Below are 71,563 nucleotides of genomic sequence, written 5' to 3' on the forward strand. Positions count from 1 at the left end.
TATGATAAGTTATATATTATTAAAAAAAATTTACATTATATCGTTCAACGAAGTTGTGCCCTACGAGATTTTAAAACATAAAATTCATCAATAATAGAATTTACATCAATATGTTTAGCTAAATCTCGTTCAATATAGAGTGTCAAACAATCGGCAAGAAAGTCATCCTCCATTTTATTGCGAAGTGCCGTCTTCACATGCTTCATTGCTGAAAAAGCCCGCTCAGTAGATATGAACGTCTGGTTGATAAGGCCTCATATTTAGATATGAACGTCTTATCTCATCTCGTACATTAACATGATATTCACATATCTATTTTTTTTTTCCCGGATCTCGTTCAATAAAAGTAGACGAAGACTGATGATCGTCTCTAGGAGAGAACATGAAGGAATTTGGATATTGGGAAATAGAAGACTTTCACTGCATTGATGTTGCATTGTAAGGACCGTGGAATTGAAGTATCTTCACTAGCTTGACGATCTCTCTTCTTAAAGAAAGAGGATATCAATGTTTTTCCTTTCTTTGCAGCAGATTGATATTTCATTTTGAAATAGTTCAATTTATAATCCTAAACAAGAATAAAATAATTATTAAACAAATAAACAAGTAATAGTCAATCAACAACTCAACAACAAACAATCAAGAAACCACAAATCACACACAGAGAAGCTATAAAAAACAAAATAAAAAATGTATAGCCGATTCTTACATGGATTGTTGCCTTGCCGATGAGCAATTCGATTTCTTCGGGAGTCCGCAATTCTATTCTGTCGCTAAAGGGCTTGAGACTTGGGAGAGAAATTTTGTAGAATTGAGGTGGGGCGGATCAGAGGATAAATTAGGCTACAGCCCAGTACAGCCCTAGAATACATCCGTCTCTGGTTGTGAATGAACAAAATGGTCCTGGTTGGTTTGTCGGTACTTTCATAGAAAGTCATAATCATCCATTTTCGACTCCTTCAGATGTGTTATTTGTTATGTTTACACCGCTGTGTTTCTGCATCAAAGAAATCACCGAGACAACAGTTTGCAACAACCAATGCCAACTTTTCAACAAATGTGATTGTTTGAGATGGAGTCTAGAAGGCCTGGACATGTAGCTTGCACATAAGGAGATTTGAGAAACTAAAAAAGAACTACAAGGCATTTGTTTGGTGTGCATGATAAGGGGTGATTGTTTTTTAATCATTCATTTATCATGTGTTTGATGTGCATAATTAAGATTGTGATAGGCTCGTTCAGCCTGCACTGTATGCATTATTATCCTCTTATTGGTATATGATCATTTGTGGGAGAATAGATGATGTTTGATTAATTTAAATTTTTCTTGAATATTCTAAAGTTTAAAATAATTATAAATTCAAAAAATTCAAAAATATTTAAATATAATTTTTAATTTGACTATATTGTAAATAATTTAATTATTATTGATTATATTGTTATTATTATATTATTTTTAACCATAATATTGTAATTGTTATTAACCATTATTTAATATTCACATTTGTATTAATATTTTAATTATCACAATAAATGCATATTTATATTATTATCAAAATCTGATTATTTTCTATAATATAAATCGATTTTTCAATTTTTTCGGAAATTGGAATTAATGAAAATTTAATAATTAATATAATATTAAATTTTATTTATAATTTTTTAAATCAATTAAATCTAGAAATTTTATTTATTTATTCAATCATTTTAAGAATATATTAGTAATTAATATATTATTAGGGTATTTTAATAAATAATTAACAAAAATAATCAAGCAAATTAAAATCATGTTAAATATCATATAATTTATCATAATGTGTTGTTTATCCTTATTTTTTTTTAATAATAACTCTTATTATATATCATTTATTTATCCTATCACACGAACCAAACGGTTTTTTATAAGATGAAAAATGTTTGTTATTGTTGATGCATTGCACCAAATGTAGTTTATTCTGACGGTTTTTTTTTTCCTGTTTTTCCTTGGGCGACAAATACTTGGCTAAAACTGATTTGATTTGGCAGTGAATTCATGAATTTGGGAGTAGTTTTTAAAAATTGTAACTAAAATCATTTTCGAAAAATCAAAATCAAAATTGATGGTTCACGATTTGATTCGATTTTGATCACAGTTCATAAAAATTAAAAGCATAATAATTGCAATTGAGAAGGTGACACCGCGAACGAAATCATAAAGTCATCTTATGTATTAATGTTTCAAAGGATACAGATTTTCGGGTTAAACATGTTTGGGTTAGAGAATGTTAAGATTAATGACTTTTTGGAAATGTCTCCATCGACAACTTCTAGATGTAGTTATATGATTTGTTTGATAGTGTGAACAGTAAAAAATAAAGTCGGATCTTAAAAAGTACCAGTGATATTTGGTGGAGACAACAACGCTGTCAAAAAAAAAAAAAAGACAAAGAAGATATTTATAAGATGATACGAAACAACATCAATAATAAGTTACGTCTTTTTTCGAATTCATGAGCCGAATAGTATGAGTCATTATCATCCAAATAATACATCTCCTCATGTTTACTGATCGTATAGTATAAAGCTCAACGTTGTCACACATGTAAAAAAAAAATAAAATTGTATATTTAAAAAATAAATATAATTTTCGACTTAATAGTAAGCTTTTGATCATGTGCCAGAATTATACATATATATATATATATATTTTAAAAATATTTCACAATTGATTTTTAAAAACACATGGTTATATATAGTGTGCCACAATCTAAACAAACAGTTACTGCACCGATAAATATTGGTAATTTCGTAAAAATATATTAATATTTTTTGTTAGGTTTCGCGAAAGTGCTAGTGGTAGATTTTGGTTAAAACCAGCCCCCCCATATTCCAAAAGCATCATTGTTTGGAAGAAAGATCTGAGGAGACATCGAGAGTCACGCCAAAGCCTATCCAGTCAAGGACGTTTCAGTAATTCCACACTCCACTAAAACAAAACCCCCCACGAACAAAAACACGCGCAGAATCTTCTGCCCGCTCACCCCCCTGATCGAGCTTGCAGTAAACGCCGTGGTACGGGGGCCCTCGCTAGACGACGCCGTTTCATCGGCCTTGCTTCCTTTCTCCACGCTTCTCTGGAATAAAAAACAGATTAATCCTATCCCTATGGCCGACCACAGAGGACTGAAAATTACGGAGATGCCCCTCCAGCTACCCCCTATAAGGGGGCAAAACAGACTTATCACTACCACGATTCTCGCCTCCCCTGATTTGGTCAACTGCCCCCGCAAACATCGTCGCCGGTGGACGTTACGCCGTCGTTTTGGAGGCTTGGGTAATGCGAGTGAATCCAGCTGAATCCTAGGTTGAGTGCTGACTTGGTAGTGGAAATGGATCGGGCTGCGGTTACGGTAGGGTCGGGTATGGATATGCCGATCATGCATGACAGTGATCGGTACGACCTAGTCCGGGACATAGGGTCGGGCAACTTCGGCGTGGCCCGGTTGATGAGAGATAAGCAGACCAAGGAGTTGATTGCGGTTAAATACATTGAACGAGGGGATAAGGTCGGTTTCGTGCTTTTTTTAATAGGTTTTCCTATTGGTTCCGGTTTTGGTAAGTACTGCTGCCCTTTAGCTCGGGTCCAATGTTTCTGATGCCGCAATTCTGGAATGTCTATTTTAGGAAATTTGTAGGTATGGTCGGGATTTTATGGCTTTCATTGATTTTGACATTGGATAGTCGTGAAAAAGCTGCTATTCCCGAGACCGGATTGATATTTGTTTTCATTTTTATTTCTTTTTTGCTGCTAAAGTTGGAGATTATCATTATATGATTAGTTTATATAATAAAGTTGAGATTCTGCGGCTCTGCATGTAATCAGCTCTTCGGAGCTAGTTATTTTGTTAGGTTGAGGTTTGTGTTTTATTGTGATTAATGTTCATGGATGGATTATGAATGGAATTGTACAGAAGGTTTTCTAGTTTCAGAGATCTCTTATCTCTTCTGCTTGTGATGGGATTGAGATTTTTTTTTTGAAGAAATTCTGTTAAGGTTTGTGTTGGTTTTTCTTGCATCTTTTCGTCTGTTCTGGGGAAAATCTCCTTTTCTGTGGTGGTTAACGAACAACTCCTCTATAAAAATGTTTTCCTCCACACCTTCCGCCGTAATAGAATTACTTTGAATATTCCATTTCTGTTTTTAATTAAGATTTTATGTTATTGATTTTCAAATCTTTTAATTTTATTCTGTAACAGAACTCTCAAGTGTCAAGTGGACATTGGGTCTGAATTGTTTTCCCTAAATTCTTTAGCTTGTGATCTCCTATTTTCCAAACGTACTGGTCACGTATTTCTTTTCTGTGTTGGTTAACGAATTCCTGTATAATTGTGTAATGGAATTACTTTGAAATATTCCATTTTTCGTTTTTACTTAAGATAGTATGAATTTTTAGTTTTCAAGTCTTGTAATTATGAGCTTTACTCGATCTTGTCGTCTATGTTCCGACTTCTGAGTAGCACTCCTTGATTTTGGCGCTAATTCTGTGATAGAGAATTTTCAAGTGGAGGTGTGAATTGTTTTCCCATTCTCTAGTTTGTGATCTCCTATCTTCCATCTTACTGGTCATGTGCTTCATTATGGTTTAGTGGTTTAGAGAGACTTGGCAGGATCATCTTAAGATCTGACTTCATAGAGCAGTTACCATTCCTCGTGAGAAATTTGTTACTGGGGCTAGACATGCGTATCAGAAATTCCTAATTGTAGATTAATTATTGATTGTGAACATATACTCCGAATTAAAAATCCATGGAAAAACCCTATGTATACATACTGATGTTGTTTTGTTGATCAGGAGGAGGTAGAGAGGATAAGCTGGGAAAGGCAGGTGCCCGTATATCACATTTATAATTTGTAGGAACAACAGTCTTGTGTGATCCTATAATGTTTTATGTCAACCACGCTTGTACTTTAAGAAATAATTTTCCCCAGAATATGAATCTTACTTGACCTCAGTAATGATAATTAATACTTAATCAATAACAGTTAACAATGGTATTTTCTGTTGACTACTGGCGATTTAGTAGTTTATTTATGAAGGACGCAGTCGTAATTTCATCCCTAAATTAAATCACGTGTTAAAACCGCGTCACGGAAAAATGAAGATACAAATGGCACTTTTTTCATTGTAAGATAAGAAAATGTTCATATCTACCACCGTTTAATGGGCACTAAACGACAATGTATTAGTCAGCATCACTTATATCTCCACCAAAACGCAGAGAAAAGTATCCCCCTTTCTCTAAAAATCGAAAATAGGAAAGTAATCGTCTTCTACAGAATCAATCCATTTGAAAACCAAGGCAAATTTTATCTCTGATTTTCCTTGTCTTCTCATCATTTGTTATGGATGGCCTTTAAGTGATGAGGGTGCGCTGATTTCTATTACTTCTAGAGGTCTTAGCAAGAATTTGGTTGTGTATATGCCATATGGAGTCTGGAACCAGAAATTATTCTCCTAGTGACGTACCCATCTTGCACGACAGTGATCGATATGAATTTGTTAAAAATATTGGATCTGGTAATTTTGGGATAGCCCGGCTCATGAAAGATAAACAGGTTGATGAGCTTGTTGCTATTAAGTATATCGAGCGAGGCAACCGGGTCAGATTTGCATTTTCATCGCAGAACATGTCTATTTGATCTGTCTTTATTTTACCATTGAAACTGGTTTTCCAACAATAATAACCTCCTTATTTTTTCTAGGAAATGTTAGCGTTCTAATTTGGTAAATAAAGTACTGGTGGCAAATTACTGCATTTTCTTTCAATAAAAACATTTGAAGTACAATGAGGGTTTTAAATATTTTTTGCTTTCAATAGTGAGGCATTTATATATTTGTTGATTGATGGTTTATTTATTTTATTTGCTTTCTTAGGCAAGACTGTCTTTGATCAGTTGATGTGTGTTTTGAACTCAGGATGTGTTTTGAACTCGGGAATGTGTATATATCAGTGCTTATTCTATATCGTGTATTTTGATGTGTGTTTTGAACTCTAAGTTTTAACCATTAAAGAACATTGTTGCATCGAAAGAAGTTTCTTGATTGGAGATCTGTTCACGATGAGAAAAAACCATTTGCTCCATTTTCAAATAGATTGTTTCGTCATTTTTTTAGTGGCAGTGGAATTTAAATTTGGCATCTGTTTCTAATTCTGCATCAATTTATATTTTGTTGGTACATTCTTGCCTTTTGTCCCTATGTCCTTCGCCTTGCCCACTGTGTTTACTCACATTTTATGAGCTAAGATCTAAACTTCATTATATCTGGCATATTCATCTTTTTTTTTGGCTGGAGACTGGGGTTGGGATTATGTAAAATAGTGCTCCAGCTATGACAGTTACTTGTTGGTTTTATGGCAGATAGATGAAAATGTGCAGAGAGAAATCATCAATCACAGGTCTTTGAGGCACCCTAATATTGTTAGATTTAAAGAGGTTAGCCTCTGAATTCTCATAATTATTTTCACGTTTTTCAGACTTTTCATACCAGTGAGTTTTAATTTTATGCTTTTGTCAGGTGATTTTAACACCAACTCATCTGGCTATAGTGATGGAGTATGCATCTGGGGGAGAGTTATTCGAGCGGATATGCAATGCTGGACGCTTTAGTGAGGATGAGGTTCTTAATTTGCTCGTATATGTTTGTTTTATGCAATGTGTGATTGTGATCAGAGTTACTCATTGTCCACGTTTCTCATGCAGGCTCGTTTCTTTTTCCAACAGCTTATATCTGGTGTCAGCTACTGCCATTCTATGGTATCAAAACTTTCTTTTATATCGGAAAGTTAGTTTCTTGATTTAATTATTTGTTGTCCTTGCATAATAGAAATCTGATTTATCTCTCATTTTCTTGTTGAAGCAAATATGCCATCGAGACCTGAAGCTGGAAAACACTTTATTGGATGGGAGCCCAGCTCCTCGGTTGAAGATATGTGATTTTGGTTATTCAAAGGTAATCTGAGCCAGACACTGTCACGTGCTGAAGAAGAATATTTGTATAATCATTTTAAAAGCCAATTTGAAACATAGTCATCTACTATCTTCTGATCATTATTTGATCATAATTGTGCTTTGACAGTCTTCTTTGCTCCATTCTCAACCAAAATCTACAGTGGGAACCCCTGCATATATTGCTCCTGAAGTGCTTCTTAGGAAAGAATATGATGGCAAGGTAAAACAATTTGGTGCCTTCTTAAAAAAAAATTCACTGACTGTAACTGTAATCTGCTTTTTTATTTGCCTGCATGTGGTTTCATTTGAAGAATTTCTGTATATCTTCTTCCAAGACAATTTGACATGCCGTATAAATATTGGCTTTGTCAAATTTTATTTGTACCAGTTATATTGTGACATTGTGCTGAAATGTCAGTATGCTTGGTTATTACCCGATTGCTTTTGTTAATCAAATTATTCTCTATCCCTTTCGTCATTTATCTTTTGTTCATTATTGGGAGCTTTGTTTAGAAGATGTAAGATGTAGTAAATTGTGCCTTCCGTTCCAATTTTTTTATCTTGCATTTTATATTTTCATCTACTAGGGATTAGGAAATAAGTAATGGATTCTTATTGTAGTAATACCACTGTTAAAATGCGCTCCCGTGTCCCGGTCATTTATATCAAATTTAGTGGTGAATCTCGTGGAAGACCTAATGCCAGAAATAATCTGTTTGGCTGCACGAAGTTCACACTCAATCTCCAACTCCCTCTCCTCGCCGTTTAAGTTGATCCTAGTCTCTATACTCTGGTTGTTATAGGTGGAGTTGAAGCTTAGGCTTGATTCAACTTTCTTGTTATTTTCTTGTGATCTTGCGGCCGTTATTAGTTCCATTATGTGCATATGAGGTTGACTCTGGGTGTTCTCCAATCGTAGCTCTAATGTCAATTGGTAATTTATTTTCACAAGCAGCTTGTGAACAGTTGTGAATCTTGTGGGAGAGATTGATTATTGATTTGTTCTTATACCCCTTGGCATGTTATGGTCAAGGAAATATAAATGTGATTTTAAGCACTTGTTAATTGGATAATTTGGATCTTGCGTTACAGAGGATGCCTTGTGTCGTCGGTAGAAAGTCTTCACGTGTTTCATAATAACCCCTGCATAACGATATAAACAAATGTTGTTTACCGTTTAAACGATGTGATTTATTGTCATTCCTTTCTACTCATGAATGATCTTTGAATAGAGGTCATGAATATTTGCAATGCCTTTGCTTCAGATTGCGGATGTGTGGTCCTGTGGAGTCACGCTTTATGTTATGCTAGTTGGTGCCTATCCATTTGAGGATCCTGCAGAGCCCAAGGACTTCCGAAAGACAATTCAAAGAATCTTAAGTGTTCAGTATTCGATTCCAGAAAATATCAATATATCCGAGGATTGTAGGCATCTAATCTCGAGGATCTTTGTTGCTGACCCTGCACAAGTGAGTCATTACAGCTTTTTATTTAATTTAGCAATTGATCTGCATCATCAACTCTTTTTAAAGTAGGGGCAATTATCAATCTCAAATAATCCCCTTCCTAAAGGTTGTGAGACCAAACTCAATTGACCTTAGCCGTAATATTAATTGTAGGATGGAGCATATGATACTTTATCAAAATTCATTAGTTGTAGCAATGCAAATCAAGCCTATTGAACCTAGGGATGGCAATGGGTAGATTTGCTTGGACCCTAGGCTTGACCAAGATTACAAGGGGTCCATATCTACCCCAACTCATATGGATTCATAATGTTTTTGATATTTTTAACTAACATATTTACAACAAAATTAAATAGAAAAATTCAAATTAAGTGGTTGTAACAAACCACACAATCAAATTAATTAGCTGGTGTCATTAACGTCATTGGGCGTTCTGTAATGATCTTCCTCATCAAACATTCTTCACTAAATAGGTCGGGTCCTATAAAACTCGTCAGCCAATTCAAACTCGTCGTGAAACCAATATCCGTTATCCGTCTCTTACCCATTTAACTTATCTAGACATGCCTCAAATGCATAGTCTTAGCCGGAAGTTTTTCTTCAGGTGAGCAAATTTTGTCTCGACGATGCATCTTGACGATTTATATACCTAAAAAGACTTGTTTTATGATTGTTATAAAATGAGAACTGGTGGGAAAATGTACCATAATCAAGTACTTATAAAGATATGTATGCGTAAAAAATATAACCAAATCATTTACTATCGATGGATGTTCTACTTTTGGTTTCATAATCATGTAACAATTAAAACATATTTTTGGATCACATATGAAAATAGTATATAAACTTTTTTCTTTGTCAAAAAAACTTGGAAACAGATAATGAATTTACTAAATAAGATCCAAAAATTAGAAATATTCTTTTGTGTTAAATTCAATCATTAGCTCATATAATCAGTTGCAAAACTATAAAATTACATTATTCTATTTTAGCCATGTGAAAAAATGTAGACATTTTATCGAGCTTTTTTCAATCATTCAACACATAAAAAATATCCACACCAAAATGAAACTCCCTTTAACACCAACCAAATAAAAAATATATAAAATCAAATATCATCTATCAAGATCAAATTCGAAATGGACAAAACTATATCATTAGAAGAATGCACGAAAATGAAATGCATCACCAAGCAAGGAGGGAAGATTTCTTGAGAAGTGAAAAATAATTAAAAATACTAACATATGCGCTATTAGATTAGAATTTGATAATCATATTGGATATATTTTTGTTGGGCTCGACTTCCTTAACATTTTGGCCAAAAATCATGCCGAGCAACTGCCCACATTTGCCCATACTTCTCATCCGCCCCTGCCAAATGGGTTGGGTTGGGTTGGGTTTACCCATTGTACCCTGAATGATTGTCATCTTTATTTAACCATACAACGGATCAAACACTATGTTCCAATGACACTCCCCTGGCCTTAATTATTACTCCCAAACATTATAACCGACCTTTTATGTGAACTCGATTACTTACTGTTACAGCAATATTCAATTCTTTGTGGTTTATATGTAATGTAAGACATGATGAATCCTAGTCAAAATGGGTAACTTGAACAGGCATAAGTAGATAATTATAATTTAAGACCTGAGAAGTAAGACCTGAGAAGTGTAGTTATTAATCAAAACCATTTCGATATGACAAAAGGTAATTTGAATACTGCACAAGTAGAAGAAATGGTCGCAATGCAAGTACTTATTTTTCAAACCATTTTTCTTCGTCTCTCAAATTTGCTCCTCTGAGGAGTCTTTGTTTGTACCCCAACACTAACCTCAAGACTCGGTTCCCAAGTCTCATGTTACCATATAGTTTGTTCCTTGTTTATTTTTATTTTTTTAATTAAGTAATGTATTAGTGATCCAGCTACTTGTTTTAATTTGATGCTTCCTCTTTCAAATACTCGGACAGCGAATTACAATGCCCCAAATCACGAATCACCCGTGGTTTCAAAAGAACCTTCCTGCGGATTTGATGGATGAGAGGACAATGAGTAACCAGTTTGAAGAGCCGGACCAGCCCATGCAGAGCCTGGAAGTCATCATGCAGATAGTTTCAGAAGCCACCATACCTCCTGCTGGTTTGTATAATCTGGATATGATGGATGATGACATGGAAGACCTGGATTCCGATCCTGACCTCGACATTGACAGCAGTGGAGAGATAATTTATGCAATGTGAACGGATCCTAACGTCATCCTGGTCGTGACAATTATATAATTTGAGAAAGGGTAAACAACTTTTTATGGTCTATGACGAGAATGTCAACCAAAAACGTACTTGGAGTCTGCTCTCGGTTCGACTTACCATATCTTACTCTGCTTATGGTATGAAAATTATCATCCGTGTACCTCTGTTCTTCTGTCAAATTGGAGTGATGAGATAGAAGAAGAGGCATTAGTAATGGTTATTATTTTTCGTATGTTATGCGTCTTCTCATGGTGTAACCGTATACTGCGTCAAATGTTATGACCGTATACTGCGTCGAATTGAACCATTGTCTTTTTTCCAGTTTGACTATGGTACTATGGTGTTTTGTGATGGCTCTTATGGTTCATGTTGTTTGTGTGTGTTGGTTTAAACTTGATTATATGACTTCTAAAAAAACTTGAGCATGTACCAAATTATACCTTGTCTGTTGATGGGCATGTTTGTGAATGTATTATTTGTGGTTAAAAATGTGGTCACCGCACTCGAGTTCGAATTATTCCAGCCTCCTCAAAACTGGAAAAAAAAAAAGAAAGAACTATTTAGGGATGTATTTCAGCTTGACTTACCAAGGTGTTTGAATTTGAGTTTATTCATTTATATATCTCAGATAAAATAATTTGAGATTATCTTATTTTTCTTATTTCCAAATTTTTATTTCTATTAAGATATTTTTAATTCGTGTTTTTTAGCTTTTTAAGATGTTTATGTTTTGAGTATTTTCCGATATTGTGCTTCTTATTATTTGAAATAATTTTTTATAAAAATATATTAATATAACTACTGATGTATATTAATGAATATATTTAAATTTTCAGGATCGACGAGCGTGAATTTATGTGGAAACATCGAGCACATTTTAAAAAGATTAATATATTAAATAAGATGATAAACTTTGATTATTTATATTTTATGTTATTCCATTTTTAATATTAAAATACCGAGCTACAATGATCAAAATATTTCTTTAGCATTGAAAACTTCCGTTTTACACCTTGTTGCTCTACTTTTTTGGGTAATTTTTTTGAGATTATAATTTTTTGTTGACCAAACTAAGATTGTTTTTCATGAATAGATTTCTGTTAGAATATGAATATATATATATATATATATAGAGAGAGAGAGAGAGACACACACACATATATAATATAATTTGATCATTATTTTCTTCCAATGTATGGATTACTAATCCATATTTATATATTTTTTACTAATTAATTATTATTTTAAAAAAACATTTTCGTTCCTTAATTCATATTTCTAGCTCCACCCTCACCGCTGACGGCCACCAAAATATCATTAAACAGTAACTTGACACACAAAAACACATGTAATGATGATTATTGGATCGATCTTAACGATAACTCTTCGAGGACATTATTAATGATGTCAACGCACGTGAGAACCATGTGACTTATTTTTGTAACAAACTGGACTATCAACATCCATAATCTCTTATTTATCATGCTCTACATCTCTAAACCCTAAGAATTAAGTTACGCAGAGCACGATAAAATTAAAGATTATGGATGTCGCTCGTTCACTTTGGGGGCAAAATAAAAAAAAAAATTGAGGCATATATTTAGCACATTGCAAAACTATATAGACAAAATTGGGAATATAGACAAACTATAATCCATGGCTAAATGTGTGGATGCCTTGTCCGTGAGGTTGCAAGTTGCATGAGTTATTTTATTATTATTTTATTTAATAACCAAGTTGCATGAGAGGGGAAGTTGGTGAAAAATGTTGGTTCCACGTACGGAATTTTAGATAATAAAACCCGAAAATAAAGAATAAACTGGACACCGAGATTTACGTGGAAAACCCATAAAATTATTAGGGTAAAAACCACGGGCAAGATGAAAATAATTCCACTATAATATTTTGTGGTGTACAACTCACTCACTGTGTTTTCAAAGAGAACACACACTCTCTTAATACAGGAGAACAAAACACCTCACAAATATTATAGAACTAAGCACTCAAATGCTTATAAGATGAGAGAAAACTCGAAGAAGGGATGATTTCAGAATGAAGGGGTGAGCTCTATTTATAGAGCCCCTTGTCCGTGTGAACACGCGTATAAAAACGCGTTTTCTCCTCTGAAAATTTTCCAGCCAATCACACGTTTAAATTGCCACCAACCAATGAATTCACACTCCGCCTTCATAACCACAAGCGCGCCTTTCACAATTTTCATGATCCCGTTCTCGATACGAGTTTTGCACCCGATGTCATCCAATTGCCCCAAAGACAAAAGATTTTTCGTAAGTCCTTTCACATGTCGTACCTCCTGTATGGTGCGAATGGTGCCATCAGACATTTTAATTTTGACAGTACCAACTCCAGCGATTTCCAAGGCATGATCATTTCCCATGAATACAGATCCTCCTGAGACTGGTTCATAATGATCAAACCATTCTCTCCGAGACGTCATGTGCCACGTCGCTCCTGAATCCATAATCCATGTGTCACAAAATTTGTGTCGGCCTTCTGCAACTGTTGCTGCTTCGCTGAATAATATTTCACCACTGCTTGAAGTACTGGCCACATTTCCTTGAGAACTTTTATCGATACTTGTACACTCTCTCTTGAAGTGCCCTTTACCGCCACATTTAAAGCAGTAAATATTTTTCTTCTTACTTCTCGACTTTGATCTACCTCGCCTTTGGCTCCCACTGGAGTCACGGTCCATAAACCTTCCTCTTATCATCGGCAAAGCCTCTGCCTGCTTCGATGTTACCAATCTATCTTCCTTATTCTTGCGCCGGCTTTCTTCTCCGAGAACCGCAGTTAAGACATCGTCGAATCTTAGAAAGCTCATAAAATATTGTTGGTTATGTTGATGATAAGTTGATCATATGAATCTGGTAGACTTTGAAGTAGAAGCTCCGCACGTTTATTTTCCCCTATTTTATGCCCCATGGAAGTGAGTTGGGCAAATAGAGTATTAAATGTGTTGATATGGTCGGTCATCGATGAGGATTCCGCCATCCGAATAGTATAAAGCCTTCTCTTTAGGAAAATCATGTTGTGTAGCGACTTGACCTCGTACATCTTTGTCAGAGTATCCCAGATAACTTTGGCTGTTTTTATCTTAGAGATACTTGACAAAACTTCGTCTGCTATAGCCAAGTGTAAATTGACAACAACATTATCATTCATCTCATTCCATTTTTCATCATCTGTAATCTCGACCGGTCTATCTCCAATAGCCGCCAAGCAATTCTTCATTTCTTAAAAATGCTTGTCTCTTTATTTTCATAGCATAAAATTGCTTCCATTGAACTTTGCTATCTCGTATCTTCCCGCCATTATGTCTACAACAATTTTAGTAGACCGAACAAAATAATCCCGCCTTAAATAAAAAATCTCAAAAAATCTTTTATGATGTGGAAGATCAGTCTAGGCTGCAACCACAGAGCATACTCAGAATTTTAGGAAATTTTAAACCAAGGACTCTGATACCACTTGTTGGTCCCACGTGCGAAATTTGAGATAATAAAACCTGAAAATAAAGAATAAACTGGACACCGAGATTTACGTGGAAAACCCCTAAAATTATTAGGGATAAAAACCACGCGTAAGATGAAAATAATTCCACTATAATATTTTGTGGTGTACAACTCACTCACTGTGTTTCCAAAGAGAACACACACTCTCTTAATACAGGAGAACAAAACACCTCACAAATATTATAGAACTAAGCACTCAAATGCTTATAAGATGAGAGAAAACTCGAAGAATGGATGATTTCAGAATGAAGGGGTGAGCTCTATTTATAGAGCCCCTTGTCCGTGTGAACACGCGTATAAAAACGCGTTTTCTCCTCTGAAAATTTTCCAGCCAATCACACGTTTAAATTGCCACCAACCAATGAATTCACACTACCGACAAAAAATCCCCAAACAAAACATTTCTTTGGGTTCACTCCCTACCCACAAAATTGTGGTACTATGTCATAAAAAATGTGGTATACTTTATGTGGAAATGTGGTATACTTCATGTGGAAATGTGGTACTAAAAAAGTACCCAGGGACTGAACACAAAAAAAATCGACGACTGGAGACTGAAGGCCAATTTTCCGTTGCATGAATTTGGTTACTTTTGCATGCATCATCCATGTTATAATCTATCAGAAAGTTTTTAATAAAATATTATTTAATGATTATTTTAATAATATTAATCGGATAATGTCAGATTATAAAAATTTTCTGACATAAAAAATTTGCAAATATTAAATTTTTTCTGAACAATTTTTTAATAGCGAAAGGATTAAATTACTAACACTAAATAGTTTTCATTGTGCTCTTGTCGTATAGTAAAATTAAAAAATTATCAATCTCATATTAGTGTTATCACAAGATCAAAATCAAGAATTTGCTTAAAATATAGAAGCTATCACTCGAAACATTAAAGCATCTCCGACTCAAGCATCAAAATAACATTTGACGCTATTTTGATGTTTGGACATCTCCAATGGAGCTGCGCTATTTGCAAAATAGCGTTAATATAAATTTAAAAAATATACATTAAATAACTAATAAAAAATTTAAATAAATAAAATAAAAAATATTCCGAAGATATTTTTTTTAAAGTAAGATTTGAAGTAGATGGGTTGGAGATTAATATTGTATTTGATACAGAAATTGTACTATTTTAAAGTAGAATTGCTTTAAAATAGAGTCTTGGGTTGGAGATGACCTAAGTGAACATTTCATTTATACTATTCATCGATGCACAAACGTTGTGTATACACAACATAATAAATAATAAATATTACATTGTACAATAACATTAGCAAACTCTATAAATATTTCAAAAGTTTATTAATTTAATTAATTTTGGAATAAATGGAAGCTTTCATTTGATTTTTTAAAAAGAGCAGAGCTCTTGTGAGACGGTTTCACGAATCTTTATCTGTGAGACGGGTCAACCTTACCGATATTCACAATAAAAAGTAATACTCTTAGCATAAAAAGTAATACATTTTCATGGAATGACCCAAATAAGATATACGTTTCATAAAATACGACCGTCTCACACAAATTTTTTTCTTTTTTATAAAAAAATATTTTCCATTCCCGATAAGACTATGTGTATCTCGATTTCAAATTTTAGAAAAATAAAAAAAGGCGTGGTGTTGAAGTTAACATTTAAATAAATGAATAATGGTTTTTTCAAAATAAATAAATTGTGGGGCCATGATAGCATGATATTTTTGTAAGAAGTTTAATTAAATAATAAGATATTTATTATATTCATTAAAACAGACAATATTTGACAATGTTATTGTCGTTGAAAAATATATTTAAAATGTGTGTATTGAATATTTGAATGTTGAATATTTGAATGTTGAAAATAAGAGTTGTAAATATTGAAAATTAGTGTGTGATGATGTAGGTAATGATGTATTTTATTTTTGGATTATTTGTAAAGATTTCCTATAAATAGATCTCTCATTTGTGAAGAAAACACAATTGAGTAGAGAGAAAAATATTATAAAGTATGTAGTTTGGTAAATTTTGAGAGTTTGAGATTTTTACTTTTTACCATAAATTTTTACTTTTTCACAACACGTTATCAGCACGAAGCTCTAAAAGTCCTCCATCCTTTTTCCAAGCTCCAAACAGAAGAAAAAGGTAACAAAAGTAATAATATTTATTTTACTGTTATTTATTTATTGTGTATATATTTAATATATGATATAATGTTAATATTAATAATAAAAATAAATTTTTCAAAAACTTGTTATAAATCCTGGGAGGATGTTAAGACGACATCCTACACTCCCGGTAAACGACAAGTATAAAAGCCTATAAGATTTTTAAATAAAATATCTTATGACACATCATTATAATAATATGATATGATATACATAATTATTTAAATATGTCTAATATTATATACACCATATTATTACCATAAAATTATACAAATACATACTTTTATTTTTTTTTATACACCAACGGTCATAAACGGTAACAAAACGGCTAGTTTTTGCCCTATAAATATGATCTCATAAACACATTCAATCACTCCAACTTTCTCTTCTTCTCTAAAAATTATTTTTCACTAAATTTTCGAAGAAAAAAGAAGATGGCTTTCTCAAGGTTATTTTTAATTATTTTGGTTATCATACTCACGAGTCTTTTATTTATCGGAGAATATCCTCCTCGTGTGTTTTCTTTATTTTTACAAATGCTTGTACTTGTTGTTTATCCATTACTTTGTATTGCAATATTCATTAACTAATAAAATGCATCATAATTTTTTTAGTACCACCATGTCAAATTTGACAAAGCTCAAATTTGTTGCGCTCGACATCGCGGGAAAAAATTATATGCCATGGACTCTCGATGTAGAAATGCATCTTGAGTCATTGGGTCTAAGTGAGACAATAAAAGAAAATGGCATATCGACATCACAAGAAAAGGCAAAAGCCATTATATTTTTGCGTCGACATCTCGACGAGGGATTGAAATGTGAATATTTAATTGAAAAAGATCCCATGGCTTTGTGGAAAGGATTGAAAGAAAGATTTGAACATATAAGGGAAGTTATACTTCCGATCAGCCCGTGATGAATGTAATATGTTAAGATTCCAAGATTTTAAGAAAGTCAGCGATTATAATTCAGCGATGTATCGAATAATCTCGCAGCTAAAATTTTGTGGACATGAGGTCACAGAATCGGAAATGCTTGAAAAAACATTTTCCACGTTTCATGCATCAAATATTACTCTACAGCAACAATATAAAGTACGTGGATTTGCGAGATATTCTGAACTCATCGCCTGTCTTCTTGTGGCGGAAAAAAACAACGAGCTATTAATGAGAAATCATCAGTCCCGACCCACTGGATCAACAGCATTTCCAGAAGTAAATGCTGTAAGTAAAAATGAATTTAAACCTGGAAACCAAAATCAAATTCAAAGACAAGGTTTTGGTCGAGGTCGAGGTCGAGGTCGTGGACGTGGACGTGGACGTGGACGTGGAATTGGCCGTGGTCGTGGTCGAGGCCGTGGTTTTGAAAACAATAGAGATAGTTATTTTTATAATTCATCTCAAAAGAGCGTCCCAAACCATCCACAGAAAAGACATCATGAGAATACAAGTGTTAATGAGAATCACTCAAAAAGATATGAAAGTTCTTGTTTCAGATGTGGTACTCCAGGACATTGGTCCAAAATTTGTCGAGCCCCTGAACACCTTTGTAAACTTTATAAAGAATCATTAAAGGGGAAAGAAAAGGAGACCAACTTCACTGAACGCAGTGACCATTTGAGTGATTCAACTCATTTTGATGCTGGTGATTTTATGAATGATTTCTCTGGAAATGATCAATATGTTGGTGGGATAGAAATGAACAATATTGATGCTGCAGATTTTCTCAATGATTTCTCTGAAAATGAACAATATAGTGGTAGAATATAAATGTACAATAATTTATTTTTCATGTATGCATATAATGTTTTATTGTATAATTATGATATGTGTTATATTTAAATATATATTGCCAGTAATTTTATTTCATTGCATATTTTTTTGAAGTTCAAAAAATGGAAAATGCTATGAGCAAAGCTGAAGTTTGCATACCCGATAGTGGTACAACGCACACTATCCTCCGAGATAAAAGATATTTCTTGGAACTAAAACCAACAAAAACAACGGTGAATTCAATATCAGGTCCTGTAGACTTGATTAAAGGATGTGGTAAAGCACAATTTTTGTTACCTAATGGTACAAATTTTTTTATCAATGATGCTTTATATTCACCACAATCGAAAAGAAATTTGTTGAGTTTTAATGATATATATTCCTATGGGTATGATACTCAAATAATGAATGAAGTGAATAAGAAATATATGTGTCTTATCACATATAAATCAGGAAAGAAATATGTGATTGAAAAACTACCAATGCTCCCTACTGGATTGCATTATACACATATAAGTCCGATTGAATCAAACATGGTAGTTGATAATTCTTCAATATTAACCAATTGACATGATCGATTGGGACATCCTGGTTCAACAATGATGCGAAGAATTATAGAAAATACACATGGTCATCCGCTGAAAGACCAGAAGATCTTTCAGAATAATAAGTTTCAATGTAAAGCATGTTCTCTTGGAAAACTTATTATAAGACCATCACCAGCCAAAATCCAAACTGAATCACCAATGTTTCTTGAACGTATTTAGGGTGATATTTGTGGACCAATCCATCCACCATGTGGACCATTCAGATAATTTATGGTATTGATTGATGCCTCCAGCAGATGGTCACATGTATGTTTATTGTCAACTCGAAATGTTGCATTTGCAAGATTACTTGCTCAAATAATAAAATTGAGGAATCAATTTCCCGATTATACAATCAAGAAAATTAGACTTGATAATGCTGGTGAATTTACTTCCCAAACTTTCAATGATTATTGTATGTCTATGGGAATCATTGTTGAGCATCATGTTGCTCATGTACATACACAGAATGGATTGACTGAATCATTGATTAAACGTCTGCAAATGATTGCCAGACCAATGATTATGAAAACAAAGCTCCCTATTTCTATATGGGGACATGCAATTTTACACGCTGCTTCATTAATTCGCATAAGACCAAGTGCATATCATAAATACTCCCCATTGCAGCTTGCATTTGGTAAAGAACCAGACATTTCTCATCTGAGAATTTTTGGATGTATGGTGTATGTGCCTATTGCACCACCGCAATGAAAGAAAATGGGACCTCAAAGAAAGGTTGGAATTTATATCGGTTATGATAGTCAATCAATCATTCGATATCTTGAACCTCAGACAGGCGACGTGTTCACAGCACGTTTTGCTGATTGTCATTTTAATGAGGAAATCTTCCCAATGTTAGGGGGAGAACAGAAACATACCGAAAAGGAAATTACATGGCATGTATCATCATTTTTACATCTGGATCCAAGAACAAAACAATGTGAAAAAGATGTACAACAAATTGTACACTTGCAAAGAATAACCAATCAAATACCAGATGCATTTGCTGACACAAAAGGGGTAACTAAATCATATATACATGCTGCAAATGCCCCTGCTCGAATTGAAATTCCAAATAAACAAATTGAAGATACTCATGATGTCATTAAACGCCTGAAGCGTGGAAGGCTAGTTGGTTCCAAGGATAAAAATCCTCGAAAAAGAAAATTTATAGAGAAACACGATGATCACAAAATAAAGAATGATGTTCCTGAAGAAACACATGATAATCACAAAATAGAGAATGGTGTTCCTGAAGAAACACATGAAGATGAAAATATTCTGTCAGAACCACAAACTGACGAGAATCATGAAATCTCTATCAATTACATTAATACTGGAAAAATATGGAACCGAAAAGATATAGAAGAAATTGATGATATATTTTCTTATAATGTGGCAATCGACATCATAAATGATAATGAAGATCATGAACCAAAATCTTTTAGTGAATGTAAAAATCGGCAGGATTGGATAAAATGGAAAGAAGCCATCCGGGTTGAATTGGATTCGCTAAATAAACGTAATGTTTTTGGACCTATAGTCCTTACACCTGAAGGTGTAAAACCTGTTGGATACAAATGGGTTTTTATTCGAAAGCGAAATGAGAAAAATGAAATAGTGAGATATAAAGCTCGACTTGTTGCACAAGGTTTTTCTCAAAGGCCTGGAATTGATTATGAAGAAACGTACTCTCCCGTGATTGATGCAATTACGTTTCGGTATTTGAGTAGCTTGGCGGTATCTGAAAATTTAGAAATGCGTCTTATGGATGTTGTTACAGCTTACTTATATGGATCACTTGATAGTAATATATATATGAAAATCCCTGAAGGATTTTAGATGCCTGAAGCACAAAGTTCAAAACCCAGAGAATGTTATTCTGTGAAATTACAAAGATCGTTATATGGGTTAAAGCAATCTGGTCGAATGTGGTATAATCGACTAAGTGATCACTTGATGAAAAAGGGATATGTAAATAATTCAATATGCCCTTGTGTTTTCATCAAGAAAACAACATCCGGATGCGTAATTATTGCTGTATATGTTGATGATTTAAACATCATTGGAAAGAATAAGGAAATTCAAGAAGTTGTGTCATACTTGAAGGAAGAATTTGAAATGAAGGATCTTGGAAAAACCAAGTATTGTCTGGGTTTACAAATTGAACAAAAAGAATGTGAAATGTTTGTTCACCAGACAAATTATACAGAAAAGATCCTTAAACGTTTTAATATGGATAGATCAAATCCTTTAAGTACTACAATGGTTGTTAGATCATTAAACATAGAAAAGGATCCATTCCGACCATGTGAAGATGATGAAGATATTCTTGGTCCAGAAGTACCATATCTAAGTGCTATCGGTGCCCTTATGTATCTTACAAATTGTACAAGGCCTGATATATCTTTTGCCGTAAATTTGTTGGCAAGATTTAGCACATATCCAACAAAGAGACACTGGAACGGAATTAAACATATATTCCGTTATCTACGAGGAACGACAGACTTGGGACTTTTGTATTCAAAAGATGCTAATCCAAGTATAATTGGTTATGCCGATGCTGGATACTTATCTGATCCACACAAGGCACGTTCCCAAACTGGATATGTTTTTACTCGTGGAGGCACTGCAATTTCTTGGCGTTCACAGAAACAAACGCTCGTAACAACTTCATCAAATCATGCCGAGATTATTGCACTACATGAAGCAAGTCGTGAATGTGTGTGGTTAAAATCAATGACCCAACATATCCAAATCTCATGCGGATTATCATTCGACGAGAAGCCTGTGATACTATATGAAGATAATGCTGCATGTGTTGCTCAAATGAAAGAAGGATACATAAAAAGCGACAGAACTAAACATATTCCTCCTAAGTTCTTCGCATTACCAAGGAGCTTGAGAAGAATAAATGTATTGATGTTCGTCACATTCAATCAAGTGAAAATTCATCAGATCTCTTCACAAAGGCGCTTCCTACGTCAATATTCAGAAAGCATATATATAATATTGGAATGCGCAATCTTCGAAATTTGTGAAGAATTATTCGTGTCAACATGAGGGGGAGTTTACGTGACTGCACTCTTTTTCCCTTGCTATGGTTTTTATCCCACTGGGTTTTTCCTAGTAAGGTTTTTAACGAGACAGTATAAAAACACGTAATGAAGACAATCATTATGATCATCATCACAAGAGGAGTGTTGAAAAATATATTTAAAATGTGTGTATTGAATATTTGAATGTTGAATATTTGAATGTTGAAAATAAGAGTTGTAAATATTGAAAATTAGTGTGTGATGATGTATGTAATGATGTATTTTATTTTTGGATTATTTGTAAAGATTTCCTATAAATAGATCTCTCATTTGTGAAGAAAACACAATTGAATAGAGAGAAAAATATTATAAAGTGTGTAGTTTGGTAAATTTTGAGAGTTTGAGATTTTTAATTTTTACCATAAATTTTTACTTTTTGACAACAACTGTTATATTGTTATATATTTTTATTTAAAGGATTTTTTCTTTTCTCATGTAATCCTCTCTGGATCCCATCAGTTGATTGTATTTTTAATTCGCTGCCATTTTCAGATTCAGTCCCACATATTAATAACATTTGACGAAAAATCAACCAAACCTCTGCAAAAAAACATTAAATAGATCAATTCATGTCGTCGACATGACTACCTTGGAATATGTAATTAGATATATTATAAAATTTTGAAAAAATTATATATAAAATATCAATATGATGGTTCAATAATTTATTTATTCAGCAATAATATATATTTTGATGCAATATCCTTTTTTTTCAACAAAATAATAATTCATTAAATTTAAGCTTATATATTTTAATGTAATATAAAAAAAATCATTTAAGTTAAAAGGATAAATGTTCCTTACCTCGTGATTTAAATAGTTAATTTCTAAGTCAAGTTGGGTGACCTCCCCAGCAATTAAAGCTCTCGGCAGAATCAGATCTATTCAAAATATACTAAAGCAAATATATATATGAAATGTTTTTACGGATCGTATTTGTGAGACATATATTTTATTTGAGTCATCCATAATAAAGTATTACTTTTTATACTAAGAATATTACTTTTTTTTTTGAATATCAGTATGATTGATCCATCTCATAGATAAAGATCCGTGAAACCGTCTCACAGAATATCTACTCATAAACTAAAATCTTGGAGTGAATCCAATTCTCCCCACCATGGTCTATTTTACTGTAACAGAAATTTTAAAAATAAAATATTTTAATTTTTTAAAAACATATATCGTACTCACGAGTCAATTTTATAAGATATATATTTTATTTCGATAACATATGAAAAATATCATTTTTAATGTCTCAAAATATAATTTTTGTATTGTAAATATAAACAAGATTGATTCGTTCGATGAATAAAAATATACGATACAATCTCATAAAATATCTGCTCTTGATAAAATGGATGAAAACATTGTTCAGGTTCTCATATAATGATCGAAAGTCGAAACAAATCGTTTGTAAATTTTTTACTCTAGATGACGAGAGAGCTTCTTCAACAAAAACTTTGACCCGACCTAACCCAACTCTAAATTTGTTACATGAATCAAATCCATGATTTAATCTAGTTCAAAAAATGGATGCTAAAAAAAGTAATGATCAAGGAAAAAACAGAAAAAGCAATTAAATAAGGGAATTGCAAGTTTAACTTATCTGCCATACTGATGGCATTTAACTGCGACTGCCCCTTTTTTTTCCCATGCAGAAAAGGAGTAGATTTAGACAGTGATAATGGAGATTATCATTAAGTTTTCTGAATAAAAATGGAGTCTTTTGTTCATTAATAACGTATACTAATGTCTATGGACACCCACATTGGTGCATTAATGGGTGATTATTAACACCCATTAATATTCATGCACCAATGTGAGTGCATGAATTATTAATCTTGGCTGCCATGTCAGTCAAGAAATTCATCAGAATGAACGGCATTATTTCGCAAATAACGACGGTTTTTCGTAAACCGTCGCAAATTGAAAAACGTCGCTACTTGCGACGGTTTCTCAAAACCCGTCGCTACTTGCGACGATTTTTCACAAATCGTCGCTATGTGCGACGCTTTCTCACAAACTCGTAAAATAAAAGAGTCCAACATTTTTATCATTTTTTAATAATATTTTAATGAATATTGAAATTAAGTTATTTTTAAAATAATAATACTATTTATTTTTAATAATATTTGTTGTAAAATTTTAACAAAATTAGAAAGATATTGAATTAATTAAAATTTAAAAAAAATGAGTAAGTGGACAGTGGGACCCATAAATAATGAAAGTTGATATTAAATGAGTGTGAGTGTGTGTTAATAATGAGAAAGCGTTAATGTTAGTGGTGGAAAAAAATACCGAAATACCGAAAAACCGTACCGAAAAAATACCGAACTTACCGAAAAAATCAGTATACCGAACATTTCGGTACGGCCGAAATGTTCGGTATCGGTATCGGTATGAGATATTTTTTTTCGGTATTTCGGTATATAACGAAATACCGAAAATAATTTTTTATCATTATTTTTTTTAAATTTAAGTTCGATATACCGAAAAAATGTCAAAGATGGAAAGTTAATAAAATAGATTAACGTGGACGAACGCGGATGCCTTGATAACGCGGAAACGCGTGTACTGCACCGAAATGTGAGAGGCTGGCAATTATGGACAGAGGTCATATATACTCAGTAAAGATTCCATTTCTTCCCATTCAAATCTCTGTCAGTATTATTTTATATATTTATATTGTATATACATAGTATGAGTCGCTAAAAATCTTTGAATATAAGCGGGTTTCTTGTAACTTCATTCAAATCAACCTGGTATGTTTCAAATCTTTTTTGCATTTGATCTGGTTTTTTTTTTCTTTTTGGTTGAAATCCCACTTCAGATCTGCTAGATTCTTGTCAGCATTTCATGTTTTGGCCTAGATTCGCTGTTCTCGTCTCATCTACTTTACAACCCATTCGTGAAAATGCGCATAATGATGTGAATGAAACGATTATTACTATTTCTTGGCCTGTGGTTAAAATTTGAGAGTGTTTGATGGATTTGAGGTGGATGTTTGCAGATACATTGGTTTCTGCGCAATGAGGAAAGCATTGCTGCTGTTCTCTATAACAATCTTGGCCTTTTGGGATGTTTCTGATGTGAAAGCAGAGGATGCTTACAAGTACTACACTTGGACTGTTACTTATGGAACTGCCTCTCCTCTTGGCCAGCCTCAACAGGTCAGTGTCATCTAGAGCCATCCCAAGATTTTGAAAATTGGGGTGGGGTTTAGTATATTTTCGAGTCTTTAGAATTTATGAGATGTTCATGTTGGGTTCTGCAGGTTATCCTCATCAACGGTCAATTTCCAGGTCCTAGGCTTGATACTGTGACCAATGACAACATAATCCTTGACCTTGTCAATAAGTTGGACCTGCCCTTTCTTTTGACATGGTGAGTCACATGAATGATAAACTACCACGTGTAGCAAATCAAGAAACTGACAGCAGTAATCTTGGAACCTGTGGCTTGCTATGTATACTTTAAACTATACACCCAATATGACCCGAACAAGTTGCTTTCGATGCTACGATTTTGTTTCTTTTTTTGTACAAACTACGGTATGTTACTAGTAGTGTTATTTTTTTAGGAGATTGGATGCTTGAAAGTTAAAATCTATCGCTTGAATTAGCTGCATTGTGTGATATAGGAATGGGATCAAACAAAGGAAGAATTCTTGGCAAGATGGTGTTGTGGGGACTAATTGTGCAGTCCCACCAAATTCGAACTTCACATATAAGTTCCAAACTAAGGATCAAATCGGAAGCTACATCTACTTCCCATCGACTCTGATGCACAGAGCTGCCGGAGGATTTGGTGCGCTTAATGTGTATGCAAGATCTGTTATTCCGGTCCCGTACGCTCCGCCTGCCGGAGATTTCAGCCTGCTTATTGGTGATTGGTATAAAACCAGTCATAAGGTGAGAGAGAGTTCTGTATTTTCGTGGATGATGCATTATAATAATCGTTTCCCGAGCCTTACCTTGAGCTAGTTAGAATCGACGATAGAGATCTGTATTCCTCGGTGGAAACGATGAGAAAATGGTTGAAATCACGTGTGTTAAATACTTGATAAAAAAATTGTTTTACAGGGGTTGCAGCAGATTCTTGATTCTGGAAAATCTTTGCCTTTCCCCGACGGCTTACTTATAAATGGTCAGGGTCGAGCTACCTTCAGTGGCGATCAAGGTGATTTTCCAGGGGCTGAAATCTTAAATTCATGCACCCTTTATGTCTGGAACGAAATTTCGAAGCTGCCTTTTTTTTGGGCTATGAAATGCAAATCAGAATAATCATGAAGAGCTGTGTATTCCAACTGTTTCCTGATCTGAATTTTCAGGTAAAACATACTTGTTCAGAGTCTCGAATGTAGGCCTATCCACCTCCATCAATTTCAGAATCTCGGGGCATAAATTGAAGTTAGTCGAGGTTGAGGGGTCGAATGTGGTTCAGAACGTGTATGATTCTCTTGACGTACACCCTGGTCAATCCTCGACAATTTTAGTAATCTTGGATCAGCCTCCGAAAGACTACTACATCGTCGCGGACACAAGATTCACGACCACAGTTCTTACCGCAGCTGCGGTTTTACACTACACGAACTCTCAGGCCCCCGTTTCTGGACCCTTGCCACCCGGCCCACCTCCTGGAATTGAGTGGTCCATTGAGCAAGCTAGAACTTTCCGGTAAAACTTGAAGAACGACGGACTTGAGAAACCAACAGCCAGTAATTTGCCTTTTCTTTTCGAGTAACCTTATGTGTTCCCATCTCGTTTGCAGGTGGAACTTGACATCCAATGCAGCCAGGCCGAACCCTCAGGGCTCGTTCCATTATGGGAATATTACAACATCAAGGACGATTGTTTTGGCTAATTCGGCCCCTATCATAAACGGGAAGCAGAGATACGCTGTCAATGGCGTTTCTTACATCAATGCTGACACCCCTCTAAAGCTTGCTGATCATTTCAACATTCCTGGTGTTTTCAGTCTAAATTCGGTCCCGAGTTCTCCATCCGGTAGTGGCGCACATTTATCCACAGCCGTGATTGGAACCTCTCTGCACGAATGCATAGAAGTCGTCTTCCAAAACGACGAGAATGCCATGCAATCTTGGCATCTTGATGGCTACGATTTCTGGGTCGTTGGGTATGATACCATATTTAGCCACCTTGAAAAAATCGTATTCGAGGATTGAGTTCTAACCACATTCCTATTCCTTGTAAAACAGATTCGGGACAGGACAGTGGACACAAAGCAGCAGGAAAGGATACAATCTTGTTGATGCCTTAACCAGACATACCACACAGGTAACTTAAAAACTCATCAGCATCATTCCACAATCCTTTTCGCGACATATCCTTACTGCTTTTCTTTTGGGTACATTTTTTAGGTATACCCGAATTCTTGGACAGCTATTTTAGCATCACTGGACAACCAAGGAATGTGGAATTTGAGGTCTGCATTGTGGGGAAGGCAATATCTTGGGCAGCAATTATATCTGAGAGTTTACAATACAATTCCCAGCTTGGCTAATGAATATGATATACCTACAAATGTTCTACTCTGCGGCAAAGCTGTGGGCAGAACCAAGATCCATGGCTAGTTCGAGGATTTTAATGAAATCATCAAGTATTTCTACTGTTTTCCAGTCATGAGAGGTTGACTGCTAGGCTAGTATATTTATATCGAGGAAGAATCTTGTCTAACTTTTTTTACACTTTTTCTATTTTTGTGATGTTTTATGTTATGACTATATTATTTAATAAATTTTAAAACTATTTTGAGAATGTGTATTGTTTGTATCACAATGAAGGGATGACTTCAACTTACCTTATTGTGTTACATTTTTATTCAACAATTCACGTTTATTTTCGCGTATGAGTTCTACTATTTTTTTGTAGACTCCATGCGTGCAAAGAATTAGAACCATTGGATGCAATCTTAAGATATCATCTTGTCACGATGAGTAAAAGATATGAAAATAATCGCTCGATTGAAATTTTTTCCACAAAAACTATCCGTTTATTATAATAGATAAGCTAGTTAGTTAACTTTGTTGTATATTTAGGTATAATACATGGAAAATCAGTTCATGTATTACATCTTTTTACCATATTAGACACCACCCAACAAATGTTAGAACCCAAAAGTTTCCTTATTATGACAATTGAAAGAAGAATAGGTCTTCTGTGAGACGCTTTCACGAATTTTTATCTGTGAGACGGGTCAACACTACCGATATTCACAATAAAAAGTAATACTTTTAACATAAAAAGTAATATTTTTTCATGGATGACCCAAATAAGAGATCCGTCTCACAACTACGACCCGTGAGACCGTCTCACACAAGTTTTTGCCTTGAAAGTAACCCACGATTTAGATAAAAAAATTAATTAGAAATCGAATATGTTGACCAAGTGAATACCAAATTAATTTTATTTATAACTTGTTTGCACCAAATTAATAAAAAAACATATATCTTTTTTTTTTCTCACAATATTTTGTAAAAATTCTTTATTTTATTAATGAAACAATTTTAAAAAATATATGTATACTAACATTGAGAAAATATTTCTATATATTACGTACTTTTTCCTAATAGTTTCGCAGAAAAAAAAAATTCAGGTGTGCTTGGTCTCCAAAGTCGCTTAATATTAAATTAATGTGTGCGACAAAATCAACACGCTTCTCCGAGTCTTCCAACCTGGAATAACTTGAACTATTTACGCCACCACTAACCGGATCGGACCTCACATCGGCGGCGGTATCTCCGCTTGATTTCCTCTCTAGTTTTCCAAATTCGAACATCTTCTCGCTCTTCCTTGTCTAGCAATCACGATGAATTGTGAAGTTTTCCAGCTCAAAGAACTCGTCAGTATCCTTTTTTTTTATCACTCTCGCGATGATATATTTTTATTCGCCGACGGTTAACGATTAATTTTTCAATCAATAAATCAGGAAGTTGAGCATTTTGAGATACGTGAAGTTCTCCGATGTAAGTTGCTTTTCTCTTTACCTTTTTATTTATTTATTATCTGTTGACGAACTGATGATTCGACTTTATTATAATTTGGTGATCGTTTTTAGTGAGATTTTTTCCTGTTTACTTGCGTGGCTGAATTTTGATTATTTTTGCTGTAATTTGTATGATGAATATTTGAAATTGAGATTGATGTATGATCTAGTATCATGATTATATGATCACTCTTAATATTTGTCATTGGGAACCATCGGTGGTTACTTTGTTGAACAAATCAAGATTTTGTGGATATCTAATATGCTGTTGTTTGTTACCGATGCCATTTGTGCTTACAATTACTGATGGTGTGAATGCTGATGTGCAGGCATTCTACACACTGTGTTGTTCCATCGAGCTTTAGGCCTAGTGCGCCCTAAAGATGTTGATTTGGAGCTTTTTGAGATTACATATGTAACTAATTTCCAATTTCTCAGAGATTGGCTGATAAGATCTTCCTTGATCTCATTTTTTGTTGGTTATTCAGTTTCTCGCTGCTAGTAAAGTAAATTAATCCTGCTTAGAACTTTTTTATAGTGTGCAAGTTTTGCATTCTTTGAACTTATGTGTTGAATCTTTTGATTGGGACTTTTAATGGATTAGAGATCTGTCCCTGTTTTTTTTTTTATATAATTATTGGACCCAATTCTTTGAACGAAAAATGGTTTCATTTGATATACTGTCTCCTCATGCATAAGGATGAATTGACTGCTTTCTTTGGTGCTTTAGTTGTATGTATTGTGTAATTTAAACAAGCTTTGCTCTTTATTTAAGCTTTCCTTGAATTAGTGGACTTCACAAAGCTTCTAGCTTGACCTGAGTTTTGTAAATTCTGAAGTGTCATGGCACTTTCACATCCATAACTAATTAACAATTATGAGTTAAAACCAAATTTTGTGAGATACAACGCTATTATACTTCTCATTCTTGATAGAGTCTTAATATGGTTGCCATGGTGGTGCTTGATGTATGTTTTTATTATAATACTATGCATTTTCATTTAAATTTTAGTTTTTCTCTGTTGTGTGGCCTTTGGGTAGGTATTCCTAGTATCACCATTAAAAAAATGTTTCTTTTTCGGATGGAATGCCAACATATGCCAACAAATCTCTTAGTTTCTATTTGGATGGAAAGATTTGATAGATTTGGATTTCAAATCCTTGCTACAAATCCGTTCAAATTATTTGGTTAATATTCAAATCCATTATCTTTGATTTTAAGGCATTTTTTAAAAAATAAAACCAAGGTATTTCAAATCCTAAGTTATTGGAGTTGTTTCAGATCTATTGTTAAAACAAAACCTCCAATCCAAATGTAGCCTTAGTTTTTTCAATGCCCCCCTGCTCATGGGTAATTTCAGATGAGATTTTTTATTTTTGCTTTGTAACGGTTCTTCACCTTTTTTATATCTAATATGCAGGTGCAATGTGGTGATATGGAGGTAGAGAGAAAAATTGACGAGAAGATCGACCAGTTCATTGATAGGGTGGAGAAGCACCCAAACAAGAAAAATCAGGTCCATGGATTGCAACAATCTTAAACTCTACAAAATCTGTGGTTCATACAGTTTTGGTCAATTTATTTTATTTTTTTAAGTGCGTGGAAGGACCAATGACACTGAGGTTTCATAGGCATTAGTTGTGTCAAGAGTCAAGAATGTCCATTAGTCTCGATCCACCTTTGATTTTAGCTTACATTTGGTCAATTTATTTTTATTTTTGTCATGCTGAAGAATTTTTACACAAGGTCTACCTCCTTGCTAAATAATTCCATCCTAGCTGACATATTTTGCTGTTAACATTTTTTCACTGAGTCGCCAGGGCAAGATGATGTAGCTATCTCTTTGTTAGATTAGTCTCCTGTTGCAATTCCTGATGTAACATGTATTTTCTTTTCAATGCAAAGGCTTATGAGGATCCAATCTGTGGCAGATACGTGTTTTTTGCATGCTTTCATGTAGTGAACATTTTGAGAGCTGGTCAATTATGTGAATTTATTTCATCCTGCTTTAGTCTAAATGATAATGCTAATACACTCTGGTTCTGCTGAATGCAAATTGTTTTAGTGATGCATGTAGTTGTGTGAGAAGGAAATGGTAGACTTTATTATTGATGAATTGGATTCTGCCTTGAAAGTCTCTTTTCTGAATTCATTATGACGTCTCTTGATGTTGTTTGTTCTGTACATTTTTGGAACCCAGATATGTTTGTCCTTCTATGAAGTCAAAAACAAACAGGCCACATGGTTCACTAACAGAGTTGAACGCCTCTACTGGGAACAGTGGTACATAAATTTGAATGTTGCACATCATCCTAAAGGACATTCTGGCAAGTCTCATAATTCAAAAATACTAGTTGATCCTGGAGGTAAAATTTTAATATGGTTTAGAGATTCAAGATTTCACTCTTTATTTTTAGCGTGCAAGTAGCTGTCACAGTAATTTTGTCATTGCCCACAGATACTGCGGCGGAGGCAAGGAGTGCTCGGCGCACTGCACTTGAAGCTTCTCTTCGTGATGTTTTATTTCAGATAATTAGGTTTGTCAATGATAAGAAGGATCATGTTCCTCCGATACCAAACCTTGAAGGTGTTTCATTTCCCTATGAAATTATCATCTCAAGGTACTGTCCATACCTTCATTTAGATTATTTTATCATGCCTTCGCTGATAGCTTGTAGGGTTTTCGTATATTATTTTCACACTGTCTTGTATACTATTTTATTTCAATGCCATGATTTTAAAAGTGAAACCTTTTCACTTGTTTCTGTGGCACTTGTGATATCTTGTACATAAATGGACTCAACTATAATCTCTATATATAAAGAACAGTGGAAGTTTTAAACCCTTCTATGACCCAGGGATAAATTTTAATTTATTCAGCTCATATTATGCAAAATAAAATATTTAAAATCTGGTACTGCACTGGTATTTGGATGAATCATGTTTACACTCACTTCTCTTCAAGGTCATATCACATCTTTTTACCATGTAACCTAATTGCTTTTAGTGATGTACGGTTTATTTATTTTATTTTGATGCATTTAGAATGTTTTCTGTGAAACTAAAGCAGCATTCTAGCATTAGTTATGAGGTCCTTTGAGTTGAAAGTTAGGGTTTTCTTCTTAAGATGAAAAATATCTCGTGATGTCCATCAACTTGTTGGCCCAGCTGAAACCAGCATATGTGCAGTTGATTATTTTCCATCGCTTAATCCACTACATTTTCTGTGCTTTTTAATTTTTCTAAATGAAATTTGCTTAAAGCTTCTCTTTGATACACTACAATATCTCCTTGGCATTACGTAGGTTGTTTGTAAATTTTAGTAGGATTTCAGAACAACCTACGTTAGATTTAATTAGTTATTCATTCAGATGAGAACAAAGCCCTAGCTTTGAATTTGTTGGCAAAAGGTACACAGAAGGTGCTTTTCTTACCGAACATACCGGAATTTGGATTTTTCTTTTCTTTTCTTTCTAAAAACAAATCGTATTCAAATCCTGTTACTGATGGTTCTCGATACCACTTATGTCTGTCTGGATTTCTAGTGAAACAGACTTAGAGAAAGGCATTAATAAAGTTGGTCGAGTATAGATTAATTGATAATCCTCCGGTTTTGCGATTACAACAAATTATCACCATGTCTTTCAATGTTGCTATTGTTATTTTTGTCTTCCTAGATGTACCTGAAGCCAAGTATAAAGCTGCTTAGTTATGTACTGCCTTCTCTTAGTTCATCAGATTCTGCATTTGGGATGGACATGTTCAAGAGGATGCTCCAAACTGGGCATCCTACAATGCTCAGTTGACTTGCAACGACCCTCAGCCGACCCTTCTTTTATTATATGTGTTTGTCCAGGAACTCATGTAGACTGCTTCACCTGTGAATATTAAGTATGGGCTAAAGTCTGTGAATGGCAGCTGTAAGCTACAAGTGAAAGTCATTTGATTGAAGAAACTGTGGATATGTACATATCAACATTATAACTGCTTTCCCTAAGTTTCATTTGGTTTTGTGTTTATGTGTTCAGATTGGATCTACGTTGAGAACATTTTGAGTCTCAATTATTTGGGAAACTGTTCGAAATCAAAAATCAATCCGTTTAAAAAATTGGTTATATTTCCCTGAGAAAGTAGAATCGGAAATGGTGATTCTGGAACAGAACCATCTGTGGATGATTCGGTTCCAAGTTCTCCACAAGTAGAAGCAGAACAAGCTGTTTTAGAACCGAAGTGTGATCGCGGCTAGTTGACCATTATTCACATAATTTGGTACGTGGCCTGTTCCAAGTTTGTGTCTCTTTACTTGGCTTGAGGCCTAAAGGCATTTTTTTTCAAGGAAAGAGATGTCCATATGACCATATCTTACATGTTGATCATGGCTTTTGCTCAAGCGATGGCCGTAAGGGCTTGTTTTTAGGTTTTTTTCTTCCCTTTTTTATGTACTAATTTAATTTCAATTTAAGATTTATAAGAGAAGCCTAGCGGGAAAGATGATTCCGAAAACTAAATTCATGATGTGACACTATGAAAGTGCATGTTTATGCCACAACTAATACGATATTAAGTTGTATGTAGATCGAATGATTGATATTCAATGAAAGCTTTGAAATGTCTTGATGTTGAGAAAGATTTGAAATCACCGTTAATATTTAAAAAATAAATAGTCATCTAATGCACATTGAAAAGTAACAGCTGCGAGTTCTATCTTTAAAAAAAAATTAAAATTCATTATTCAATAGATTTGTCTTCATAGATTTGAAGTCTTTAATTTCAAATATATAGATCCAAATGTTATATACTTTAGTGTTAACTAAATGCTCGTTGTTATTTATGGTATTCCAATATTTTTTTAATTTGTGTGAAAATATAAATAGACTTGTAATGATCACGGGTATACCGATCTCTTGAGTCTGTAATAACATCTCTCAAAGAATCTCGTGTATCGTTATTAACAATGTTATACTGTTCCTGGATGTGATTTCTCCCTCCAAGACTCTAACTCATTACCTCCAGGTCATCAAATGCATATGTTTTTGGAGTGTGAGTACTAATTGAATTAGTAAGATAACATTGTGGGTAAGGATACATGCATGAAATATTGTAAGAGATGTCTCCCATGTCCAAAAGATCGATAGGCTCGAGGTCATTACAAACCCAACCATAGTCCCATTGGTTATTGAAATCCTTACTTGGGCCAATCAACTAAACAATCGATCACAAGGAAAGAAGGCTCAATGTGTATATTTAATGGTCGTTGATATCATGACATACCAAAACAATTTTTATGCTTAATAATAATATAGCGTAAGGGACGAAGGTCACCATCAACATGTGGTCCATCAATTACCATTCTCAAACAAGCATATAAGAATTGAATAATTCTAAAGATACAATTAATAGATCGCAATATAATATTTGGTATCAGAGCAACGTGATACCTCTGCCTTGAAAATATTTGTTTTTCAGATCAAAACTTTAAGAAATTTTTTGGAAGTTTTACGTAAAAATTTTGAAACTTGAAGTTGAAATTGAATAAAATAACATTAAGAAACTTACTTGAGAATTTTTGTTCTCGGTTGAACCTTGAATTCTTCTTCGAAATCTCAAATTTTCAAAAATTTGCTTTCTGAAATTTTTATGAAATGAGAGTAAAAGTTTCGAACTAAATGTTCAGAAAGCTTGAAGAAGACAAGAATTCATTCGCTCTGAATTTTGATAAGTGAATTTAATATCCAATGAAATGATCATGGCCCATGTGAATAAAACAATTTTACACAATCACGTGAAGTGGCTGCAGAGCATTGATGAGAATGCATTATTTCGTCTATAATTATTTAAAATAATAATAATAATAATAATAATAAAGTATTATTATTATTTTATTATTATTAAATAATTTGATTTGGAAATAAATTTTAATATTTCCAAATTCAGTACAATTTTCAATACAAGTTTAGAAATTATTTTTTGCTTGTTAGATATAATGTCAAATATTATGGATAAAGTTTGATGTGTACATGCAAATTTAATATTATACTTGCATTTATTTTGAAGTTTTTTTTTAAATGCAAATTATATTGAAAAATATTTTGGAAAAACAATATTCACATTGTGTTCATATTAAATTATATTAAGTTGTTTATAATTTGAAATGAACATATCAAGTAAGATGTGAATATAATATTATAAAATATTTCAGATATTCACAAATGAACAAATAATCCTCACTTTATCACTACTCTGATAAAATAGAAAAACTGATGATGAGACCACATTTTCACATTTCTTTATAGCATTTCTAAACGGGCTCCCTCTGGGGCCTTTTCCCTCACGATATCTCCAATCATATCATCGTGTTAGTCACAAGTAAATCACTTCCTTCAAAACGTGCCATCTTATTCATCATCACTTAATAAAAGCATGCATATACATAATTTTTCATTTAAACCAAGCATGCACCGTATTTATCATAATTGCGTAAAAATCATAAACATGATGCATGAACATTTAAAATATCATGAATTTGTGTTCAGGGCGCTGCCAGGACCAACATCTCACCCCAGGTGCAAAATGACCATTTTGACCCTGGAAACCCAAAAATTATCGTTTCACTCCTAGACGTATAATTTCATATTTGTGACATTTTCTTAATTCGATTGACTATAACATGTCCCAAATAATTATTTAAGCCTATAAGAATTTTTTCATATTTTTATTTGGCTTAAATCGATAACTTTTAAATTAATCCTTAAATATAACATCAGAATGCGTTTTAATCCCGAATTAAATCAAACCATAGCATAAAATTCCCAAATTAAAAACTTAGACTTCTAATAATTATTTGAGCTTAAATATAATTTCCCATCATTTTATTAAGCTTAAATCTAGGCGTTTCAATTAATCCTTTAATTAACGTTTCGTGCGGTGACTAAATCCCGGATAATTCCAAAACTCATTATTTTGATCCGAAGCTTATCAAACTCCTAAAAATATCCCAAAACATAATTATAAGTATTTCTAGACTTAAACTCGAGCTCATTTCATAACTTAACCAAATTGTTTTAAAACTTGGACCGGAGTCTCGGTTTTAATCGGAATCGAACCGAAACTTAATCAAAATTTCCCCAAACTTTTTACCACACTTACTAACCTCATTTACAGCCTATAAACTTCGAGATCTAACCCTTAAGCTCCGCGGCTAAACATCATCATGCTGTAAAATTTCAGCATTCCCCCTTGTACAATTATATTCCAACATATGGCTCCAATCCTTAATTGCTTCGGTCCACCTTCAACCATCACGTGTCCAGCTATTAAGGCTCACCATTAAGGCAATAATGCACCGCCTAAACCAAGCCTAATCCCTGAAAACTGCTGCTAATTTCCTCAACCACGATATTCGATCTCCAAACCCATCGCCCATACACGTTCTTGTCCCTAGCCCAAAACCAAGCGAACCATCTCTTGACCCACCTCTCCTAGACCATCCTAGGACTCTACTGGACCCAAAGGAACCACGGCTACACTTCCATGCAAGAAGCACAGCTCTTCTGCTCGAAGTTCCCCCTCAAGCTCACCTCGCGCCCAAACCCACTAACTCAAACCCGATCGGCTACAAGGCTTGTTCCAGCTAGGCTCGAGCCTTCCTAGGCAGTGGTTCAGACCCACCAGGACCTAGTCTAAGGCTCGGCTAGATCCCTGTGTTGCTGGACGGCCCTTGCACGCAGCTACTCCAAGAATCGAGCCACACCCATGGAATAAAACTCTCGATCTACAACCCAAACTCCTTAAATCTCAACTCCAACACCACATCCCCTAACTCAAGACATGTCTTGGTCCCCTGGCAAAGGAAACTACAGCAGCCCCTTGCAACAAATTGGAAAAGAATGTGAGCAGTAACATAAGAATGCAAGAAACCCATGAAAATTTGATAATACTCCCTACACATGCTTGGATCGAGAGTTTTACATACATAAACACATATATATCAGTAATACAACGTGAATGATGCAGAAATAATGATACAATGCGTGCCTTAGATGAATTCCACGCAAGAACGTCGAAGGAACGGGCATCGGGGAGTTGCCGGGGAATTTTTTATAGATCGTTATATCAATATTTACAAATATTATATTGCGAGATTTTTTTATTATATCACAAGATTTTATATTAAATGTATCGTGAGATTTTGACAAATTGAATTTTTGTATCGTACAAATTGATGCAGAGACATTGACGTACATGTAATATCACTTGTAAGAATCACATCAATACATATTGAAAATAATTCAATTTTTCATGAACGCACAAAACACATTTTTTGGGGAAATTTTACCGGGAAAATTAATACTAACTTTATGAGTCGGAGTAGTTTCGTTTAAATTTAGAACATATCACTTTTGATTTTAGTTTCGTGTTCAAATTTTGTTCCAATGAACGGTGATTCAAAATGTAACGACGAATTTGCACAGTCGCATGGTCCTAAGCAATAATCTAGTTAGTATTGTGAGTATAGAGTCGTGTACGTATGGTGGACATAACCAAGTTACGTTGCCCATTTGTAGTTTTGATCAAATGTTCGGTTTAATCGAAATGTAGAAAGTTTGATGTCAACTTTAAAATAAAAATAATTAAAACTTTAGCGAAAAGGATATTGATTAATATAGTTTTAGTTCTGTCAGTGAAATTGTAGTTAAAATAACTTATAAATGTAATAAATTTATAATAAATTTAAGATTAAATATATAATATTTCATATTGGGAAAAACTATTATTATTTCAAAAACATTTATCGCTATTAATTATCAATGGCCAATATAAATTCCATTGATGATTGGTGCTAGCCTTGTATTCACACCATGAGGTTGGCTCACAAAAGATGAGATAATAAAGTCAAAGATATTTATAGTAAAGTTGGTTTTTTGTGGGTAATTATTTTTAAAATTTAGTTAATTTTTATATAAAATTATGAACATTTATATTAAAATATTTGTGATTACTTTTTTTATAATTTTTAATTATTTTTTCGATAAAGTGGAATTATTTTTTTTAAAAAAATAATGATGTGATTATATGAGATATATTTGTAATTTGTATTGATAACGTAGGAAGTTTTGAAAAGTGGACACCACTCTACTCCTGTTTAGATTGTTGAAGAAAGTGACTCTATTTTTGTTCGAAGGCAAAAACTTGTGTGAGACGGCTTCACGGGTCGTATTTTGTGAGACATATCTTTTATTTGGATCATCCATGAAAAAATATTACTTTTTTATGCTAAGAGTATTACTTTTTATTGTAAATATCGATAGAGTTAACTCGTCTCACAGATAAAAATTCGTGAGACCGTCTTACAAAAGACCTACTGTTCGTTGAATTCCTAAAACCTTGTTTTCAGTCGGCCGCATTTGCCTATTCCTATTTAATAAATAATGAATTAATTACACTAATACATACTGTAAAAAATATATATTAATAGCATTTTAAACACGTGTTTCAAAATAGTTCATAAAAAAAAATATTAATAGCATTGTCGTCATTTGTTTCAAATATCAGGCATAAAATCTTCTACCATTTTTTTTTTAAAAAAATTGAAATTGTTAAAAATAAAAATTTATGGTAAAATAATATTTATTTATGGTAAAATAAAATCTCAAACTCAAAAAATATATTAAAATGCACATTTTATAAAATTTTATTTAATATATCTTCTTCACAAATTGAGAGACATATTTATAGAATCTCTTTAAAAATAATCCAAAAATAATTATATCATCACACACTAATTTCCAATATTTCCAATTTTTATTTTCAACACTCTCTCTTGCGATGATGATCATGATATAATGATTGTATTCTTTACGTGTTTTTATGTTGCGTCATTAAAAACCTTACTAGGAGAAACTCGTTGAGATAAAAATCATAGTAAAAAAAAGAGTGCAGTAGGAAATATATATGCTTTCTGAATTGTTGTAGGAAATGTTTTTGTGAAGAGATCTGATTATTTTTCATTTGATTGAATGTAACAAATATCATATCTTTATTCTTCTCAAATTCTTGGGTGAATGCGAAGAACTTAGGGGGAATATGTTTAGTTCTGTCGTTTTTTATGTATCATTCTTTCATTTGAGTAACAAATGCAACATTATCTTCATATAGTTTCACATGCTTCTTGTTGAATGATAATCCACATGAGATTTGGATATGTTGGGTCATTGATTATAGCCACACACATTCACATGCTTCATGTAGTGCAATAACCTCGGTGTGATTTGATGAAGTTGTAACAAGTGTTTGTTTCTGTGAACGCCAAGAAATTGCAGTACCTCCACGAGTAAAAACATATTCGGTTTGGGAACGTGCCTTGTGTGGATCAGATAAATACTCAGTATTAGCATAACCAATTATGCTTTGATTGGTATCTTTTGAATACAAAAGTTCCAAGTCTGTCGAGACAACGAAATATATGTTTAATATCGTTCCAGTGTCTCTTTGTTGGATATGAGCTAAATCTTGCCAATAAATTTACAGCAAAAGATATATCAGGTCTTGTACACTTTGCAAGATACATAAGGGCATCGATAGCACTTAGATATGGTACTTCTGGACCAAAAATAACTTCATCATCTTCACATGGATGGAATGGATCCTTTTCTATGTTTAATGACCTAACAATCATTAGAGTACTTAAAGGATTTGATTTATCCATATTAAAACGTTTAAGGATCTTTTCTGTAAAATTTGACTCGTAAACAAATCTCTCACATTCTTTTTGTTCAATTTGCAAACTCAGACGATATTTTGTTTTTTCAAGGTCTTTCATTTCAAATTCTTCCTTCAAATACAACACAATTTCTTGAATTTCCTTATTCGTTCCAATGATTTTTAAGTCATCAACATATACAGCAATAATTACGCACCCGGATGTTGTTTTCTTAATGAAAACGTAATGACATATTGAATTGTTTACATATTCTTTTTTATTAGGTGTTCACTTAGCCGATTATCTAAATTTTCAGATATCGCCAAACTAATCAAATACTGAAGTGTAATTGCATCCATAACGGGAGAATGTGTTTTTTCATAATCAATTCCAGATCTTTGAGAAAAACTTTATGCAACAAGTCGATCTTTACATCTTACTATTTCATTTTTCTCATTTCGCTTTCGAATAAAAACCCATTTGTACCCAACAGGTTTTACACCTTCAGGTGTAAGTACTATAGGTCCAAAAACGTTACGTTTATTTAGCGAATCCAATTCAACCTGGATGGCGTCTTTTCCATTTTATCCAGTTCTGTCGATTTTTACATTCACCAAAAGATTTTGGTTCATGATCTTCATTGTCATTTATAATGCCAAATGCCACATTATAAGAAAATATCTCATCAATTTCTCTATATCTTTTCAGTTCCATATTTTTTATGAATTAATATAATTGATAGAGATTTCATGATTCTCGTCAGTTTGTGGTTCTAACAGAACATTTTCATCATCATGTGTTTCTGCCGGAATATCATTATCTATTTTATGATAATCATGTTTTTCTATACATTTTATTTTTCGAGGATTTTTATCCTTGGAATTTTCAATTCGAGCAGGGGCATTTACAACATGTATATATGATTTAGTTACCCCTTTTGTGTCTGTAAATGCATATGAAATTTGATTTGCTATTCTTTGCAAGTGCATAATTTGTTGTGCATCTTTTTACATTGTTTAGCTATTGGATCCAGATATAACAATGATGATATACACCATTTATTTCATTTTCGATATGTTTCTTTTCTCTCCCTAACACTAGGAAGATTTTCTCATTAAAATGACAATGAGCAAAATGTGTTGTAAACACGTCGCTTGTCTGAGGCTCAAGATATCGAATGATTGATGGGCTATCATAACCGATATAAATCATGATCTTTCTTTGAGGTCCAATTTTTGTTCGTCAAGACGGTGCAATAGGCACATATATCATACATCCAAAAATTCTCAGATGAGAAACGTATGGTTTTTACCAAATGCAAGCTGCAATGGGGAGTATTTATTATATGCACTTGGTCTGATGCGAATTAATGCATCAGCATGTAAAATTACATGTCCCCGTATAGAAATAGAAAATTTTTTTTCATAATCATTGGTATAACAATAAGTTGTAGACGTTTAATCAATTATTCAGCCTAATACATTTTGTGTATGTAAATGAGAAACATGATGCTCAACAGTTATTCTCATTGACATACAATAATCATTGAAAGTTTGGAAAGTAAATTCACCAGTATTATCAAGTCTAATTTTCTTGATTGTATAATCGAGAAATTGATTCCGCAATTTTGTTATTTGAGCAATTAATCTTGCAAATGTCATATTCCGAGTTAATAATAAACATACATGTGACCATATGCTGAAGGCATCGATCAATACCATAAAATATCTAGATGGACCACATGGTGGATGAATTGGTCCACAAATATAACCCTGAATACGTTCAAAAACATGTGTGATTCAGTTTGGATTTTAGCTAGGTGATGGTCTTATAATAAGTTTTCCAAGAGAAAATAATTCACATTGAAACTTATTATTTTGAAAGATCTTCTGGTCTTTCAGCGGATGATCATGTGTATTTTCTATAATTCTTCGTATCATTATTGAACCAGGATTTCCTAATCGATCATGCTAATTAATTAATATTGAAGAATTATCAACTACCATGTTTGATTCAGTTGGACTTATATGTGTATAATGCAATCCATTATGGGGTATTGATAGTTTTTCAACTATATATTTCTTTCCTGATTTATATGTGGTAAGACACATATATTTCTCATTTTCCTTCATTTATTGTCCGAGTATCATACTCATGGGAATATATGTCATTAAAACTCAACAAATTTCGTTTCGATTGTGGTGAATACAAAGTTGTACCATTCGATAACAAAAATTGTGCTTTACTACAACCTCTAATAAAGTCTACATGACCTAATATTGTATTCACTATTGTTTTTATTTGTTTTAATTCCAATAAATATCTTTCATCCCAGAGAATAGTGTGTAGTGTACCATTATCATGTATGCAAACTTCCATAAGATTAGTTCCTTGTTTAGCTTTGTTCATAGCATCTTCCTTATTTGAACTTCAAAAAAAATGCAATGAAAAAATTACTGACAATATATATGTAATTTTTTGAAAAATATAACACATATAATAATTATACAATAAAATATTATCATGTGAGTACATGAAAAATAAAATATTTTACATTTATATTCCACCAGTATATTGATCATTTTCAGAGAAATTATTCAGAAAATCTGCAAAATGAGTTGAATCACTCAAACGGTCACTGTGTTCAGTGAAGTTGGTCTCTTTTTATTTTTCCTTTATTGATTCTTTATAGAGCTTACAAATGTGCTCCGGGACCCGACAAATACGAGATCAATGTCCTGGAGTGCCACATGTAAAACAAGAACTTTCAAATCGTTTCGAGTGATTTTCATTAACACTCATGTTCTCATGATGCCTTTTTAGTGGGTGGTTCGTGACGCCCTTTTTGAGATGAGTTATAGAAGTAACTATCTCGGTTGTTTTCAAAACCACGACCGCGACCACGACCACGACCACGACCACAACCACTTCCACGTCCACGACACGACCTCAACCAAAACCTTGTCTACGACTTTGATTTTGGTTTCCAAGTTTAAAATCAATTTTACTTACGACATTTACTTCTGTAAATGTTGTTGATCCAGTGGGTCTAGACTGATGATTTTTCATTAGCAGCTCGTTGTTCTTTTCCGCCACAAGAAGACATGCGATAAGTTCAGAATATCTCACAAATCCACGCATTCTATGTTGTTGTTGTAGACTTATATTTGATGCGTGAAAAGTGGAAACTGTGTTTTCAAGCATTTTCGATTCCGTAACCTCATGTCCACAAAATTTAAATTGGGAGATTATTCGATACATTGCCGAGTTGTAATCACTGACTTCCTTAAAATTTTGGAATCTTAACGTATTACATTCATCATGGGCAATCAGAAGTATAAATTCCTTTATATGTTAAAATCTTTCATTTAATCATTTTCATAAAGCCATTTGATCTTTTCAATGAGATATTAATATTTTAATATTTCATCAAAATGTCGACGCAAAAATATCATAGATTTTGATTTTTCTTGTTATGATTAGATATCATTTTTTTAATGATCTTATTTAGACCCAATAACTCAAGATGCATTTCTACATCAAGAGTTCATGTTATATAATTTTTTCCCGTAATGTCTAGCGTAACGAATTCGAGTTTTGTTAAATTTGACATAGTGATACTAGAAAAAAATGACAATGCGTTTTATTAGTTAAATTCTAAATCTATTAATACGACAATACAAAATAACAAAAAAATTATAAGTACAAGCATACTTAAAAATAAAGAAAAAACGTGAAGCGAATATTCTCCAATAAATACAAGACTAGTTAGTATAATAACCAAAATAATTATATAAATAACCTTGAAAGAACCATCTTCTTCTTCCTCGAAAAATTGATGAAGAAAAATTTTTATGGAGGAAGAGTAAGTTTCGAGTGATTGAATGTGTTTGTGAAATCATATTTATAGGGCAAAAACTAGCCGTTTATGACCGTTTAAACAAATAAAATTTTTTAAAAAATAAATGTATGTATATGCATAATTTTATGGTAATAATATGATGCATATAATATTAATTATGTTTAAATAATTATGTATACCACATTACATTATTATTATATATATATATATATATATATATATATATCACGTTATTATAATGATATGTCTTAGACTTTTTTTATATAATAATATGATATTATATATTAAATATATATACAATAAAAATAAATAAACAATAACACAATAAAATATATAAAAAGTGTAACAATATAATCACAGTCATGTTATTATAATGAGGTGTCATAGACTTCTTTTATATAATAACATGATATTATATATATACACAAATAAATAAACAGTGACACAATAAAAATATATAAATAGTGTAATAATATAATCACGTCACGTTATTATAATGAAGTATTATAAACTCCTTTTATATAATAACATGATATTATATATTGAATATACACACAAATAAATAAACAGTTACACAACAAAAATATATAAACAGTAAAATAAATATTCTTACTTTTGAATAATGTTATCTTTTTCTTGTGTTTTGAGGCTTGAAAAAATATGGAAAACCTTAGAGTTTCGTGCTGATAACGTGTTAAAAATTTACGGTAAAATAAAATCTATTTACGGTAAAATAACATTTCAAACTCACAAAATATATTAAATTACACATTTTATAAAATTTTCTCCACTCAATTGGATATCTTCTTCACAAATTGAGAGACCTATTTAAGAATCTCTTTGAAAATAATCTAAAAATAATTACACAATTACGTATATTATCACACACTAATTTTCAATATTTTAAACTCTTATTTTCAACATAAACATGTATTAGCCTATTAATATTTTTTAGGAGTTTTATACCGTTAGACTGGGTCGGCGTAATAATTGCTATTAAACACCAAATATTCTATCACTAGTAATTTATTAGAAATTTAGAAAATGATTCGAAGCAATTATTACATCAAATAGTCTATCACTAGTAATTTATTAGAAATTTAGAAATCGAAAACAATATATCTGTAAGGTTATATTTGGATTGAAGAATTTTAAATCCATATATTTCAAATATGGATTTTTGTTTTTTAGAAAATAAAATCATAAAATTCAAATCAATTTCTCACGTGTTTATATAGTAGTTTATATTAATTATGATGAATTTCAAGTTTATCCAATAATAAATGTCATTTGAAATATATTTTACTTTGTCTTACTGATATATAATAATATAAATAAATAATATGTAATTTAATATTTGATAAATTATTTCATTACAAATAACAAAATTATAATCAAAATATATTGATTCCTCGTACCTACAGGGTCGATCCTAACAACATTTGGGCCTGAGTCTAACTTTTAAAAAGAGGCCTCTAAATCATAATGTGTGTTCATATTATTTTTAGTTGCATAGCAAATTTTCAAATTAAATCAATACGTTAAAGACAATATAAAATACTAAATAAATAAAAATATCAAACATGTCCAAAATGATCACTAAAAAACAATATGTCTAACAGTTTTAGAGCTAAAAATACTAATCAAGTCTGTATAATTAAGTTGTTCAGTAATTTCTTTCTCAATCGATAATATAGTCAATCCATTCAATCTTTCTTGTGACATGGTTGATCGGAGAAAAGTTTTGATGAGCTTTAACTTTGAGAAACTTTGCTCTGCACTTGCTACTGTGACCGAGACAGTAAAAAAGATTTTATAAGAAATATGAGCATTTGGGAAACACTCATCCATTTTCTTCAAGTAATTCACTACATCAATGACATATTTTGCTTCTCTTAGTAATGAGCACCTCAATAATGTCAACTCCGAAAATAGATCATCCACATTAAGTGTGAGACCCTTAGAGGACACCAAAATATTTAATTTCATAATTACTCTTCTTACCCTATTAAAAATCTCCTCAAGCCACTTTATATTTTATATAGAAAAAAATCTAAACAAAACTTCCCTTTTAAATCGAAAACTCTTCTAATTTAAAAATATTTCGCGTTAATTGTTTAGTATTATTTGATCAAATTAAAAATAATAATAACACGTGCAATACGTGTGCATTTTTTACTAATATAGCTTAGTAGATAGAATATTTGTTTCCTAAGCATCAAGTAGGTTCAATTCCTACTTTGATTTTTTTCTTTCTTTTTTCTATTTATTTTTTTAATTTATGTATCAAAATTACAGTGTAGTCTCTCATTATTTCTTATATTAACATTTTGATATTCATTTATATATAACCTAAATGAAATTATAAAAAATATTGTACATATAAACTAACATATGTGTCGGTGCATTAGTTTATCTTAAAATTATGTGTAGATTAATAAACTTCTATTCAATTATTAAATTTGGGTGGGACCCACTTAGATGTGTACAACATTGCCCTGGATATTCAATCAAATTTTAGAATAGTATCCTCTTGCAAATAAAGAATTAAATACTAAAGAATATATTAGAGAGATTCAATAGTTGGTTCCGGCGATACTCATGCAAATAAAGAACTAAATACTGAAGTATATATCAGAGAGATTCAATAGTTCGGGCTATCTAGTATTATATATAATAAATTTTTTTAAAAATTTTTGGGCCCAAAAAAAAGATGGATATGAGTCGATGAACTCATTTGGCTCTAAATACGCGCGACCGAGCATACCTAGATCCTAACTCCTAACCACTTTTAATATCCCTTGTAATTTCCCTCGGCCTAGCCTCTGTATAAAGGCATGCATCCGTCGGATGTTCAGTTTTCAAACAAAAACACAAAACAGATATAATGGAATTTAAAGTCTCAATTAGTAGGCAGAGGGCACGTATTGTTCTAGTCCACGGCGTATGCCACGGTGCTTGGTGTTGGTACAAACTCAAGCCCCTACTCGAGGCTTCCGGCCACGATGTCACGGCCCTAGACTTATCGGCCTCTGGTGTCGATCCGAGAAGCCTGGACGACATCCGGACGCTGGAAGACTACACAAAACCCTTGTTGGAATTCATGGCTTCGATTCCACAGGACGAGAAGGTGGTTTTGGTCGGACATAGCATGGGTGGATTGAACATAGCCGTCGCAATGGACAAGTACCCTGAGAAGATAGGTGTGGCTGTTTTCTTGTCTGCCTCCTTGCCTGATACTACACATGCGCCATCATATGTGCTGGACCGGGTAAAATTTTTCTAACTACTTCGTATGTTTAAGTGTCACTAGTTCACCTATTACATGTACAATTTTGATATATAATGTAATAGATAAGTGTCAACTCATTTATGCACACATAAATGTTCATGATGAATATGCAACAAATCAAAATTATATAAATATATATATATGTGTGTGTGTGTGTACACTGATTGGAGCATAGAATCAGCAAGATATCATATGATTTTCCAATTTTAAGAAAATGCTCATTTTCTTTCTCACCTACCTATATATAATGATTTTTTTATGTTAAACCATCTTACGAATTACTTGAAATCCATCCATTAAAACCGCGACGTCGTGTTTCACCACTTTGCTTAATGGAATATATATATTCAGATCACTGATCCAATTAAAAAACCAATAATCAGTTCTTTTTTCGTATATTTTGTCGGTATTAGTTGATTGTTAATTAACTTTGTTAGAATGATTTTGTTTTGAAATTTGAAGTATTGCGAGCAAATTCCAGCAGAGGAATGGTTAGACACAAAATTCTCGCCCGTTGGTACTCCTGAAAATCCTGTAACATCAATGTTGTTCGGCCCCGAATTTATCAGCCTCAAACTTTATCGATTATGTTCCCCGCAGGTTCTCTCTTTTCCTATTTTTCTGTAAACTACGATAGATTTGTCGTGAACCAAATCAATTTGGATTAATTGGGAGCTAAATTCACCTAAAATGGCAGGACGTGGCGTTGGCAAATATGTTGCTTAGGCCAGGCTCGTTATTTCTTGGAGATTTGTCAAAAAAGAGCCCTTTCTCAAATGAAAGGTTTGGATCTGTGAAGAGGGTTTACGTTGTGTGCCCTGAGGACAAGGCTGTTCCCGTAAATTTTCAGTACTGGCAAATTGAAAATTTTGGAGTGGACGAAGTAAAAGAAATTGCGAGTGCAGATCACATGGTAATGATCTCCAAGCCTCGAGAACTTTGCCAATGTCTACTGGAGATATCGAAAAGTTATGTTTAGGGTTGGAAATAATTAACATGATAAATAAGTTAGTAATTTTTTTTTATTTTATGTAATTTTTTTTGTTAGTCTATTTTTATATTATTAATTGGATTTGATAATTAAAATATTTTATATCGTTTTTTTGTTTCAAATTTGATTGTTCCAAATGACGTTATGCCTGAAGAATTAAAAATTTTGGTATTACATTTTCAAAAAAAAAAAATTGGGTATTATACTTTTTTGTTTTAATTTTTAGGTAATTTATTTTACAACCATATTTTTCATTGTTTTATTTTTTGTTGTACTAAATCAAGATTTTTTTATAGTTACTTTTTATTAAATATAAATATGTGCCAATGTAATAATAGTTTTTATTTTATGCGTACATATCAACTACTATATCTATATTTTTATACTTTTTATAATTAATTATTTGGGAAAAAAAAATAATTTCACCCCTAGTTGATTATATATATATTATTAAAGTTGAGACATTTAGAGTAATAAAATTTATTTAACACGATAAATTTTAATACATAGGAACATATCGTACCCGAAAGATACATATATGACATTAAATATTTCTTAAAAACTTGTTTCAAAACCGGGACCAAGAATTTATTGAGGGCCTACTCTGGGAATCACATGTGGATACGTATATAATTTCGTCGAGTTCCTAAATTGCTAGTTGTCATCCTCGTTGAAGCGTGTTCAAACTTTGGTTTGAATAGAAAAAACCAGAAATCTATATGGAAAAAAAATAGGACTCATGTGAGACGGTCTCACGAATCTTTATATGTGAGACGGATCAACCCTACCGACATTCACAATAAAAAGTAATGCACTTAGCATAAAACGCAATATTTTTTCATGGATGACCCAAATAAGATATATGTCTCACAAAATACGATCCGTGAGACCGACTCACACGAGTTTTTGCCTAGAAAAAATAGAAAACTCGACCGAACTGATTTTTTTTAAAATTTTGAATATAAATGGTAAAATCGAAGTTTATATAGTTCGGTTTGGATTATATATATATCAAAATCAAATCAACAGAAAAACCAAAGTTTAATTAGATTAATAATATTTAATATTCTAATTTAGATTATATATTTTATAAAAATGATTTATTGAATTAAGTCTCATTTTTTTGTAGATTTTTAGTTTATTGTGATTTGTTGAATTCATTTAGAATTTAAATATAAATGTTTTATCAAAAATTTTAATTAAGAAGATAATAAATTTATTTTAAAGAAACTTTAATTACTAATTAAAATAATTGTCCAATCTGAATTAACCGAACTAGTTCAATGTAAATCGAATCGAACCAAAGTAAAACTGTTCAGATACCGAATTATATACTTTTAAAATCAAAAAGAAAAAAACGAAACAAATTATATAAAACTGAACCAACCGATCAACACTCTAACTTGCATACCTTTGTCAAATCTATTATTCTGGTCTCTTTATTTAGTGACCCATGGGAATTGCTCTTTCTAGATTTAAAATTAAAAAAAAAAAAAAAGGAATCTATTATTGGTCTTTTTTTTGAATTACAATGGAAAATAATTCAATTTTTCGTTCAAATATAGCAACAAATATCAAATATAAGGGCCCCCCGGGTACATGTTATATCTTTTTCCCTCCGCGTGGCCTCTATATAATATAGAGATTTTTTGCATATTCCCCAAGCAAACAAAAACAAAATAACTAAGCTCAAAACCAATGGAAGTCCCAAAGCAACGGCGCGCACATATTGTTCTAGTCCACGGCGCATGCCACGGTGCTTGGTGTTGGTACAAACTCAAGCCCCTACTCGAGGCAGCCGGCCACCATGTCACGTCTCTAGACCTGTCGGCCTCTGGCATCCACCCTAGAAGCTTGAACGATGTTCGAACTCTTGCCGACTACACGGCACCGTTGTTTGAGGTCATGGATTCGATCCCACGCAACGAGAAGGTGGTTTTAGTCGGGCATAGCCTCGGTGGATTGAACTTAGCCGTCGCAATGGACAAGTACCCTGAGAAGATTGGTGTGGCTGTTTTCTTGGCTGCCTTCATGCCTGATGCTAAACATAGTCCATCCTATGTCCTGGACATGGTAAAAATTTCTAACTACTTTGTCGTATTTAAGTACATAAACTTATATTTTTCAATATATATACATATATCGTAATTTTGATATGTTGGATGCTCTCGTTGGTGTTATATGTTAACATCTTCTAAGTATTTAATGCATATTTCTCCATATCGACTATTATGACGGTCAATATAAACATCTTTCAAGCATTTAATGCAACAAATTTGTCGAGATTGGTTGATATCACATTCAATAGATGTACATGTGAACATCTTGCAACGTCAATGAAACGTTTAGCCAGAAAACATAGTATCATATTATACATATATAAACTTATTTAGAAAAGAATAATCAAATAAACAAAGGCCAAGACGTTGAATTTTTCTTTATCCGTATAATTTAATGGTGGAAAATATATCAGGGACCCCCAAAGATATTGTACTGTGTGGATCTTTTCTTAGTTTAGTCAAATTACGGATATTGGCTTTGATTTGAGATTTTAAAATTATCAGTAGTAAAAACATGGCTAAAACAATGTATAAAAGAAGTCGGAGGATGTAGGCAATTTCAATTCTTGTTTGTTTAGGAACAATTTCGATTCTAATTTGGGGAAAATCTGTAGATAAAATTGAAAATTTTTTATTGAAAATTATTTCACACGCTTTTTTTCTAATAAATAAAGATATAAATATTGTTTGTGGAGTTAGGAATGATTAAAATTTCATCTTTTTTTAAAAAAAAATAAAGAATACGTAATTCGAATACAATTTCTATTAAATATCATGTAGAATTTTAATGAGGATCAATATATTATTATTTTATTTCAGATCTTCTTCACCATCGTATTGACCAATACATATATATTGATTATCCCAGTGTACCATAGATTTTGCTGTTAAAATGATAATGATGGTTTATTTTAAAATCATGTAATTTATTTCTTAAAATTTAAGATACTTTTAAATTTGTAATAACTGGTTTCTTTTCCACATCCTGCTGACCTTGCACCAATAATGGAAGAAAAAATTCCAGTATTTGACCTTGCACCAATAATGGAATAAAAAAATTTTAGTATTTGATTCTTCATTCAGTGTAACTATGCAGCTAAACGAGTCGAATCGTGTCAAGCCAAATAGCTCGGCTCGTTTAAGACAAACATAGGTTCGAGTTCGTTCGTTAATAGCTCGTTTATCATGTTTCACGAATCAGATTCGAGTTCGTTAAACAAGCTCGTTTTCGAGATCAAACATTCTTACATTCATTTAAGGAGTGTGATTCTTCTTTTATAGTTTTCAGTCACTCTCATTTTACTAAGTTAATTGTTATGGGACAATACATAAACCCAACAAATTAGCCCAAGAGACCAGTCGAGCCGACGGACAAGTTCGTGAGCTTATGAGCTAAATATCATTAAACTCGAGTTTGACTCGATAAAATTGTCGAGCTCGAAATCGAAATTCAGCTCAACTCGATTACTTTAACAAAAGATCTCGATCGAGCTTTTATCGTGTCGAACTCTGAACAACTTGCAATTGACTTGATTCATTTATATTTTTAAGTAAAACATCACACGATGGTGGATATAACTTTCAATTTAAAAATGTTTTTATTATTTTATATTTAAAAAAAATTGTTATTTTCTTCTCAACTACCTTTCTATTAATAATAGGTCTAAATATGTTAGAGTTACATCACATCTATAGTTTTGGGATCCCACATTAAAATTATCAAGGATCCTGATGTGATCTTGCTGAAATGGGGGAGCCGGGTTAGGAGCTCCAACGGATCAAATCAACAATTTATAGTGTTTGGGAATTTTGAGTGAAGATAATGGCTGCGATAGCACCAGCAAACAATGAAAAGAACTCGTGAATGGGCGTCGGAGGAGTGTCCGGCGTGGCCACTCCGATGCTAAAGTCAGCAGGTTTTCAGATGAACACAAGCAATATTTGAGAGAAAATATGTGTAATGCTTAGAGTTCAAATATTTAAGAATATTTAAATGACATTAATACATGCTATTTATAGTAGAAAAGGGGGTGGGTACCTCGATTCCAGTGTCACCTACTAAGTATGGCAAGTCGGTTGCCCATACTCTAGCTTCTGATGGCTTCTAGGACACTCCAAGCCCAAGTTGTTCTGACAGATTAAACTGCATGTATCAATCATACTCGAGTGTGGTTCAATTCTCGAGGTGGCCCGGGTAGTAGGGTACCCGGGTATTTGCTTGAGAGCCCGGGCTATGATGATAATTTCTTGGGAAGAAGCGAAGTGTCCGGGTCCTGAGCGAAGTGCCCGGGTCATGAAGAAAATGCCCGGCCTAATGGTTCTGATATGGACTATCCAAGTAATAAACCGGGTTTAACAACAAACCGGATCTTATGAGGGTATCACCACTCATCCCAAAAATAGTCGGGCTAGAGTCTTGCTCGCTGTCCCGATCAGTCATACCTGCATTATTATTTAGCACGCAACTCAGAATGTGTAAGAGCATCGGGGGCTTCAAAGATCTCATGAATGGGATGAGATACCGGGGTCTGACACCACCCGTGTTTAAGGTAATATTTCGGGGCCTTCAATCTCCCGGGCTTTTGATAAGATGCCGGGGCCTCAAATCTCCCGGACTTTTGATAAGATGCCGGGGCCTCTCCCGGACTTTGATAAGATGCCGGGGCCTTAAATCTCTCAGGCTTTGATAAGATGTTGGGGCCTCAAATCTCCCGGGCTTTTGATAAGATGCCGGGGCCTCTCCCGGACTTTGATAAAATGCCGGGGCCTCAAATCTCCCGGGCTTTGATAAGATGTCGGGGCCTCAAATCTCCCGGGCTTTTGATAAGATGCCGGGGCCTCTCCCGGACTTTGATAAGATGCCGGTGCCTCTCCCGGACTTTGATAAGATGCCGGTGCCTCAAATCTCCCAGGCTTTGCTAAGATGCCGGGGCCTCAAATCTCCCGGGCTTTGCATATTGTGTCGTATAGTATACTCGGCCAGTTCAAGGGGTGTCATTATGAAGCATGCTTTAGCCTTAAATTCTCGCCGAAAACTGTTCCATATTCCGAGAATCCGATAAGTCTGACACATTGATATTCGTGCACGTTCTTTCACATACCCGGTACAACTTACGAGACACATCTTGATCGTCCACGTGTATATAGATTAGCGACCGAGATCTCCCCTCATCGCCTACATATATTATCCCTCTTTTTTTCAAAAATTACATTCAAATTCAAATTTGCGGCTAAGCTCTTGCAAATTTTCCTCTCAGCTTTCCGGCGCGTAAAACTCTTGCATCTCCGGCGACCTTGTGCCACTGCAACTAGTTCCTTCAAAAACTCGTAAGTTACTTTTCTCTAATCCATGTCTAATTCTACTTCTTCCACCTCGGGAGCCAATGCGCGAGGCTCATCTGGGTATGAGTCCACCGCGATGCGCTCCGATTCCCCCCTTCTCCTCCTCGCCATCGTTTTACTCAAACCTCTAAAAAGCCTACCGCCCACCAAACTAAACCTTCTTCTTCGGGCACTTCTCGGGTCCTGAAGAAGGACAAGGGTAAGGGCAAAGCCCGTGCTTCTGACCATCCTTCTACTGGGGCCCCGCGAGTTTCTTGGTTCTCCTCAATGAGCAGCACTTTGCGCTCGGGGGCGGACGAGGAGCTCCGGGTTCTAGGGTCTATCCCTTCTGATTTTTCCATTCTGATTCCCCGTCCTTTCGATAGAGCCAATAACCCTCCTCCCGGGTACACCACTTTCTTTCGAGACCAAGTCAGAAATGGTCTTCGTTTTCCCCTCCCTCCGTTTTATATCGAGGTTGCTGAATTCTTTGGCGTGCCCATTAACCAGTTTCATCCGAATTCCTTCCGCATTATGGCCTCGGCCTATATTCTTTTCAAAATGAATAATCTCCTTATCACTCCCCTCATTCTCCACTATTTTTTCATTTGTAGACTGGGAGATAATGCCTTCTCCCTCACTGTCCGGCTAAATGCCCTGTTCCTTGATGACATATCCCTTCTTCCTAGAAGGGGTGGAAAGGAAGATTCTTTTATATTCGACTCCCTGGTCCTCTCTCCTGTTTAACAGAGTTTCTTACTTCCCTTCCTCAACAACCCACCCTTCCTCGTGCCTATAAATTTGAGGAGTTTTATACCCGAAGCCAAGACTTGGTAGATGGCAAAAGATACTCCTCCTCTACCCTTATCTCTCATGAGAATCTGGTTGCCTATGGGTTGAGTGCCCGGGTTGAAGACCTTATAGACCGGGCGATTGATGAGGCGGCTGGCTCGGGTTCTCAACCCGGTAACTTTCTTTTCACTGTCTTGTCCTTCCTTTTCTTCATTTATGTTCGTCTCTTGTGATGACCTTTGTTTTTTCATTAATGCAGATAAGATGCAAGAATCTTTTGCAAAAAAGTGGGAGGCTGAGCGGCTAGCCAAGGAGAAGAAGCTGGCAGCCCGGAAGGCTGCTGCTGAAAGGAAGAAACAAGCAGCCGAGGAGGCAGCGGCTCGGGAGAAGGAATTAGCCCGGGAAAATACTGAGCAAGAACGGGAGACGCCTGGCTCCCCGGAGGATGAAGAAGATCATATCCCCCTTCGGCAGAGGAAACGAAAGGCTATCACAAGCCCCGAGTTGATTCTGGTCGAAGATGATCAGGCAGGAGGCCAAGGTTTCTCTCGGGCAAGCCAATCCAGCACCCATCCCCTCCGGCACTCGGGATGAACCTTGTTAGGAAGATGTTGATTCTAAAGAGCTCCACCCCGGGTCCTCGGTTCCTCGATGGCTCAAACATGCTTCTATCAGTAAGTTTCCTTACCCTTCTTTTCATTTTCTTCTGCTTGTTTGTTTCTAACCTCTTTCTTGGAAATAGGGCATGCAAATGCTGATATCAGCCTTCGAAGAGGTAGCTGCCATAGCTACTCGGCAAGCTCCCCAAGTCCGGGCTTCCAGAGAGATCTATGATCGTCTCCAGGGAGAGATCGCCCGGCTGAAAGGGCTTCATGAAAAAGAAATGGCTGCCCTTCATGTCTCGCTCGATGTAGCCCGGGATGATTTACAAGAAAGTCTTGCCCGGGAGGAATCCCTTCGAGAACACATCTCTCTTCTTGAAGGCAAGAATAAATCCCTGGCAGAAGGGTATGACTGAGCAGACGTCCCGGGCGGATGCCGCGGAGGAGGCCCTGGCTGAGGCTGAGCGAAAGAGGGAGCAACTTCAGACTTCCTTCCTCACATCCCCAGAATTCAAGGCAGCAGTTGAAGATCGGGCTTATCCTCTCTTCAAGACCAGTTTCAACAAATGTCGCAAACAATTTGAAGAAGCCGGGCTCTTGCCTAAAGATAAATCCAACTTCCCAGACTTTAGGCTAGCCATTGCATCACTTCAAAAGGCCGGGGAGGAGGAGAGAGAAGACTCCGAGGATGAAGAAGATCAGTCAGGGTCCGAGCAACCGGACATAGAATAGGATTTGCACTCACATTTTTCTTCTTTTTCCTGCTTTTATTTGTAAGTTCTCGGCCTTCGGGCTTTTATTAATGAAATCTTCATTTTCCCTTTATCATTTTTGCAGTCATATCCTGATAAATCTTCAAAGACCCGAGTAACATAATTGCTTGTGTACAAAATAATCAGGAAATTTTCTAAATGTTGCGATTTAACCGGTAACTTCAAATAAGTACTCGGGATCTTGATCCTTATAATGAATAAAATGCCTCATAATCAGTAAGTGACCCAGATGTAAGCAAACTTAAACCCGGATATAAAACATTGGTGCGTATAACCAAAATGGGAAAATCGGGCAAGAAGGCAAATATCGGGATTTAGATTGGTCGAGGTGTGATGTCCCGAGCCAGGGTGTAGTGCCCTGGACTAATCAATAATCAAGGTGTGGAGCCTTGGGCCGGGGAGCATATCCCGGGACTTGGGAATGGTCGAGGTGTGGTGCCCCAAGCCAGGGTGTAGTGCCCTGGGCTTATCAATAACCAAGGTGCGGAGCCTTGGGCCAGGGAGCATGTCCCGGGACTTGGGAATGGTCGAGGTATGGTTCTCCGAGCCAGGGTGTAGTGCCCTGGGCTTATCAATAACCAAGGTGCGGAGCCTCGGGCCAGGGAGCATGTCCCGGGACATGGGAATGGTCGAGGTGTGGTTCCCCGAGCCAGGGTGTAGTGCCTTGGGCTTATCAATAACCAAGGTGCGGAGCCTCGGGCCAGGGAGTATGTCCCGGGTCTTGGGAATGGTCGAGGTGTGGTTCCTCGAATCAGGGTGTAGTGCCCTGGGCTTTTTGTTGATCGAGGTGTGGTTCCCCGAGCCAGGGTGTAGTGCCCTGGGCTTTTTGTTGATCGAGGTGTGGTTCCCCGAGCCAGGGTGTAGTGCACTGGGCTTTATGAAAATGTGATGGGGCCTCGTGTCTCCCGGACTTTAGATATATGGTGTCGGGGCCTCAAATCTCCCGGAATTTTAACCTTTCTGCTCCTGCTGCTATATTAGTTTTATTACAAACCAAATCACTAACCTGGAAAATACTGAATCAGAATTCATTTTTCGATAGAGTGAAACTTCTCTGGTTGAGCTAAATTAGGTGTCTAATACAGCTGTATGCTACTGAGTGTATTGAACATATTTTTCCACGCCAATCCGGAATAGCTGCTGAGCTTCGAACCCACGTGAAAATCCTTAGATAAAATTTGAGTGCCGAGCGGGTCGGACTTATATATTGGCCAAGCAGAGTTGGGCTTATTTTTGAATGGAAACCGTATCTACGTCTTGAGCTCAAGTTCCCACAGACGGCGCCAATGATGTGATCTCGCTGAAATGGGTGAGCCGGGTTAGGAGCTCCAACGGATCAAATCAACAATTTATAGTGTTTGAGAATTTTGAGTGAAGATAATGGCTGCGATAGAACCTGCAAACAATGAAAAGAACTCGTGAATGGGCGCCGAAGAGGTGTCCGACGTGGCCACTCCGATGCTAAAGTCAGCAGGTTTTCAGATGAACACAAGCAATATTTGAGAGAAAATATGTGTAATGCTTAGAGTTCAAATATTTCAGAATATTTAAATGACATTAATACCTGCTATTTATAGTAGAAAAGGGGGTGTGTACCTCCATTCCAGTGTCACCTACTAAGTATGGCAAGTCGGTTGCCCATACTCTAGCTTCTGATGGCTTCTAGGACACTCCAAGTCCAAGTTGTTCTGACAGATTAGACTGCATGTATCAATCATACTCAAATGTGGTTCAATTCTCGAGGTGGCCCGGGTAGTAGGGTACCCGGGTATTTGCGATAATTTCTTGGGAAGAAGCGAAGTGCCCGGGTCCTGAGCGAAGTGCCCGGGACCTGAAGAAAATGCCCGGCCTAATGGTTCTGATATGGACTATCCAAGTAATAAACCGGGTTTAACAACAAACCGGATCCTTATGAGGGTATCACCAGATCCTTACATTTAACGTGTGGACCATGTAATAATATCATATCTACCATCTTAGGTTAAAAATTTATTGCGTCATCACATCAGTTTGAAATTTATGAATTATAGCATCGTCGATTCGTACAACTTTCTTATAAATTTTAATCATATTTAGTTGGTATTTCTGACTTTTTTTAATATGAAAATTTGTTTTTATGATTTGAAGTATTGCGAGCGAACTCCGGCGGAAGAATGGTTAGACACAGAACTCTTACCCATTGGTACCCCTGAAGATCCTCTAACATCACTGTTGTTCGGCCCCAAATTTGTCAGCTCCAAGCTCTATCAATTATGTTCCCCACAGGTTCTCTTCTTTTAATCGAAGAACTGTGTATTTCAGATTTAAATGTTGAATGTGGTGGTGTAACATATAAGACAGTATGCAACGAAATAATTTAACACACAAAAATTTACGTAAAATAATTGTGCACAAGTGGGGCAAAAGATTCACTAGAAAAATAGTAAGTTTACACACTAAAAAAATACTAGTGAATAACAAAAAACTAATTCCCTTTTTAACACAGTAAAGGTGCAAATTGCATCTTAAATTTCTTATCACCAGAAATAACTAAACACAATAGATGCAAATTTTGTGAAACCAAAATTCAGTTGAATAAACAATTTTCTAGCAACACTTTAATTAAGTATTGTCCTCGAATGTTTTCGATACTCCACGACAACACAACAAAAACACGACGATACTTAATCACTCTATTTTTCCTAAGCAACACATGTATTATCCGTTCTTCCTTTTTCTCTCTTGTCGTCTCTCTACTTTGCAACATCTTTCACTATATATAGTCTCTTTTAACTTGTAGATAAAACTTAGAGTTTTATTAAGAAATTAACTCTTTTAAATAAAAATATCATAGAGTTAATATAAATTTTATCATAAATAACTTAGTCTAGAAAATCAAAACTCATATAAAAAGTAAAATATAATTTAATAATAAATTCTTTCTTTCATGCCAAGACATGTATATATATCATCTTTGATATGGTGTCCTCCTTCGGTTCTCATCTCCGTGTCCACTGCCAATGTGACACTTACCCAATAGATGTACAATGTTGATACGAATTCTCACAAGCTTCTATAAGCACCTAATAATGTATGCACATATCCTTATATTTGTAGTAAAACAAGTACATTGCACGAATGTTTATACTTTTCTTATTGGGTAAACATCGACCAGGAACAAATTTAGACACTGCGGTATGTTCTTTTTCTTTTTGAGCAGACGCCATAACTAAGAAATGTATTTTATGATTCCTGTGTGGTCCTGGCAGGATGTTGGCAAATGCGTTGTTGAGGCCATCCTCTCTATTTCGTGAAGATTTGTGGAAAAAGAGTCCATTCTCAAAGGAAGGGTTTGGATCTGTGAAGAGGATCTATGTTGTGTGCTCTCAAGATAAGGCAATTCCCAAAAATTTTCAGCTCTGGCAAATTGAAAACTTTGGAGTAGATGAAGTAAAAGAAATTGAAAATGCAGATCACATGGCAATGCTCTCCACTCCTCAAGAACTTTGCCAGTATCTTGTGGAGATAACAAAAAAGTATGCTTAGTTTCAAAAAAAATATGGTTCGACTATCGTGAGCCCTTTGTGATTTATGCTTGTGGGATTTCATGGCTTCGAATAATGTTTATGTTATGACAAGATATTATATTATCCAATAAAGAGTAAGGAAATTCAATAATTCAAGATTTTCGTTACAAACTATGGCAAACTTGAATTTAAAATATCATTAGAAGTATTATTTTTTTCTTTAGCCTCTTAGTTCCGAAATTTTAGTTACATCCCATATAACACGGAGTGGGTGAAAATTAAATGAATAACGCTAAAAGTACAATGGTACAACCATATTACATAGATTTGGGTTCCTACCCAATCCAAGAGGCCTAGCCTAGGTGGGCTTTTGGTTTGGATTATAATAATCTTCAAAATTCAATTTTCGTTACGACGACATTATATAATACTTGATTTGAACACGTCATAGTAATTGTTTTAGAATAACAACGGACACGTTTTCAATTTTGTCCATGTATGATGTTTTTTTAAAATGTAATTTTGATGTTCTGTATGTTCATGCTTCATTTTTATATCTACTATAATATTTTTAAAAATATTTCTTCTTCCTCACAATTAAATTATCTAAGCACATTGGATTGCTAGTGTGTGCATACTTAAATATATAAGATAAAAACTTGTGTGAGACGGTCTCACGTGTCGTATTTTGTGAGATGTATATCTTATCTGGGTCATCAATGAAAAATATTACTTTTTATGCTAAAAGTATTATTTTTATTGTGAATATCGGTAGGGGTGACCCGTCTTACTGATAAAGATTCATGAGACCGTCTCACAAGAGACTTACTCAATATAAAAATAATGAAAGTTACATCATACATGAGGTCCGAATGACAAGTAATGATCCAAGTCAAATGCAAATAGGATGAGATTGAAATTAGAACCAAACAAGATGTGTTAACATATCTTCAAGGAACAATTCAATTATTGATTTTGCCAATACATGTCACTCTTTAAAATTAATGTCTTGATCACGATCAATTGTGCACGTAAACACTTCAAAAAGTCAATTATTATAAACAAATATTTTAAATTTGTTGTACTATATATTAGGTGGATTATATATGATGAGTCATCTAAGATAAAAGTAAATAAATAATTTTAGAAATTTTTTTAAAAATAAATTAATGATTTTTTCATATATTTTTTATGATGAGTCATCTAAGCTAAAAGTAAATAAATACTTTTAGAAAATGTTTTTTTAAAAAAAATTAAATTGATAAAAATATGTTAGTTATATGTACATTTATTATTTCACGCAGCCATAATTTAATTATTATATAAGTTATAAATTATAATTATGATTACTGAACGGAGCGGATAACTTTATGTCGATGTTTGTCGATCGATGTTAAAATGAACTAGACATAGATCTGATATTCGGCCATTTATTACCAGTGACATCGTATATTCTTGTATTAAAATATATGTTATTGCATATCATATTATTGTGAGACTTTGTGTGATGGTTACAAGTTGCCATTTCCTACTTGTAACTGTCATTAGCTAGTTTAATTAAGCATGATATATAAAAGTTGAGACCGGGCTTGTAACCCAGCAGTTCACGTGTTCGCCAAGTTGGTGAGAATTCGATTTCGAGTCATGTCCATCTCCCTTGTAATTATTATTAAAAAAAAGTTGGTATGGTTGTCATCAATATTTTCAATCTTAATAATTATAAATATCAGTTAAGTATGCATAATTGAGAAAGTGTTAGATGTCTCACGTTGGTTATATTAAATTTTTAAAAGTTGTATATATGAACTTGGACAATCTTGCATAATTGAGTTATGTTATATGTATAGATTTGGACAATATTCTTAAGGTTTTTTTTTGTGGAGTTAAGTTCAAGTCACAATCTTGATATGATATAATAACGCATGTCCACCGTTATGTGTTGGGTTACCATGTGGGTGACTCGCTAATTTTTTGTATATTCACGTTCAAAGTGTTCATTCATGGACGTGAGATAGTGTGTTAGATGTCTCACGTTGGTAAGATTAAATTCTTGAGAGTTCTATATATGAAGTTGATCAATCTTCCCATTTGAACTAACTTTTAGGGTGCATTAAGCTCAACTTCTGATCTTAACAAGAAGTAATGAGACGAGTGATCTTCTAAAAACCCATCGTACGTCAAGGTGTTTATATTGTGTCGTCTGATCTAATTGGCTTCTTATATCTTAACAGATTAACGAATAATATTATCTTTGTTGAGAACATGAGTGATAATAGGCAAAGACTATGACTGGTCTCGAAGATATACAAGCCAGCATCAGTGGTAAGGCACGACCCTCCCTAGCATGAGCCTAACAACCCGATCTATTGTTACCTAAGTACGTGCAACTCTTCATGTTCACATATTGCTTAGTACAAGAATCTAGCGCTACCACTAGTTTAAAAAAATAAAAATATATCTTAATTATCAGCTTCAACTTTTGACATGATGATAAATATTTGATTTTAATAATAATACCTTGATAATAAATTTCATAATCATTCAACTTAATCATTTCACACACTATATTTTAAATATCATAAAATTAATTTAAACTCTTCAAAGTGCTGCGAATGAAAATATCAAAGTTTTTTTGGGTAAGATTTGTGGATTTTTTTCATGCAAAAATTTGATAAAATTACTTATTGAAATAATTATTTATTTTAAGACATGGATAACTTTTGATTCCGTGTCAAATATGACATACTCGGTTTGATGATTGACTTGTTAAAATAAACGAGGGTTAGGTGGATAGTTGCATATAACTAATGGCTAATCGACAGTTCGTAAATTGTTTAGAGTTGTTGAAAAATAACCATCAATCGATTCAAAATATTAATTATTACTAGTAAAATATGCACAAGCCTTGTATGCGTTATTATTATTTTTAATTTGATCAAATAATACTAAACAATTAACACAAAATTATTTTCATTTTAGAAAAGTTATTCGATTTGAAATGGAAGTTTTATTTAGATTTTTTTTTTTGTAAAATACGTAGTGATTTGAGGAGGTTTTTAGTAGGGTAAGAAGAGTAATTATAAAATTAAATATTTTGGTGTCCTCTAAAATACTTATTCTAAGTGTCTGAAACTTAATAATATAGTATATATTTATAATTAAAATCCTCCCTTGTTAAATTCAAAATTCAGGGAATAATTCTTTTATATTTCCACTCATCTGTTTCATGAAAAATAATATAGTCAAGTTAAAAATCAAATCGTGTAAGGTGGACATTTATATTATAATTTTTCAATAAAATAGATTAAACTACTGAAAAAATTAATTAAAAATTCAAAAAGAATTCACGAATATAGTAAACAATTAATAAGTTATTTTTTTCAGATAAAAAAACTTATAAAAAAAAATCAAAATTAACATAACTGGATCAATTGATTATTTATTTTTATTGCAACTCTCTGCACATATGTAATCGATACTTATTTTTTGTAACGACAATCATGCAATTAACGGAAAAAATTTGTTGACGAGCTGTCGATATTCAGATTAGATTTCACCATGACAGTAATGTTGCTCATAAACGTACAAAAAATTAATTAAAATATTATAATGTGTGTATCAGAAGTTAGTATTGTGCTCTGGTGTTGTCAACACGAGCGCATAACATGCAGCGGAAATTTATTTTTAACACACACGTAAACTTTAATGAATAAACACCATATTTAAATTATGCACAGGTACGAATACTTGTGCGATACCTCATGACACAAATTTCACTAGAAAATATGTAAATCATTTACACCAAAACAATACTAGTGAAAATAATAAAATTAAATTCATTGACACTCCAAAAAATTAAAATATGCATCAAAAACACAAATCAAATCTAGATGCATAAAACAAACACGTATTGCTTAAAACCAAATGAAACCACTCTTCGATCAGCACTCTGCGGTCAGTGTTGTTCTTCGAATGTTGGCAACACCAATCAGCAACACGGTATAACAATGAATCAATCACACAAACTCTTCACACGAAAATCTTCAACTCTGAACTATGAGTGTGTTCAGAGACAAACTCCAGCAGCTCTCCTGCACTGTAAAGTGATCACCTGATCACACAAAAACATCTCATTAAAATAGGTTCGGCTTTATTATTTTTCTTCTATGTATGCGCTCCTCTGCCGACCTCACGAAAGAATCACACCAAAAGACTCACACAAAAAAGACTCTCTTCTCTCCAACTCTCTCTCTACAAAACACTATCTGCAGCACACCTCCGCGGTCGTGAGTCCCTCCATATTTATATCCAATGCTTGACCTAGAAATCCTTCCATAAAAGAGTCCTAGAAAATATAGAAACAAAATTTTCATTAGGGACAAAACTATTTTAAACATGGATAAAATATCTTGGAGATAAAGATCATATTAAAAACAAATCATATAATACCTAGATATAAATCAACAAGATCTTATCACATAGAAATAAAACAAGCAAGATTTCATAATCTAGAAATAAATCAATCAATAATCTAGAAAGATAAAATCATAAATTGATAATATCAATTTATCAAAATAATAAATGAATAAAATATTCCTTTCACACAACATATTCAATTCAAATTTCCAAGTTCTTGAATATGGATTTTATTTTTAGATAAAAAATATCCGAGAGAATTAACCCGATTGGATTGATCGATTGTTTGTTTTATTACATCTTTGACACAAAATTAGTCGATGTTTGTTTCGAGTAATGATAAGTACAAATATTAACGGAGAAGAATTAGATCGATTAAATTTTAGTCTATGCTCATTTCCAATACTGATAGCGTGCACATATTAACGGGAAAAACGGTCACGGATTCTTGTAAAATTTCAGAGATTTTTTTAAAAATTTGGATTTACATTTGACTTAAGTTCTCAAAATCCTTTAGTAATTCTACTGAAAAAGATGATGATTGATATAAACAAATAAACAAATAAATAAACAAATAAACGTACTGGATGTGTAAAAGTCAAATGAGATTTCTTTGGTTTGTTAAGAACGTAAAAGGGGAGGGTGTGGTTTAGTGTAGCACACATAAAAAAGCAATTCCACCATAGCTTCGCTAGCCCCCACTAGGGTCAATGTCAAAGCAAGAGAGGAGAGAGACGAATACTTAAATAGGGAGAGCAAACTGGGGTAGTGGTAATCAATGAGGGATATGTTTTGGATTCAATACTGTAATAAATGTGCAGTTGTTGGGGTGGGTCTGCTCTTTATTGACCTGCAGAGAAGAGGAGAGAGAGAGGGGAGAACGTGGAAATTTGGGAAGAATTTGTAGTTTTTGTAGGTCTTTTAGGCGATTGAAGACGAGCGGGAGAAGGGTTTTTTGTGTGACTTACAAAGGGGAGATCTTGTGAGGGTTTTATTCACGAAATTGAAGGATGTATCGGAGTTTTTGTTGGTATTTTAGGTGATCCAGGGAAAGTGGATTTTTTTATATGATTTACAGAGCTGAAATCTTGTGTCGGATTTTGCATAGCTGGGTGGTTGTGTTTTTCTTGTTAGCATTCGATTTTAGGCGTCTCCCTTTCCTTTGCAATTTGTTTGAAATCTGGGATTTTTTTGTTTCTGTGTTATTGTTCTTATCCTTTAATTGGGTGTTTCGCAAATTTGATGCTAAAAGATTGAGTCTTTAAAATATTGGATCTTGAATATATGTGGTTTGCTCGGCGATGTTCCTTCTCTTTTTTTCTCTCTTTTTTTATATTCCTGAGCTGTAAGTGCAGAACCTTCGAAATCCATGCTTTCCCCATAATTTGTGGGTTGGGTACACTTTTATTCTCTTCTTTTTGAAGAATCCTCATTTCGTGCTTTCTATTGGGCTATCAAACTAGATTTTTTCGACTGAGTTCTGTAATAGACAGCGAATGTTCTTGCACTTTCCCTCCGTAAGATAGTTGTTCCGAGATTTGAAACCAAAGGTGTCTATTCGGGAGCAAGCTTTTTCTGGCATTGATTCCTTTTAGCTTTTGCAACTTAGGTTTGAAACCGAGCCAACTTTTCTGGGACAGATTAAAGTGAAATAAAAAATATATATGTAAAGTTAAACCAAGAACTCCTGTATTTATATATATTATTGAATTTGTTTACTTGCGGGGGGATAGACAAAAGGAAAGTTTTAATGCATCTCTCACTATGGAAGCCAATATCTCACTGTGCTGCTCTAATCTTGGACAAAAAGAGCAGAAGAAGTGATGGGTCGGAGCATTCGACTGATGAAATTAGGTCGAATCCATCAGTTCTGAGGAAACTTCAAGAACACAAGCTGAGGGAGGCTCTTGAAGAAGCATCTGAAGATGGATCCCTTGTTAAATCCAAAGATATGGATTCCGAGGCATTGTGTAATCAAGACGAGGGCTTGGGCAGATCAAGGTCTCTGGCGCGATTAAATGCCCAGAAAGAATTCCTCCGAGCCACTGCTCTTGCTGCTGAGCGCACGTTTGAATTGGGGGATGCAATCCCACAGCTTAATGAGGCATTTTCCAAGTTCCTTACAATGTACCCTAAGTACCAGTCAACGGAGAGGATTGATCAGCTTAGAGAAGATGAATACTCACATCTCTCGGGTGCTGCTTCAAGGGTATGCCTAGACTATTGTGGATTCGGGTTGTTTTCTTTGCTTCAAACTGTACATTATTGGGAATCTACTGCATTTAGTTTGTCTGAGATTACTGCCAATTTGAGTAATCATGTTTTGTATGGGGGAGCTGAGGAAGGAACTGTAGAACATGATATCAAGAGCAGGATAATGGATTATTTGAACATACCGGAAAATGAATATGGTCTAGTTTTCACTGTAAGCCGTGGCTCGGCCTTTAAATTGCTTTCTGAATCGTACCCTTTTCACACCAACAAGAAGTTGTTGACCATGTTCGACCACGAAAGCCAGTCTGTAAGTTGGATGGGTCAGTGTGCTAGAGAGAAAGGTGCCAAGGTTCATAGTGCATGGTTTAAATGGCCGACCCTCAAACTCTGTTCGGCTGATTTGAGAAAACAAATTTCAAACAAAAAGAGGAGAAAGAAAGATTCGGCAAATGGTCTTTTTGTTTTCCCTGTTCAGTCTAGAGTCACGGGAGCCAAGTACTCGTATCAGTGGATGGCTTTGGCTCAACAAAACAATTGGCATGTCTTGCTTGATGCTGGGGCATTGGGTCCCAAGGACATGGATTCTCTTGGATTGTCTTTATTTCGGCCAGATTTTATTATCACGTCATTCTACAGGGTGTTTGGTTACGACCCGACCGGATTTGGATGCCTTCTGATCAAGAAATCTGTGATGAGTAGCCTTCAAAATCAGTCTGGTCATGCGGGGTCTGGAATAGTGAAAATCACTCCCGTATTTCCTCTGTACCTGAGCGATTCAATGGATAATATTCCTGGATTTGGTTACGAAAATGAAGCTAATGGGAATGGTGAAGTTAATTCTGAAACCAACCCAGGATCTCAGTTACCAGCCTTTTCTGGAGCATACACTTCTGCTCAGGTAAGGGACGTGTTTGAGACAGAGATGGAGCAAGATAATGTTTCGGACAGGGATGGGGCGAGCACCATATTTGAAGAATCTGAAAGTTTTTCTGTTGGAGAGGTGATAAAAAGCCCGGTATTTAGTGAAGATGAATCTTCCGATAACTCACTGTGGATTGATTTGGGTCAGAGTCCGCTCGGTTCTGATAATGCTGGTCATTCAAGCAGACTAAAGTTGTCCACACCACAGCCACCAGCTTGGTTTTCTGGCAGAAAGAATAATAAGCTAACCTCTCCAAAAGCATCAAAATTATCAAGTAGTCCAATGTATGACAATAAATTTAACATGGGGCATCATGAAAACTGCCACGTCTTATCTTTTGATGCGGCTGTTCTATCCGTGTCTCATGAATCAGCCCGTTTCATGGATATTCCTGAAGAAGAACAATATACAGAGGGGCACCCTGAATCAAGAAAATGCAGTACTCCCGATAGTCAGCATGTTCAGGAGATCGAAGAAGAACCAGAGACCAATCAACCAAGTAATTTTGCTGCAAAGGACTCAAGCATCCATGATTTCCCTTCTGTTTCCAAGCATCGGGCTATTCAGAACGGGTCAGTTCCTGGGATATGCCTTGAGAAGGAGAGTGCTATAAGAAGAGAGACAGAAGGTGAATTTCGGTTACTAGAAAGGCGAGAAAAGAGTAGAATTGCGGGTGGCAGATTTTTTGGATTAGAAGAGACTGATCAGTCAAGAATCAAGGGGGGCAGGGTATCCTTTAACACCGAAGATAACAACAAAGCTCGTCTTGGTCATTCTGCCGAACCAGGAGAACTATCTTCCATCAATTTAGACGATGATGATTATATCAGCAACGGAGAGCACGGAGATGAACAAGATTCGGATAGGGGTGAACCAGAGATAAACTGCAGGCATCTTGATCACATTAACATGCTTGGTCTCAACAAGACCACCTCGCGTCTGCGGTTCTTGATCAATTGGCTTGTTACCTCGTTGCTCCAATTAAGGCTGTCAAGTTCGACTGGAACGGATAATATGCCCCTCGTTTATATTTATGGCCCTAAAATTAAATATGAAAGAGGTGCGGCTGTGGCGTTCAACGTGAGGGACAGAAATCGGGGCCTGATTAGTCCAGAAATCGTTCAAAAATTGGCTGAAGCACATGGTATTTCTTTGGGTGTTGGAATACTGAGTCACATACGGGTTCTCGATAATGTCAGGCATCTATCTTTGTGTCTAGATGATACTACCCTTTGTAAACCGATGGAGAATGGCAGACATGACGGCAAAAGTGCATTCATCAGAGTTGAGGTTGTTACTGCTTCACTTGGATTTTTAACCAATTTCGACGATGTCTACAAGTTGTGGGCCTTTGTGGCTAAATTTCTTGATCCAGCCTTTGTAAAAGACGGCGTTCTTCCTTCTGTAGCGGAAGAGACGGAAAATTGAGACTAGGGAGCTGGTAGCCATGCTTTCGGTTCGCTGCTTATGGCTACAAACTGAAGATTCAGAGGTTTACTGCTTATATTTATGTATCTCATTTATTTCGGGCAGACAAGAAAGTTGAATTCAAGAAAGGAAATAATAAAAACACTCGGTTCCAGAGAAAACCTCCCGCACTTTGCGGCAAGCTGGTGAATTTGTTCATTCTTGTTTTTTATTGGTTGGAATTTATCATTTGCTTTTTGGGATTCCTGTAAAGTTATTTTTAGAACATTTTTTATCATTTCAGGTAGTGATGAACTACATTGGATATGAATGCTCTCTGACATTTCCCTGTCCACACTGATATGTGGACCGAATCAATTTCCTGTGTAAAAACGATCATGTTTTACTTGCTCCAACGTTACACCTGTATTGTATAATTCATCGTGTTCAATTTTTATGAGCTTCAGGAAATCGAGCTGGTCAATTACTCACTGACTAATTCTTGAATGATTCATCTCTTTTTACTGATTCCAGTAATGCAGAACCGAACTGGGGGCAAGAAATGATTAAATCTAGTGTGGAAATGGTGGCTCTGTGGCATGATATCAAAAAAGCGTTTCCTTCATTCATCCTCCACCGAGTAGGTCTTAACTATGAGTTTTGCGTGCTGATTGGATGCAAATTCAAATACTTGTCTCGAAAATGCGTACTGCTAAACCAATCAAGAACTAATAGATTTAATAGTTTCATTGAGAAAACAATCTAGTGCATTTCAGAAAGGTGGAACTTGCATATTTTAAGAGCAACCTATAGGCCATGTAATTTGAAATCTTCCATTAATTGTTTCAGAACTATCGTCTTGCACTTAAAAGTAAAATGCAATAACTTTCACAGACTACTGGTTTCATGAGTAAAATAATGTGAAAATTGCATAGCATCTACGCTGAGTACACTTTTTTCACAACTCCTTTGCACTCTTCACCAGCGTGTTCATAAACTCACTGAAGTACAATTTCATTAGGTAAATAATTATGAAAATAAATCATTTGACATGCCACGATGAATAAACGTTTAGTACTGGCTGTTGTTTCCTTGATATCCTCTACTTTAGCAAGCCAGAAGTGGACAGGAGGCGCAGTGCTTGTTTTGAATTATTCAAAACGGCAGCAGATCTTGAAACCTGCATTTTTCGTTTCTTTAGAAAGTCCAGCGAATTCTGCACACATTGAGCTGGTGGCATGTCATTCAAAATAACGGGTTCTAACCTGCTCAACAAACCAAAGAAATTGTAGTTAATTCGGGTTAAAAACATCTACGACAAGAGCATATGTTTGTGGCGGCTATGTAAAAAGAAATGGAGAGAGCTGAACCCAGATTTTTTTGGTCTTCTCTTTCTTGAGGCTGGCGTCTTCTCGGATTTCTCATCCTCAGAATCTGATGTAAAAACTATCCTGTGGATTAAATGCGACATTGGTTAGAATTCATATAACCATTCAGAAAGTAAAGATGGTACATACATAGGAACAGAAAAAATCAAGGAACTCGAATAAAGCAAGGACTAGTACTTTTCACGAGCTGCAAGAAGTTTGACAATGTCGTCCGGTAGCATTCCTTTGTTGACATGAGACTCTTCACGTGTTTCGATGATTGCTTTATCACTAGTTTCTTGTCCTTTTGGTAGAGACTTTGGAGTCAATTTTTGCGCCAACTTTTTGCGACGCTCTTTCCCTTCACGAAAAACCCTAAAGAAAATCAAAAAATTTGTAAATGATAGTTCATCAACAAGTTGAATTCACAAGTAGCATGCAGTTATCAACAGAAGCAGAAAATAGTGTCATTTAAGTGCATCCAAACGAGAACCTGAAAAGGACACCAAATTTCAAGGACAAAATATTTGTAAGAAATCACAACAATGATAAATATAGATACAAACAAAGACAACATATTGACTGACTTGCAACCAATGTAAGAGTTCTCTTCCACACCACATCAACAAGTAAAAGCTCGTTCTTTCAAACTTTTCTAAAGAAGTAGTGCAGCAAAGCATCAATTTGGGGTAAAGGCCAATGCTACAGCAAGCAGAAAGAGGATGCTGGAGCCAAGGAGAAAGGCAAGCAGGTTAAGGAAAGTTGATTCAAATTCACCCGAGGTAAGATTCCTACAGATTCACTAAACAGAATATCCAGGTTCAACTATGGGAAACAGTAACTATCAGAGGTGCTTCAACCTAAGATTCCCAAGGCAGCCTTTTTAGTCTCTGAGGACCTAGATAGTACAGGAAGAAAAATTAACCCACTAAAAGCAGGATATGAACATCCATGAAAGTTAATACAGCAATATAAACTGTATTTGATCTCTTACTTGGCAAAGTCAATCACAAATGGACACGATATATCTAAACCAAGTAAATAGTTCCTCTTCTGAATCCCCGTTTAGTAACACAAATAATTGTATTTGAAGAGATACTTTTAAAATCTTCCAAGTACCAAATATTTAACATATAACTTAATGGGGTACCAAATCAATACCGACGTATAAGCTACAGAACTCTGAAGACATAATTCATTGCTCAAGTCTCACAATAACAGATTCTCAAAGCAGGTAATCTACATATTCTTTGGAAAATAACAAACTCGATAAATAACTTCATGCCTGGCCTTATTTTCTCTTTGGATTTTCCTTATCTCTTCGTCTTGTTGCATCCCCTGAGTAAAAAAAAATGCATTTTTTCACAATAAATTAAACACTTAAAGCTAATAAATGAGAATTGAGCAAACCTGTTGCGAAGTAAACTCCTCGGGCGCATCGGAGTCCCAGTCCACTTCTCCGTCTGACATTTAAATTCAGAATATCAAAGAGGTCTATCAATCTAGTTCAACTGAAAGTTCCACGAGGTTAAAAATTAGGGCTTTCGAATTAGGGGTTTCGCTGGCTCAGATCTATGATGCGGCGGAGTACTGAATTTTGATACCTGAATTATTTACATGACCTACCTTACAAATTATATTATATTTTTAATTTTATTTAAAATCCCAAAAAAAAATTAAAAACAACCTCAATAAATATTTCCATGAAAATATTATTCTCAAACGTGATTTTTTTCTAACTTTTTATTCAGTTATTTTTAGAATTATTATTAAAAACTAACAACTTCTGGTGTTGTATAAATTATAATAACTCCATTAATATTCAATTATGAGTAAAAAAATCAATTCGATTCCATCAAAATTGAGAATCAATATTTGATCGAGTCTTTCACAGATAATTCGACTTGTTTGCAATATTATATGTCAAAATCTAGATCCAGATCTACACACAAGCATAACTTCTTCGTAATCGTTTTCATTATTCGAAGATGATTAACACAAATTGTTATACGAATTTATTGTATTCCATTATTAAACAATTTAAATATATATTTTAATTCATGTGCCATGGGATATTGCATAAGGTAAAGCTCATGAACACATCATTTATGAGTTGTTGAACATATCAATTGTTCAATTGTATTAATCTTTATGTTTATCAATGATATCGTGTGATGATTCTTCCAATTAGAAAATCTTCAATGATATGGGGATGTTAATTTGATGGAGTTGGTAACTTCATTGCATGCTGATATCATCTCGTTGATAATTTAATCTCATAGTTATGCGACGGTGAAATGATGTTGCATAAATGATATTGAAATATTAATTTTTTATTTCATAAAATATATATGAATCTAAACACAAAATAAAATTACATATAATTGAAAATTTTAAAATTATAAATAATTAAAATGTAAAAGCTTACACATATCATAATAAAAAAAAGTAACACACATAACCAAAAAAAATTAT

General features: G+C 34.2%; 7 protein-coding genes and 1 long non-coding RNA gene across 11 annotated transcripts; 6 read left to right on the forward strand and 2 right to left on the reverse strand.

The window, feature by feature from the left end:
- The first annotated feature begins 3,008 nt into the window (after positions 1–3,008).
- LOC142549715 (serine/threonine-protein kinase SAPK10-like) lies at positions 3,009–10,756 on the forward strand. The gene is made up of 8 exons (XM_075658811.1): positions 3,009–3,545; positions 6,400–6,474; positions 6,557–6,658; positions 6,742–6,795; positions 6,899–6,991; positions 7,118–7,210; positions 8,256–8,459; positions 10,429–10,756. Exons 1-8 carry the CDS (start codon positions 3,369–3,371, stop codon positions 10,696–10,698), a joined length of 1,068 nt encoding a protein of 355 aa, XP_075514926.1. The 5' UTR covers positions 3,009–3,368; the 3' UTR covers positions 10,699–10,756.
- LOC142549716 (uncharacterized) lies at positions 10,715–11,216 on the reverse strand. The gene is made up of 2 exons (XR_012821246.1): positions 10,787–11,216; positions 10,715–10,756 (listed from the first exon to the last, which is right to left on the reverse strand). It is a non-coding gene; the product is annotated as an uncharacterized LOC142549716 (long non-coding RNA).
- A 13,264-nt stretch (positions 11,217–24,480) lies between these two features.
- LOC142549719 (L-ascorbate oxidase homolog) lies at positions 24,481–27,720 on the forward strand. The gene is made up of 9 exons (XM_075658812.1): positions 24,481–24,620; positions 24,869–25,028; positions 25,133–25,242; positions 25,499–25,769; positions 25,941–26,037; positions 26,189–26,534; positions 26,629–26,994; positions 27,077–27,155; positions 27,239–27,720. Exons 2-9 carry the CDS (start codon positions 24,888–24,890, stop codon positions 27,449–27,451), a joined length of 1,623 nt encoding a protein of 540 aa, XP_075514927.1. The 5' UTR covers positions 24,481–24,620; positions 24,869–24,887; the 3' UTR covers positions 27,452–27,720.
- Positions 27,721–28,478: 758 nt separating this feature from the next.
- On the forward strand, positions 28,479–32,902 carry LOC142549720 (autophagy-related protein 101-like). 4 transcript variants are annotated; one of them, XM_075658815.1, is made up of 7 exons: positions 28,482–28,719; positions 28,807–28,843; positions 29,193–29,278; positions 30,285–30,380; positions 31,065–31,230; positions 31,323–31,485; positions 32,542–32,902. In XM_075658815.1, exons 1-7 carry the CDS (start codon positions 28,687–28,689, stop codon positions 32,549–32,551), a joined length of 591 nt encoding a protein of 196 aa, XP_075514930.1. In that variant the 5' UTR covers positions 28,482–28,686; the 3' UTR covers positions 32,552–32,902. The 4 variants fall into 4 exon arrangements, with proteins under 4 accessions (XP_075514932.1, XP_075514930.1, XP_075514929.1 ...); XM_075658814.1 differs by having other exon boundaries at positions 32,595–32,902; XM_075658813.1 differs by having other exon boundaries at positions 32,603–32,902.
- Positions 32,903–46,224: 13,322 nt separating this feature from the next.
- LOC142548267 (salicylic acid-binding protein 2-like) lies at positions 46,225–47,847 on the forward strand. Its single transcript, XM_075656588.1, has 3 exons — positions 46,225–46,696; positions 47,180–47,317; positions 47,415–47,847. The coding sequence occupies exons 1-3, from the start codon at positions 46,313–46,315 to the stop codon at positions 47,694–47,696; spliced, it is 804 nt and encodes a 267-aa protein (XP_075512703.1). The 5' UTR covers positions 46,225–46,312; the 3' UTR covers positions 47,697–47,847.
- Positions 47,848–49,353: 1,506 nt separating this feature from the next.
- Positions 49,354–58,913, forward strand: LOC142550297 (salicylic acid-binding protein 2-like). The gene is made up of 3 exons (XM_075659524.1): positions 49,354–49,781; positions 57,384–57,533; positions 58,491–58,913. The coding sequence occupies exons 1-3, from the start codon at positions 49,407–49,409 to the stop codon at positions 58,779–58,781; spliced, it is 816 nt and encodes a 271-aa protein (XP_075515639.1). The 5' UTR covers positions 49,354–49,406; the 3' UTR covers positions 58,782–58,913.
- Positions 58,914–63,807: 4,894 nt separating this feature from the next.
- On the forward strand, positions 63,808–68,192 carry LOC142549721 (uncharacterized). The gene is made up of 2 exons (XM_075658818.1): positions 63,808–67,927; positions 68,026–68,192. The coding sequence occupies exon 1, from the start codon at positions 64,929–64,931 to the stop codon at positions 67,740–67,742; it is 2,814 nt and encodes a 937-aa protein (XP_075514933.1). The 5' UTR covers positions 63,808–64,928; the 3' UTR covers positions 67,743–67,927; positions 68,026–68,192.
- A 343-nt stretch (positions 68,193–68,535) lies between these two features.
- LOC142549722 (uncharacterized) lies at positions 68,536–70,706 on the reverse strand. Its single transcript, XM_075658819.1, has 5 exons — positions 70,499–70,706; positions 70,374–70,426; positions 69,287–69,463; positions 69,092–69,172; positions 68,536–68,986 (listed from the first exon to the last, which is right to left on the reverse strand). Exons 1-5 carry the CDS (start codon positions 70,556–70,558, stop codon positions 68,824–68,826), a joined length of 534 nt encoding a protein of 177 aa, XP_075514934.1. The 5' UTR covers positions 70,559–70,706; the 3' UTR covers positions 68,536–68,823.
- Positions 70,707–71,563: the final 857 nt, after the last annotated feature.

Source organism: Primulina tabacum, chromosome 6, assembly GCF_025594145.1.
Source record: "Primulina tabacum isolate GXHZ01 chromosome 6, ASM2559414v2, whole genome shotgun sequence".
NCBI lineage: Eukaryota > Viridiplantae > Streptophyta > Magnoliopsida > Lamiales > Gesneriaceae > Primulina > Primulina tabacum.

Excerpts from the sequence above, each read along its gene's own strand:
- LOC142548267 (XM_075656588.1), top strand. The coding sequence starts at position 46,313 with ATGGAATTTAAAGTCTCAATTAGTAGGCAGAGGGCACGTATTGTTCTA. Across the intron at positions 46,697-47,179 it reads CATCATATGTGCTGGACCGG|TATTGCGAGCAAATTCCAGC; the intron begins GTAAAATTTTTC and ends TGAAATTTGAAG. Across the intron at positions 47,318-47,414 it reads ATCGATTATGTTCCCCGCAG|GACGTGGCGTTGGCAAATAT; the intron begins GTTCTCTCTTTT and ends CTAAAATGGCAG.
- LOC142549719 (XM_075658812.1), top strand. The coding sequence starts at position 24,888 with ATGAGGAAAGCATTGCTGCTGTTCTCTATAACAATCTTGGCCTTTTGG. Across the intron at positions 25,029-25,132 it reads CTCTTGGCCAGCCTCAACAG|GTTATCCTCATCAACGGTCA; the intron begins GTCAGTGTCATC and ends TGGGTTCTGCAG. Across the intron at positions 26,535-26,628 it reads GAGCAAGCTAGAACTTTCCG|GTGGAACTTGACATCCAATG; the intron begins GTAAAACTTGAA and ends TCTCGTTTGCAG.
- LOC142549721 (XM_075658818.1), top strand. The coding sequence starts at position 64,929 with ATGCATCTCTCACTATGGAAGCCAATATCTCACTGTGCTGCTCTAATC.
- LOC142549722 (XM_075658819.1), bottom strand. The coding sequence starts at position 70,558 with ATGTCAGACGGAGAAGTGGACTGGGACTCCGATGCGCCCGAGGAGTTT. Across the intron at positions 70,427-70,498 it reads AGGAGTTTACTTCGCAACAG|GGGATGCAACAAGACGAAGA; the intron begins GTTTGCTCAATT and ends TTTTTTACTCAG. Across the intron at positions 69,173-69,286 it reads CTTCTTGCAGCTCGTGAAAA|GATAGTTTTTACATCAGATT; the intron begins GTACTAGTCCTT and ends TTTAATCCACAG.
- LOC142549715 (XM_075658811.1), top strand. The coding sequence starts at position 3,369 with ATGGATCGGGCTGCGGTTACGGTAGGGTCGGGTATGGATATGCCGATC. Across the intron at positions 6,992-7,117 it reads GTGATTTTGGTTATTCAAAG|TCTTCTTTGCTCCATTCTCA; the intron begins GTAATCTGAGCC and ends GTGCTTTGACAG. Across the intron at positions 8,460-10,428 it reads TTGTTGCTGACCCTGCACAA|CGAATTACAATGCCCCAAAT; the intron begins GTGAGTCATTAC and ends ATACTCGGACAG.
- LOC142550297 (XM_075659524.1), top strand. The coding sequence starts at position 49,407 with ATGGAAGTCCCAAAGCAACGGCGCGCACATATTGTTCTAGTCCACGGC. Across the intron at positions 49,782-57,383 it reads CATCCTATGTCCTGGACATG|TATTGCGAGCGAACTCCGGC; the intron begins GTAAAAATTTCT and ends TATGATTTGAAG. Across the intron at positions 57,534-58,490 it reads CCCCACAGGTTCTCTTCTTT|TGTGGTCCTGGCAGGATGTT; the intron begins TAATCGAAGAAC and ends TTATGATTCCTG.
- LOC142549720 (XM_075658813.1), top strand. The coding sequence starts at position 28,687 with ATGAATTGTGAAGTTTTCCAGCTCAAAGAACTC. Across the intron at positions 31,231-31,322 it reads AATACTAGTTGATCCTGGAG|ATACTGCGGCGGAGGCAAGG; the intron begins GTAAAATTTTAA and ends CATTGCCCACAG. Across the intron at positions 31,486-32,602 it reads TATGAAATTATCATCTCAAG|ATTCTGCATTTGGGATGGAC; the intron begins GTACTGTCCATA and ends TTAGTTCATCAG.